Here is a 72,089-nt window from a genome sequence, read left to right as displayed (position 1 = left end):
AGAATACATGACCAGATCTCCCTGGTCTAGTGCATTTCATAGTCTACAGTGCATGTGTAAGTTTCTTGCCTCAATCAAACACAAATGGATCTGCTCTAAACAGTACTATTATTGCAGTGCCTTCTAGACTAACAGTCAGATAACCCCAGTCTAACCCCTTTGTCTCCCAACACATTCACATGGGTCGGGGTCTTTTTAAAGGAAAGTTCCCTCCCTAGCCCTTCATTCTAGGTAATGTAAAACAAAGGTTTTGTTTTGAAAATGGTCAGGGTCACATTAATCTTTGCCCCAGGGATAATGGGAAACCCAGATCTTAGGAACTGTGTAACAATTACTCCCAGATATAGAAGAGGGATTTCAGCTTCGTTCTGAAAACAGGAAGGGAAATGATTAAATTATTGTTTACCCAAGGGGAAAGTTTAAAAATGAGTGTGTAGCAAGCCAGGATGTGCATTTTTACTTTTTTATTTGCAACAATAGCTAAAGCATCCGGTTAATGGTGGTGTATTTAATTGTGTTAGATGTATGCATGAGCGAATGGGAGTGTGTGTGGCTGTTGGACAGAGGGACACAAATAGAAAAAGACCACATGAGTTTGCCTAGTTATCAGAATAGTTGTGTTCCTTCCTGTGTACAACATGCACTGGCAAGGATGAAGGCCCTGTCAAGTTGTTGACCTCTCAAAGGAGAGACAAGGCTGCACTGACTCCAGCACTGCGAGTGGAAAGAATTCACTTTTGATACCCATTCCTCCCCATTAATCACAGCAATATGGAAAAGAAAAACAAAAAGACCAATTCAGACTTTACCTTTTCTTCCTCTTTTCATTAATGTTAAAATAAATAAAGAGACATAATTTGAAATATTTATGTTTATGAGGGTCTTCTATCCCAGAGCATATTTTTCCAATTCAGAGCATGACACCCTGGCACTTTTAATAGGGACACAGGAAAGAAACATCTATAGAACAATAGGTCTGGTTTCCTATTCATCCCAGAAGGCTGCATGGCAGACTGTATGACCAGTGCTTGCCTGCTTTCATTCAAAAACTCTTCGAATTCATGCCAGACTCCAGTATAAACCATCGGCTGTCATTTCCCTTTGACCTATGTCATACTGTAGGTTTAGCAGCCTGTAGCATTCAATCCTAAAAAGCAAACCACAGGCATTATTTTAGCATTCTGATTTGACACACACCCTCTGCCAATACAGATATATCTCTGCAAGGGGCTGAGAATCTGTACCCAAAATACATGGACCAATGCAGCTTTCTGTGAAATTTGTTTTATGATAACTGAAGAGAAAAATGATCAGTTTTGAATGTGACAACGCTATTATGTTTAATCCTGAAACACCTATTATTATTTATTTATTTATTTATTTATTATTTAGAATTGCCAATATTTTTTTCTCTTTATCGTCCCAATTTGGAAAGCCCAGTTATTTTTATTATTTTAACCTGCCATTGCCGCGTTGACTCGGAAGAGACATAGACGGACATATGTGTCCTCCAAAACATGTGCCGTCAGCCTTCTTTTCACACTGCATGCCCGCCATGCTGCCACCTCAGATCTGCAGTGACGGAGGACCCCGCAGGCGCCCAGCCAGTCTAAAGGGGTCGCTGGTGTGCTGTGAGCCGAGGACACCCTGACCAACCTAGGCCCTCCCCACCTGGGCAACACTTGGCCAATTGTATGCCGCCCCCTGGAAAATCCCGTCCATGGTCCGCAGTGGAATAGCCTGGACAAACTGCAGGCTAAAGGGAGCATCCTGAAAATATCTATTTTCAAACCATGATGTGTTGAGAAACAAATACAGCCCAGCCAATTGCCCCTAAAATTAGCCATAGCATTCTATCGGACCTACCTCCTGTTTCACTGCAGTATTTTTTTTTTCTTGAATGTAAGAAGATATAATTATTATAAGTTAAATGTTGTATATGAACTAAAATATTATATTCCAAAACATACAGTGAAGCCATATATTTTGCATGAAACATATCCACCATTCTTTTATTCTTTTCTATATTTTGTAAATCTGTTTAATACTTTAGAGGGTATAAAATACATATGGGGGGGGGGGGGGATGACAACGTTGCAGGGTGTGTGACCCCTCAATATGAAAATCCTAGTGACACCACTGGTATTCTGAACACACATTAGTCGACTGGCCCTCTGCAAAACCTAAAGAAGATGAAAGCATGAATCATGATCTCACTGTCAGCCTGAAACAGCAGTTTTGCTGGTGACTTGTAGTATCACAGCAGAAATATAAAGAAAATGAAGTCTCAAAAACTGCACTTCTGAGGGTACAGATTGTCAGTAGAGGATCAATGGTGCTCAAGTAGCAATTCAGCACCGTAGCAGCTGTCTGCCTGCCCGCTGGCATCACATTCCTTAGTGACAAAGTGGTTTGGCTCAATCTTGCAATCTTCCTGTAGTCATAAAATTCCTCAACTTCTTTAAATCTTTACTGAAATGTATGGGAACAAGCAGAAAAGACTTTTTTTTTTTTTATCCGCTAATAAGGATCAATTGAAGGCACTTGTTCTAGGTGTCTAAAGTGGCCATTTAGGAAACCAGGATGTAAAGTATTATTGTACCATTTATAATAGGATGAGGCTCAGGGAGACACATCCGTGTAGATGAATAAATGTATTGTGTTAGTGGTTTATTGAACTTCAGGGGTAGTGTTTTGACAGCTTTTTAATTTTTTTTTTATTACACTGCAGCAATGTCAAGTAAGTTGAAGGAATGTAAATGTCACATCATCATGTCATGTCATGTTTTTACCAAGGGATTCCGCAATGATGTGCAGAAAAGCATACTGAGCCTGGTAAAGCTTAAGAACTAAGCTAGAACTTTAACTAGAAAAGCAAAATAATATTAATAATACTAATAATAATAATAATAATAATAATAATAATAATAATAATAATAATAATAATAATAATAATAATAAAACACATTTAAGCACAGTAATTGCACAAGAGTGAAAAAAATGATCACCAAATTCAATAAAAAAATTTAATAAATCTACCCTGAAGTCAACAAAATCCTTTGTGAAGGCATTAGCCAAAACATGTGTCTACTTGATTGCATACCTTATGGTTTTATTTTTAGAAAAGCATTAAAAACAATTTAAATTTACTTGGCCTGTATCATTTGATTCTCTTTACTGAAAAGCAACCTTATAAGGTTGCGGGTGCTTTATTTTGTCCAATACAACATGTCTCAGTTTTAAGCTTTGGTTGTGATCTCATTGTGCTTGGCTGACTTATTTCTAATTGCCGACTCACATGCGAGGGCAGAATTGTGTTTGTGCAAAGAGAAAGAGCAGAGAATGGTACGTGACTGCCAGCACTGGAGGTAGACAGAAATGATTGCAAACACCTTGTTTCTGCTGGGTCAGTTAGCACTGGCCATGAATTAATAATGTTTCTTCATATGCTGTGCAGATCCTTTATTTTACATATTAAAGGTGGTTAAAGCCATGTTAAAAATATCAGCGTGTTAAATGTCCCTGTAAAAAAGTTACTAGAATAACAAAACCAGTATTTTAAGATAAGGTGAGTCACGTCCTCCAGCATTAGCAGAAGCAAGGCTTTTTCAAAGTGGAAAAAGATTTTAGCAAACTTACTTTGATGAATGTAAACTATAAAACACAGAGCCTAAGACTTTCAGTGAAAGATTGAATTAAGCTTGAGACACTAGCAGCTTAATAAATCATTAACTATTGTGTCTATGCTGGTTTAAAAATAAAATTTCTTGTGAACAGCATTGCCTATGTTTGCACTTTTCAGATGCAGAACCTAAGCAACAGATGAAGCCATGTTACAGTACTGGAGGCCCAGCTTGCCTAGTGCCTGGCCAATAAAGATCACGCAGTGAGACACAGGAACACCAAATCATTAGAATTACACATGTCAAGTGAAAAATGAAATATATACATATCTCTTAATGCAAATGTTTGCCTATTTTAAAGAGACATATATTTCAATAGCAGAAATTGGGGAAAGGGATCTGTTTGCCAATAAGTAAACTTTGCATATGGAAGCGGACATGGGAATGGATAGTCAGGCAGACCTGAACTGTCAAATGGGAATTATGGCAGGTGGTGCATACTGTGCAAGGCTTGTGTTCCCCTGGTGGACTGTGAAGCATTTTCAGACCTCTTACCATGAGATGTAATGTAAAAGCTACTTTAAATTAATATCACAATAAACATGCATAAATCAAATCTATGAAAAATATCTATCCCCCTAGCCATATTCCTCCTTTAAAAAAAATGGTCAGGGAACATCTAAACACAAAGTGAACACGTTACTGAATGGATTCACGCTACCCGCTCTTGGTGCATCCACACCTCCAGGACCATCACAAACTGACAAAGTCAGGTCAGCTCCAGTAAAGCAACAACTCTTCAGGATTGTCTGGGATATCTACATGACATACAGTTAAGTGTTTTAAAGTTAAGGATGAACTGCCTACTGTACGGCACAATAAAAAAAGAAATAACAGACAAGACTTCAACGTACAAATTCACTTCTTCCCATTTTCTACCCTAAATCCTGTGATCACTTTAAGGATTGGACAAACTTTTTATTGCTTAATATCCAAGGGTTTTGAGGAATGACAAACCTGCCACTTTGCTAAGCAGCAGTCTGGGTCTCAACTGCAAAAACACGTTCATTTCCCAAGGACAATGTCTTTCAACATCAAGTACAGGGAATACCCCCTTCTGCAGGGACATATTGAATACATTTATTAGATATTTCACTCATCCCAACTTCACTCCTTAATGAAATCCATGAATCTGAACAAGGCTAAGATTGTCTAACATGCCCAGCTACCCATATAGCACTTAAATAACTCCTGACTCAATTAACCATGGGGGTAACACATGCATATGCATTGATAACACTATGTAACACAATTTTTGTTCCTGGGTAGTAAGGTGTTCTTTCCTAATTGCTTATGCCTCAAAGTATAGAAAATGGCTATTATTCCCCACAGTCTTTTCTTTTGTGACCAGGAGAGTGATATTTCAAAATATCACTATTTCCAATGGGAAAACGGGCAAATATGTGTTTTTCGTTCACATAAAGTCAGAAAAAAACAACACTGTAAATACAGTATAATCGTAAATCTCGAAAAACTACTCACTTCTAAATCTTTTGTAGTCATTTTTGTATTACCTTAGTATAAATTCATGTTAATTTGGATTCATATGCTATTTTTTTCTGACTTTATGTGAACGAAAAGACACACATTTGCCCGTTTTCCCATTGGAAATAGTGATATTTTGAAATATCACTGTCCTGGTCACAAAATAAATGTTTGTGGGGAATAATAGCCATTTTCTATACTTTTGAGGCATAAGCAATTAGGAAATAACACTTACTACCCAGGAACAAAATAAATAAATTGTTACACAGTGTAATCATTAAAAGGACAGGATAAGAAAGTGTTCAAGTGCCTCAGTATTGATTTCTAATTTAGTATCTAAAACCGATGGAGCACGACTGGGTTCAATGAACAAATTCAATATTGTTTGCCCCTGTCTACCTCCAGTACCTAACCTTGACATTGTGTTTCCTGTTTGGGAGGAAGGAAGGGACAGCAGCGATATACATGTGGTTGACTATCTGAGGCTTTTGCAGTAGATGCCAGCGCCCTGCTTTTCCTTATCCAAGTTCCTCATGATATATGTAGGAGGAACACACAAACAAGTGTTTTTATTGGTTACTTAAATGACGTCTACAGAAGCTCGAGAAGCCTTTTTTTATCTCAATAAAGCTTTCCTGAGAACGAAACCCAATGAACTGAACATGACAGTGTACGAAAGATAATGAAAACTGTAACTATTTAACTCTTCACTATTTTTGGCATGTTAAAGTCTTAAGTCCAAGTACATGCCATCTTGAATTGCCAGTGCTGAAAGTAAGTGGCTTAAGGATGCATTTTTAGAATTTGTCTTTTTTTCTAAGCAGTAGAAAAAGAAGAAAAGTTACCAGTGTAAAAAGTTATCAGGAACCGACAAGATTTATATATATATATATATATATATGTATGCATGTCTGTACAGATATATATATATATATATATATATATATATATATATATATATATATATATATATATATATATATATATATAATAACAACACACACATCAGGGTACACAAGTATGAACCAGCACTCCAGTAGGCAGACAGTTGCTAAAAGGATGCTCAGTAGCACAAGAGCATAAATAGCCCAAAATAGGGGAGCAGATACCATGATTTGTTTGTGCCAGAATGACTGAACACACTTGGCAAAGCCTCTGAAAGTTGCTGCACAATGAAAGTGCTTTGCGATGTTTCAGTGAATGAGTCGTCACAAAACAAACATGTTCCCTGAAAGGGTGATGATTTATTAATATGTTTTGGAAACTTGGCAAAAATATACACTGAAAAAACTGTTACCAAACAAAGATATGGCGTGCATAATACTTTCACATATCAGCCATGGTTCACTTGCTAGAACTGGCAGTTTAACGATCTGTTTGATCAACTAATATGAGTCTTTTGAATGCTATTTGACTGCCTCTCACATGCAAGATGTACATTCAGTCTCACTGAACGATCACAAATTAGAATCACGTTAGGATCTCCAGTGATTTGGGCACAGGAAGCAAGTTGCTGGTATCATACATTTCAAAAGAGTATTCACAATATTAGCTGTTTCATAAGGCAACGTATCAAATCTGTTAACTTTGACTGTGTAGAGTAAATAAAAATGTACAGCCTAAATATCATTATGGTGCATCAGAAATGTAATGGGTTTCTCACTTACAGTATCGTCTACTGCCACTGATGACGTCAACTGGAAGGTCTCAACTACCATTCCAGTGCACATCTTAATTCAATGAACTTTATCTGTTCTAAAGGACTTGTGTGTCACATCTCAGGGAGTGGTGTATATGAAAAGAAACAGAGTGGAACCAATTGTTTGCCATTAGGCACCAACAGCATTTCTCTCTTGTGTGCGTGGGGCCACGCAAATCTTCAGAAAGCATGCATGGATTCTCTCTCTGTAATCCCCTTTGGGTTCTGTAGGCTTGATAACACATTGTCAGTGGGAGAACACAGCGGTGTGTGCAATGTGAAAGATTGCCTAGGATTAATGGATTTACACCTTATTTCAGTGAATTGCAAATTTACCACATTGCTCATTGTTTTCTCTCCTACAGCACTTCATAGTTTATACTGTGAATATTCATTTATCGTATGTTTCAGCAAAGAAGCAAGGCCTCTTTTGGAATCAGGTTCTCCTTCTTTTTTTGGTATGAGTTCATGTTGTGACTTTTTCAGTATTTTGAAACCTGTCATAATTTTTACACTAAGACAAGTATCAGAATAATACAAATATGTAGTTGAAGGCGCAATGTCAGACCTGTATTCTAGTGTTACAGTGAATTGGTGAAAATAAATTATAAAATTAAATTATTCATTTTATTTAAGCATGGAATGATAGCTGTCTGACTAATCTTACTGAAATAGGTCAACACAAAGCAAATTTACACATAAACTAAACAAGAGTACAGGCAGGAAATGACCACTGCATTAAGATTGCTTAGCAACCAGGACTCTGCTGTATTTACCATGTAGGTACTTACGAAAGGTAAATAACGTGTTGGGGATAAATCACTGCTATGTAAAATGGTTTAAGAGCCTGTATCATTTAGGTCAATGAGCTTTTTGAAGGTTATCACCATGGCTTAGTTACACTGATAGAATGGATTAACACTACAGTAAAAAGTGACCTACAAGTTCCATGTGAGAATCTATCAAGTTAATGGACAATGACATTCGCATAAAAGACACGTACAATAAAGTTTCACAATGCAAACTAGACTAGATTGATGCTGAGCTGTTTGTTAAAAGCTTTACAATGCCCAACCCAATCGGTAAAGACTTACTTGAGCTTCACGGCCATAAAGACAAATACATCACAAAAGGTGATTACAGGATTTTTTAAAATTCTTGATATTTTGCAGTGTGATACATTTCGTTTGAAGATAATTCCAAGGTCGGGAGAAACAAAACCAAATGAACTGAAGGTGCATTTGTTATTTAGGACTTTTAATTTATAGATATGAATATGCAAGGGATCATAATAGATTGTAGCAGACAAGCAGTTGGTATAGTAACACCTTAGGGCTACAAACAAATGTTAACTAATCATGCCTCCTGGTCTCCAAGGCAGTCAATCCAAGAAACATGTCGCAATCTGAATGATAAACAAACAGTTTTGCATTTAAAACAAGTATGTCAGTAACATACATACACACCACGACTTACAACATACTGTGCTGAGAAAGTGGATAATATGCATATGTACGGTGTGTAAAAATGAGTGTGAACGATTACACAAACTACAATTACATGCTTTACTGTTTGTTTCTAAAACTATACAATATATTAAAGTACAGTGTGTTCCACATGGAAACACAGCTAGTTTAATGTAAGCAGTTTCCTCAAACAGAGTCCATGTGTTCACTATCAACTTCAGTTGAAAGGCCCCAGAGATGGATAGTGGCTCCCACAAAGTCATCCAACACCTAGATAAGCTAGTTTCACGAGCTTTCAACAACAAACAAAATAAATAGATAATTGAAAATGAGGATAAATGTGAAATATGTACAGTATGCCTACTTATATATCTGCTGTTGAAGAGAGTGTTGGAGGAGAAACAATACAGGACAGTATTATCTGTGTTGTGGTTAGGGTCTCTCCTCTGAATACTTTCATTGTAAGGTGTAGCCCCATACAGCACTAAATATTTTTGTGTTCACTTACAGTACAATAATTGCTACCTTATAAACTCACATCGACAATATCTGCTCTATTGGTGGGTCCTGCAAAATATCTGCAATGTTTTAAAATAATAATAATAATAATAATAATAATAATAATAATAATAATAATAATAATAATAATAATAATAATAATAATAACTTCCTGAACTTGATAAAGCACATTAATAAGCTTATCCTGCTACAAGGGAGGGTCTGTGCTGAACCCCTGCAGAATAAAATACCTGAAAGAAATATGAACACACAACAATGTAGACTGGTCAGCAAAGTCCAAGCTATGGTAAACTGTCACCAAGATATTTTGTGTAAGTGTAAACTTGAACAGGATAGTGGAGAACTGCAACTTGAAAGTACTAGGAATTGCTCAACCAAGAAAAAAAAACGTAACTTCAAACAAACAATCAAAACAACAAAAAAAACAGCAAGTCTTGTATGAAACATACTTGCAGGATAATCAGGAATGAAAAGGCTGAGTGCAAACTGTAAATTATGTGCAGAAACAAAAATACAATGCTGCATGGCTTCAATTTACAAACGGGAAAGAGTCATGCTGCCTACAATCCTGACAAATACCTGCTTCAAAGAGGAAGGAGCAAGTACTGTAATGCAAAAACAAGCTATGCATTCAGCTATACAGTGCCTATAGAAAGTCTACATCCCCTAGAACTTTTTTTCACATTTTGTTGTGTCAGTGTCTCAGATTTTCATGCATTTAAATGAGGATTTTTTTTCACTTATCTACACACCATACTCCACACTGTTAAGGGGAAAAACATTTTATATTAAATTATATATTAAAAAGACTTAAAAAATAATTGGATAAGTCTCCACCCCCCTGAGTTAATACTTGGTGGAAGCACCTTTGGTATCAATTACAGCTGTGAGTCTGTTGGACTAGGTCTCTACCAACTTTGCACACCTAGATTTGACAATATTTGACCATTCTTCTTTACAAAACTGTTCAAGCTCTGTCAAATTCCTTGGGGAGAGCTGATGGACAGCAATCTTCAAGTCATGCCACAAATTTAGGTCAGGGCTTTGACTGGGCCACTCGAGGACATTTACCATTTTGTTCCTTAGCCACTCCAGTGTTGATTTGGCTGTGTGTTTTAGGTCGTTGTCATGCTGAAAGGTGAACTTCTGTCCCAGTTTCAGCTTTCTTGCAGAGGGCAGCAGGTTTTCCTCAAAGACTTCTCTGTACTTTGCTCCATTCATTTTCACTTCTATCCTGACAAGTGCCCCAGTCCCTGCCAATGAGAAACATTCCCATAACATGATGCTGCCACCAACATGCTTCACAGTAGGGATGGTGTTCTTTGGGTGATGTGCTGTGTTGGGTTTGCGCCAAACATAACGATTTGCATTTAGGCCAAAAAGTTCAAGTTAGTTTTGTCAGACCACAAAACTTTTTGCCACGTGGCTAAAGAATCTCCTGAGTGTTTTGTTACATACTTTAAATGGGATTCAAGGTGGGCTTTCTTAAAGAATGACTTCCTTCTTGCCACCCTACCATACAGACCAGATTTGTAGAGTGCTTGGGATATGGCTGTCACACTTTGACCAGTCTTGGCCATAAAAGCCTGCAGCTCTTGTAAAGTTGTCATTGGCCTCTTGGTAGCCTCTCTGATGAGTCTCCTTCTTGCTCGGTCATCCAGTTTGGAAGGACGGCCTGATCTAGGCAGGGTCTTGTTGGTGACATACACCTTCCACTTCTTAATAATCGTCTTGACTGTGCTCCAAGGGATATTCAAGACCTTTTATATATTTTTTTATTCCCATTCCCTGATCTGTGCCTTTCAACAACTTTGTCCCGGAGTCTTTGCTTTGAAATGCACTACCCACCTACAGGAACTGCTGAATTTATCCTGAAATCATGTGAATCACTCAATTTAACATAGGTGGAGGCCACTTAACTTGGTGTGTGATTTTGAAGGCAATTCGTTACACCTGAACTAATTTAGTATCGCTATAAAAAGGGGGGTCAAAACCTATCTAACCAAGTTATTTCAGTTTTTATTTTTAATTAATTTTCTACAAATTTCTAGAATATTTTTTTCACTTGGATGTTATGGGGTAGGTTGTGTAGATAAATGAAAAAAAAAAAAAAACTATTTTAATGCATTTTAATTTCAGGCTATATGGCCACAAAAGGTGACAATTTTGAAAGGGGGTGTAGACTTTCTATAGGCACTGCATATGTACCACTCTGGTGGTTGTCTAAAGACACATAGCTACCTTTTAACCTTTTGTTTTCCTCACCTTTGCACTCTAAAAGATTAAAATTTCTTTATGTATGTGTAACAGAGCGAGAAGCCCTGTACATGTATTTGTTTATTTTACAATGGTGTACCCCTCCACCCCTGTGCACTTTATTATTTTGTGTTATGATTTATTTATTGTATTAATGTATTTTTAAATGTCAATGAAAGCCTTGTGTTTTGTTATTGTTTTATTTGTATATATGAAGCCCCATTTACTATTAAAAACATTGTACATAAGGTGTTCATCTCCCTATTAATTAATTGTTTAATTTATTGCTAATTGGGAGATGGTCATCTGCATAAAAGCCTGCAGCTCTCTGTACTCAGGGTGGGTGTTTAGAGGAGTGAACGAGAGAGAGAGCGAGCGAGTGAGGAGAAAGGTAAACATAGGATCAGTGACTGCAATTTGCCCAGCCTGACCTATTCTTTTTTGTGTTTGTGTTTTTTTTTTATTTAAAACTTTTGTTTTGCTCTGTGAGCATTTTTTTATTTATTTATTTTTTTTGTTAAAACTATTTTCTTTTTTGTTTTGAAAAATAAATGGCGCCGCAGCGTCTTTTGCCCTGCAGTACTGCCTCTGTGCTAGTTTTATTTCGTGCATTCTGGTCTGACGTCACCATTTGGCTACCCTGTCACAGTACGGTACAAGACATTGTTTTTTAAAAAGAAAATACATGTTTGCTACAAAAGATATTTAAAAAAAATTAAACACACAGTACTGGTAAGATAGGTACAATGAATGGAGTATAAAAAAACAAAAAAAAGCTTCCTCAATAAGGGAATAAAAAGACAGTATACAACCTTTTTATCCCAAGACACATTGGAGCAAATTGTCCAAATGTATTTGATCTCATGACTAAGTGAACTGAAACAGAGCTGTGTGCCCTAGCTTACTGAAATCCAAGTGAAAATAATGAAACATCAAGATTTATTATCTGCTCTGCTGGGTCAGTTAAGGAGCACCACAGCCTCTGTGCTTCTGGTTTTCAGGCAGGATATCTATAGCATCCTTAATACAAGTGCCTAGTACATTTGATTGGTCAATCTACTAGCCAATTACCAGCAAGTTCTCATTAACCTATAAGGCATATAAACGTTCTTGGCAAACTGCCGTGTTTTCGAATTGCCACCTCAACCTCCCCAACCAGCACCACCACACTCCTAGCCTCGTCCTGAAGGGGGGAGTGTATGATATGTTTCTGCCTAATATTTTTCATCAGGATGAACACATCTCATGGATTTATTATTTTATTATTTGTTTTTCAGCAAGCGGCACCAAGATGCTCTGAAAGATGTGCTCCAAGTATTTTTTACTATACTTATTTTTCTTCAACCATTGTTTGGGTTCAGTGTTTTGGGGAATCTGTAAGATTTTGCATTATAATAAAGGTGGTTATTTATGCAAGTTTGTCTTGACTGAAATGAAGCTAATCGCCTCACCTTCTCTCCTTCCTTGCAACTTTGTGGTTTGTGATTACATTTAATTAGCTCAGAACCTGCCTCCTGCAGTAATACAATCCAGGGATTAACTGACTGAGCCGTACTCAGTGATATGCAGTAGGCTGCAGGTTATTCCATGATTCAGCATGCCTTAGTAAGATGTCTCTGTCAGCTAAATTTGTTGTATAAATGGTTAAGTGGTCCTGGTGTTGAGATGTAATATCACCGCCCCAATAGGTGTCCACTATGCTTCTACACTTGCACTATCAGGTGGCATGGGCCACACGAATAAAAGAGCAAGCAATTTCTTAGGTTCTTACAGTGATACCGTATTCTGTTCTGACACACATTAATGTTACTATCCAGGACCTAGCAGGGTTTCTTGTTTCAATTATTCCAGACTTCCATAGTTACTGTTACTAGGGTTTATAACAATGCACATTGCTTTGTGTTGCTGTCTCATATGCCTTTAATATCTTGTTAAACATAACTGTCAGAAATTAGTCTTTTGACATCTCAAAGGTTATTTTTTAAATTTTTATATTTTTAAACATAAATTATGAAGAACCCTTACCCTGACTGAGAAAGCAACTGTCTTTAACTGTCTTTAAGTTCTGCCCCTACACATTGCCTTGTCCTCACTTTCTAATCGCTCGTTCAGGTCAGTGTGATGCCTGCACAATATCTGTCGCCACCCAGCAGTCAAGCAGAGTGGGTTAATGTTTATTGAGTTGCTAGCTCTGCTCTTCCACATCAGTAGACTAGTCTACTGGTTTACCACTTCAATTTTTCTTTCAGCCAGGAAGCATTTCTACTTAATCTGGGAGCACAACTGTTTTTAGTTTGGTATTGTCTAGTAATGTGCTTGAGGGGCTGTAGTTAAATAGCCTAGGAAGCAGCCATTATTAATTTTCTAAAACAGCAATATAGTGCAAGTTCTGGTCAAAAATACCTGCAATGCTATATACCTTTAACCCTTTCAATACCAGAATTGCAGGACTTGATAAAATAGTTGCATTGCTGTTGTAGACAGGGATAGAGGCATCTGGGATTTAGAGCTAAAATACTTTTTTCCCCAGGTGTCTTGAATCTTACTATATGTAGGCTTACTTGGGCAAATGTCCTCATTTTAAGGTACATTTTCATACTTTGCATTTTTAACAGTCAGCATTTTTTTAAAATACTTCAGTCATCTACATGCTCTTTATCATTCGAAGATGTGATAAATATTAAAAGATTAGATTGAAATAAATACATCCATTACAAAATTGGATGCCAAGTAGTAAAAATCATGTAATATTTTCTCAGCTGGACCAGGGGAACTCTTTGAATAGTTAACCATTAATACAAAGCTAATTACTTTAGCCTGCAGCCTTTTCTTAATAAAGAACTGAAGTTTCAGAACTTTATTGAAAATGATGAAACTTTAGTAAATGTGCTCCTATGTGGACTGAAGGCAGTGTTAATTACCCAATCATGAGAATTGAGTTTTGGATGCAGTTTTCTACATTTAAGATTTATAATAGTTATTCGCCTGTTTATTTTACATAAGCTCTCCTCTTTGATGATACTTTGCCCTTCATTGGAAACTGTAAGAGAACGTTAGCCTTTCTTTTACCACATTGGCACCTTGCCAAACCCCGGCATGAAGCCACTGTAACATCAACACGTGTTTATTTACTTCCATTAGATAATAAAATTAGCAAAAGTCAACACAATGACATGTTGTTGTATTTTAATCTTGACAAGACTTCACAATTAAGCATCCAGGTAACACAGCACACTCCAAATGGATACTGGATTGCATATTTATAAATAAACTCTTGGTTTTGAATTTTATTAGCTTATATGTACTGTACCAACTGAGGAATGAAAAGGAGAGACAGTGTATTCTAATTTGCTATGATCCAAAGTTAACCTGAATGCAAAGGAATGTCATTACTTATAAAGAATGATTACTTTGTTCTGCCAGTTACATACAGGGCCCCTGACCTGTAGACTGGCAAACTTGCAATTTAAGTTTATTTGGAGAAATATCTGAAGAGCCACTTTTCACTTTTCTGTTGTTAATACGACTTTTAAATAAATAACTTGTTATTTAGTTATCTTTCTAACTGACCTAAACTGTGAGGCCACAAAAAGTTACATTGAAACTTAAAACAACAAGATTTAAGGTCTAAAAGCATGTTTAAAACAGCAGGTTTGACAGATTTCTAGTAGATTATATTAAGTATCCATGGAATATGTCATTTAAAAATAAAATTTAAATTATACATTTGACACTAACTTTTAATATTTCTTTTAATTTTAGTGTGCCCAATTATTTTGCTTCACGATTTTCTACTGAGTTCCCACGACTAAGTCAAAAGCCTCATTGACATAATCTGCCCCAGTTATGGTATCCCAGGGCTAGTGGGAACTCTTACAATGATTACGAAGATATCCTGAGGAACGACTGCATGAAAGCTAACTGCCTCCCCCTGAACTCGGCTTCATGATTTATTTAAGCTTCAGTGCTTGTTCAATAGCATAATGTGCAGCTCTGTGGATAAACAAAAGCCCTGCCAGCTCCAATGGATTATCTCTGTTTTCAAGGGGGATTTGTTTATTTAAAGACTTTGAAATGGATGTATATTTGTATGTACTTAGAAAATGAAATGGAGATGACCTTAAGCTCAGGAAGCTTAAGATGTCAAAAGCAGGAAATGTCTGCTTTGGGACCATTGAAGATTTTAGCTTTGGTAATTTCTATTCTGGTTCTCATGTCTTTAAGAGGAACAGTTACACAGGGGTAGAGTTCCATGTTCCCTGTTGGCACAAATGTGTCACCCTCATACATCTTTCTGTACTCAAAGGACAGCAGTGTAAGACTCAAGACAGCTGGAATATATACACCTCACCAACATCCTATGAATTAGTTATGATTAATGTCTACATAAAAAACTTGAAATCTTTAACACTAACTGTAGATCCTTGCTTCTGTTTGCTACGCAGTATTAAAGAAGATTAATTGATATTAATTGAAATATTTTCTAACCTTCAATTGCGTACAGATTATCTGTAGCTATAGGCCAAAGGTTTTGCATCACCCTGTAGAATTAACAAATTTAGCTTCATAAATTTGAATGACACCCAATGACTAATGTTACGTTAAAATATTGAATTACATACCACTTTGTAGTTTTCCATATTCTTAATGAAAAACTGACAAAAATGAAAAAATATGACATTTCAAAATCTAACATGAAATACTGTACCTCTATTATAGCTTCTGATAATCTTTTGCCATATCTTGTAGTTTCTTTGATTGCATAATGTTAAATAAAAGACCTGAATTATGTTCATATCATTTTTAAATGTTTTTACTAATGCCTCAATCCTAAAATTCTCGGTGATGCAAAACATTTGGCTTTAGCTGTAAACTGGAGGCTTTTTATTTTATTTTATTTTATTTTATGCCAAACTGGTAAATTACTGTTAAAGGAACCAAATGAAGGTTAAGTGTAGTTTGGGTAACATTAGGGCTCAAGAACGATAGAGATTTATATTTTATATTTACTTTAGGTTTAGAAGGAGGGAAAGGTTAAATGACTTTTTCCCATTAATAAAGAATCAGAGACAGACTGTGCATCAGGAGAACCTAAAAGTCACATGACACAGCAAGATTATTGCATGGGCCTTTCCTCTAACAGGACCATACAACCATTGATTGCGGGCCAAGGGATCCTCTGTTCAAATCCCTTGATCACCACCTTATTGGATAAAGTCAGATAGCCTTTGTGCTTCCCTCAATTTGTTTTGGATGGCAAGGCTTCAAAAATAAATAAATGCATACAGCCCTTACAAATAAACACAACAGTACAAGTATTTTGGACAAAGTAACTATTTTTATCAATAACATACTATTTATGGTTTTCTGTGCAGTTCTACTGTAAGGACAGACATTGTATCTCTTATATGCATGGGACAGCTGTATGCCTAGAAAAACATGGGGTAAAAATTAAATACACCACAATGATTATTCAAGTCTTCTACTGAAATCAGTTGCTGACAATCAGGGGAGGGTCATTGATGTGGATTGGGCTAATTTACCATTTAAAATTAAAGAAGTGAAGAGACAGCCTGCTTGGTTATGTGATGATTGCTGCTTCTCTTAAACTCTATGGATGAGAGCAATCATCACATCTACAAGCAGCTCTCTTCAGTGGTTTCCTTTGGAATGGTAAATTAACTCAATCAGCACCAATGACCTTCACATGTGGGGAGCTTATCCGAATAATCAAATAATCTTTGTGCAGCTCATGCCTCATTCCTGCCGAGTGTCTCAGTCAAAACATCAAGGTATTCAAAAACTCCTGAGCTGTGTTGTAGGTATTTCTGAGGTTCACAGGAATACAAAGCAAATGTTATTTGTGTCTGTGAGAAAGCCAATATTACTGCCCACAAGGAAGGGTTCGTACACTGTACTTTGGCAAGGTTTTCCTGGATAAAATAACCTTTTCTCAATACAATTTGCTGACCAGATATGTATTTTTCTTGTGTACTGTACTTTGCACAATGTGGGCAATGATCCTTATACTATCAGCTAATTAACACGACTACTACTACTAATAATAATAATAATAACAATTGTTATTATTATTATTATTATTATTATTATTATTATTATTATTATTATTATTATTATTATTATTATTATTAAGCACACAAATGTATAAATAATTAAAAAATTAATCCTGTACCTTGGCTATTAGTCATCATTTCTGTTGATTTTGTTTTTGTTTTGGAAGCTACTATATTTTTCGTAACCCCGCTACTTACTTTTTCAAATGATATTATGGTCTCTGTCCCCAGTCAGTGAGATGGGATCAAGTTAAAAGCTCTCTAACTATAAATGCAGACACTCTCTTTTCCATAGTGGTTAAGACTCTTGCTTGCAGTGTGCAGGTTCGCCTATTACACAATTACATTGACTAGCATAATAATTCTGAATTAGTGACTACAACAGGGGTTTTGTTACATGTGTGGGTCGTCACAGGATAATAATGAGGCAGACATAGAGCACTGGGTGTTGATACGCCGCGCAGGCGCACAGATTTAATTATCACAGGTGTTGACACTAGGGTACCAGCAATGGTAGCCCTAGTGTCACATTTAATAAACAAAACAAACTAAAACAAAGCTAAACATGAAAGTTTGCCAAACAAGGCGAGCGCTAGTCCCACCAAAAGAATGTCCCACTCCAGGAACTTATTACTCTTCGAACACCCTCTCTATACTTGGTTGGGATCTACATCCCCTAAACTACTCTATTGCTGTTGTTCCCAAAGTCCCTAGCCTCCCCGTGACTCCATGTTGTTGTGACAGTCCTGGATGAGCAGGGCCTTCACAGGCTCCATCTTGCAGTTGAATTGCTCCATAGTAGTTGTCCTGTGGAGCGGACGCTTTCCTACTGGATGTAAGCAAAGCAAGCTTTCCCTCAGCGGCCGTTTTTGTAGCAATGGCCTTGCAGTAGGCTTGAGTCTAACTTTCCTGCTTAGCAATGCATCTCAACTGCACACACTTGCGTAGGAACAAGCAATAGGGTTCCCTGTCATAGTGATTTGTTATTCTTCAGCAGAATAGTGACATGGCTTTCCTAGAGGTTCTAGTAATAGTTCCTTTTAGAAATTACATGACAACATTTAAACTAGAGGTGGACTGTAAATTGACTAAAAGATAACATTTAAGATTGCAAAATCTTGAGATAGGCATGGCTACCTGAAAATTTGTGTAGCCACAAGTTTTAAAAGCACCCAAATCAGTCAGATTTTAAACTTTAAATATCTGCTGCTGTGCTAGTATTCTGCTTAAAAGGGGACAAAAAGTATAAAGTTGAAATAACTTACATGTATAGTGTACATTATACAGGTGAAACATGTGCAACGTCCAGACAGAGCTAAAACAAGAGGAGTTAAGACAATCATTTTCATATATTTGTGATTTGATTGACAACCATGTCAAAAGTATACCTTGGTCCTTATCGCTTTAAAAGGAAATGTATTTTCCAGGAGAACCCCCATTGTGGCGGTTCACTTGGAAGCTATGGAAATCTAAATAGAACTGTGCCAATGGTCAAGAAGACTTTACCCCTTTGTTTTTCAGATGCAAACATACAATTATACTGTAAACATTGCATCCGAGCCAGATAGTTTCATATCAGCTAGATAGTATGAAACTATGAAAGCCCACTCTAGTTTTCAGTTTGTCCTCTGACACCTGTAAAAGCTTTTTGAAAGGCAATGATGCTTCTTTTTATGTGATCTCAAGTTCATCATAGCATGAGGCTTGGAAAAAACAAACATGTGGGAAAGCTGAAATATTTAAATCAGCAAGGGAGAAGAGAAGAAAGCCTCTCTACGAAAATGAAGGGACATCAATCAGCATTAGCATCAGTGTTGAAATGTACATTACTTGCAAACCTCATCGTGTTATTCTCACTCCCTAATGTTGATAAAATACATCTCAAATGCCTACCAGGAAGGGCAGGTGACGTATCTACCAATATTTTCTTTTTGGAAAAAGTTAAAGGAGGTTTCCTTTCAAGTCGAAAATAACCATCAAGGTATGGGCTATTGCCATCAGGCAGTAGGATTGGCTGAGCTTTATAGCAAAGCTGCTGATAGGCCTCTGCGTGAGCTGACATGTAAGCCCGCCCCCCTGGGAGCTTACTATACACAGCTCGTGGAGACTGTCTTCCTCTTTTGCCTTCAGCCTTTGTAGGACATTGTGCTGGTAAGTTCTCTCTGAGAGATTTACTTCCACTGATTGTACTTGACAGCCTTGAGCTTGAGAAGCTGGCTACCACCTCTTCTCTGAGTTCAAGCCAAGTACAAGGAAGTCCTGGAAGAAAACTTGCTTGCTTCCTTCTGCTCTGACAATGTTCCCCAACTCTGAGGATTGGTTTTTCCAGCAGGACAATGCTCCATGCCACACAGCCAGGTCAATCAAGGTGTGGCTGGAGGACCACCAGATCAAGACCCTGTCATGGCCAGCCCAATCTCCAGACCTGAACCCCATTGAAAACCTCTGGAATGTGATCAAGAGGAAGATGGATGGTCACAAGCCATCAAATGAAGCCGAGCTGCTTGAATTTTTGCGCCAGGAGTGGCATAAAGTCACCCAACATCAATGTGAAAGACTGGTGGAGAGCATACCAAGACACATGAAAGCTGCGCTTGAAAATCAGGGTTATTCCACCAAATATTGATTTCTGAACTCTTCCTAAGTTAAAACATTAGTACTGTGTTGTTTAAAAATGAAACTGAACTTATTTTCTTTGCATTATTCGAGGTCTGACAACACTGCATCTTTTTTGTTATTTTGACCAGTTGTCATTTGCTGCAAATAAATGCTCTAAATGACAATATTTTTATTTGGAATTTGGGAGAAATGTTGCCAGTAGTTTATAGAATAAAACCAAAATTTTAATTTTACCCAAACACATACCTATAAATAGTAAAACCAGAGAAACTGATAATTTTGCAGTGGTCTCTTAATTTTTTCCAGAGCTGTGTATATATATATATATATATATATATATATATATATATATATATATATATATATATATATATATATATATATATATATATATTCTCTTCACTTTCTTTCCGTGTTGGCTCTCCGTCTTCCTTCATATTAATATCGCAACATATTATTATATTGATATATATATATATATATATATATATATATATATATATATATATATATATATATATATATATTTGTATATATATTTTTGTTGGGTTTTTGTATTGTCTAGTCTTCCCCCAGGTACAGAATAGAGTTCAGAGGACACGTTGCGCGCCTGTAAGGCCGCGCAAATTTTGTAGCCTTGGTCTCGTCTCTGCCAGACCCGGAATTCAGCCTGCTACTAGCAGCCACTCCAGCCACCCGTGGATTGTAACATCACACCGCGTGGTTTCTGTTTTCTGTAGCTACGCTACGAATATCTGCACTTTAGTGCAGCTGCAGTTCCTCTAAAATAAAAAAAGGAGTACTTTTTTTCCCATACAACATATTAGGAAGACTACCGCCAACGACACTTTCAGTTGCCCCTTACCAAACAGGTAAGTATAGCACAACACCACTGTCTTTTAAGACTAAGACACTGTATTAGCACTTAGTGTCTCCGCTTTGCGGGTCAGCTGATGTTTCGGCTTCTAGTGCATAGCGTCCTTACGCTCAGTACACGCGCTTTGGCACATTGCGCTTCGACGTTTCCAGTGTCAGCACCTTGGTGCTTTGGTGTAGCGCTTCGGCGCTTTGTGCTTAGTGCCTTGGCACTTGGGACTTGGTGCGCACCTCGATGCTCGGTGCTTCGGTGCTTGACGCTCGGTGCATCAACGCTCGATGCTCGGTGCATCAACGCTCGATGCTCGGTGCATCAACGCTTGACGCTTCGATGCCTCGTCCCTCTACACATGCACCTCGATGTTCGCCGCTTCGGTGCTTGATGTTCGGTGTTCGACGCTCTGCGCTTCGACGCCTCTATGATCGGCGTAGGCACCTCGGCACTTAATGCTTTGGCTTTAAATGCTCGGTGCATCGACGCATCGATCGGTACACGCTTCCCGACGTTCGTGGGTACATATAGCTGTGACGCTTTGGCATTCGATGCAACCCATCGACACACAACGCTTCGGTGATCAGGGTGTCTAAACATATCTGGGTTCCACCGTTGCGTCACCTGCCAGGCAAAATTGCTGGCAAGCGACCCACATGAGGACTGTGTGGTGTGCCTGGGACCAGAGCATGCCACGTCTGCCTTGGCAGACAAATTGTTTTGGGCATTGTGTGCTGAATTTCAGCCGCGCACTCTTCGCCAGAGGGCAAAGAAAGAGGTTGGTGGCCACTCCCCTTCCTCTGGGTCGTCTTACACCCTGTCTGCCCCACCGCGTCTACAGCGACTCTGCCCGTCAAGCTGCGGCTATCCAGGAGTCCCTCTCAGCTTACAGCTGGCCAGAGATCCCCAGACCATAGATGTGCTCGGGAATGCCCTCATAGCCCATCTAAGCAACCCCGAGACCACTCCCCTCGCAGGGAACGCCCTCGCCGATCACGGTCTCACTCTGCGTCACCCCATAGGGGACGGTGTCGTTCCCCTCACCGGGACAGACATTATAAGGACAAGTAAGGCGTGTCAGAGCTCACGTCAAAGATGTCCCAGTTTATGGACATGATGAGTCAACAATCACTGCTCATGTCATTGACTAACATGGTGCCGCGAGCCACTGATGCACAGGTTGGGCCGACTACCAACCAGCCGGCATTTCCGCCACAGCCTCTGATCGTCTAACAACCCCAAGAGTCAACTCTTTGTGTCGACAGAAACTCTGTCAGGTTCCTTGGGGAGCGTTGATGGACAGCAATCTTCAAGTCATGCCACAAATTTTTGATTGGATTTAGGTCGGGGCTCTGACTGGGCCACTCAAGGACATTTACCTTTTTGTTTCTTAGCCACTCCAGTGTAGCTTTGGCTGTGTGCTTTGGGTCTGAAGGTGAACTTCCATCCCTGTTTCAGCTTTCTTGCAGAGGGTGGCAGATTTTCCTAAAGGACTTCTCTGTTCTTTGCTCCATTCATTTTCCCTTCTATCCTGACAAGTTCCCCAGTCCCTGCCAATGAGAAACATCCCCATAGCATGCTGCTGCCACCACCATACTTCACTGTGTTGGGTTTGTGCCAAACATAGCGATGCATTTACGCCAAAAAGTTCCATTTTAGTTTCGTCAGACCACAAAACTTTTTGCCACATGGCTACAGAATCTCCTGTGTTTTTTATGCATACTTCAAACGGAAATCAAGGTGGGCTTTCTTGAGTAATGGCTTCCTTCTTGTCACCCTACCATACAGGCCAAATTTGTGGAGTGCTTGGGATATTGTTGTCACATGCACACTTGTCACAGCCTGTAGCTCTTGCAAAGTTGCCATTGGTAGCTGGTAGTCTGATCAGTCTCGTTCTTGCTTGGTCAACCAGCTTGGAGGGATGGCCTGATCTACGCAGGTCTTGATGTTGCCATACACCTTCCACTTTCCAATCGTCTTGACGATGCTCCAAGGGATATTCAAGACCTTTGATTTTTTTTATACCCATCCCCTGATCTGTGCCTTTCGCAACTTTGTCCCATAGTTCTTTTGAAAGCGCCTTGGTGCTCATGGTTGAGTCTTTGCTTTGAAATGCACTACCCAGCAGAGGGAACCTACACAAACTGCTGAATTTATCCTGAAATCATGTGAATCACTATAATTTAACACAGGTGGAGGCCACTTAACTTGATGTGTGATTGTAAAGGCAATTGGTTACACCTGAGCTAATTTGGGATTGCTATTACAAGGGGGGTAGACACTTATCCAACCAAGCTATTTCAGTTTTTACTTTTAATTATTTTTCTATAAATGTCTAGAATATTTTTTTTACTTGGAAGTTGTGGGGTAGGATGTGTAGATAAATGAAAAAATTCCAGGCAATAAGGCAACAAAAGGTGAATATTTTTTGAAAGGGGGTGTAGACACTGGCACTGTATGTTTCTTACAAAATTGCACATTTGAGACCTATTTAACAAAAGAACATTCACAAGAGGGAAGATTTATGGCATTATTTTATTAACTGCAGTACTTTAAGGTTGATACTGTGCTAGAAAATTATGCTTTGTTTATACAGTACCCTTACTGTGTATTCCTGTTAAACTGCATGTTTCCACTGAACTGTATATCGACCAGAAGGGCATTCTGTGACAAACATATGCCTTAGACATGGTCAATATTGTTTCATGTGTTAAAAAACAGATTCTTTGTGTTAGATTATAAATACATGTGTGCTTAAAAGGCCCTTAGACTCAGATGTCAGAACTTGCTTGTGTTGCTGCATTTAAACTTGGCTATAGAACTTGTGTGTGTTGCTGCCTTTAAACTTGGTTGTAGAAGTTATGTGTTTTGCTGCACTTAAACTTGGCTCTAGAACGTGCTTGGCTCTGCCAACCTACCACCTAACCAGTCCAAGGACTCAATTGCTGATCAATTTACCTCAATAACATTAGCAGGGAAAAAGAGTGAGTATTTGTGTTTGCTGCTGACAGCGACACAGCCCTTCTTGTAATTTTCTCTGTGAAATTCATATTCCAAAATGAAAATAAAATACAATATTAGTCAGTTGATATTGAGAAACCTGTCAGATTTAACTTATTTCAGTTCTGAGATGAAACTAAATTGCTTTTCTTCTGCTAAGCAAAGTAATCAAATTGAGTCTCTGGTTTATATATTGAATTGAGGAGTGTTCTGGAAAAAGTAATTTCCTTTAGATGAATCCTTGCTTCCTATTACCGACCAAATACAATTCTCTGAAAACTAGTCAAGTTTCTCTTTCCCAGATAAACCTCAATTTTGCACCGCAGGTGGGAGATTCCAAGATTAAAGCTCATTGGATTTTATTTGAATCACAATGGGATTCACCAAGCTTTTTCAGTTAAGTCTCTAACTAAAATGAATCCCAAGATACAGCAAATTGAATAGTTTCAAATTGAAATGTGAGTATATCAATGAAAATTAAAAAAAAAAGAATAGTCCAGGCATAAATTTCTAAAAAGGGCTTAGAAATTGATGCAAGAGACAAATTGTAACAAGCTGGCAACAGATGTTTTTAAGCTAATTTGACCCTGCTGATTATGAACATCTCTGTTGCCAAGACGGATGACAAAATTTGTTAAGATTTTCATCCATTGTTTTCATTTTTTTCCCTTCAATATTTTGTTACCATTTTGGAAATGTAAAGTTTAGCTGATCTAGAGCCAGAGAAATTACAGTTTGGCGGTCATCTTGAATTCTATGCTTTAGGCCAAAAATCCGCCTTGGCAACAGAGATGTTCATAATCAGCAGGGTCAAATTAGCCGAACAACACCTGTTGCCAGCTTGTTAAATGATTTGCCTCTTGCAACACTTTTTTGAGAATGCTGCCTAGACTAGAAGGAATGCAAGGCTTTGTGATAAGAAAGCTCTTAGGTTGCTTTTCTGCCTTGTTTTCATGACCACAGCCAGACCATTGACATAATCAGTTGCCTAATGAGCAATGTGTGGTCTATAACCATGGTTCCCTTTAATACACAATGACTATCAATAATGGTAAATGACCTGTGGGCATAAAAATTGCCCTTTTCAATTTTCTTGATTTTTTTCTTTCATAAACATTATGCCTGCAACTGGAACCAATTACAGATAGATATTACACAATTCAAAAGCTGGTTATTCCAATAATATACCAGCCTTAATCAAAAGTGATTAATTTAAATTTGGTCATTTCATTCTGTGCCACTCTCATCTTGTAAAGACAAATGTGATATGGATTTTGGCATTTCTTTTTGGTTTTACTTTGTGGCATCATTTTGAGGGGTTCCGAGTCCTGTTACTCCACTAGTCCACTGCATACAATGGATTTTAACATGATTTTATAACTCAGTTCACTGCTCTCTTTGGACGTGATGGATCAGTCTTTCATTTTCTAATTTAAAAACTTTATTGTTATTCTATGACCTTGTAACTACATACTATGGTACAATTAAAGCAAGGGTGTATAAAACGTCAAATCACATGACGTTGTGGAATGAGGACATAAGACTGGGCAAGCAGTTACAGTGGCTTGCGAAAGTATTGACCCCCCCTTGGCATTTTTCCTATTTTGTTGCCTTAGAACCTGGAATTAAAATTGATTTTTTGGGGGGTTGTATCATTTGATTTACACAACATGCCTACCACTTTGAACATGCAAAATATTTTTTGTTGTGAAACAAACAAGAAATAAGACAAAAAAACAGAACACTTGAGCGTGCATAAGTATTTACCCCCCCAAAGTCAATACTTTGTAGAGCCACCTTTTGCAGCAATTACAGCTGCAAGTCTCTTGAGGTACGTATCTATAAGCTTGGCACATCTAGCTCCTGGGATTTTTACCCATTCTTCAAGGCAAAACTGCTCCAGCTCCTTCAAGTTGGATGGGTTCCCCTGGTGTACAGCAATCTTTAAGTCATACCACAGATTCTCAATTGGATTGAGGTCTGGGCTTTGACTAGGCCATTCCAAGACATTTAAATGTTTCCCCTTAAACCACTCGAGTGTTGCTTTAGCAGTATGCTTAGGGTCATTGTCCTGTTGGAAGGTGAACCTCCATCCCAGTCTCAAATCTCTGGAAGACTGAAACAGGTTTCCCTCAAGAATTTCCCTGTATTTAGCGCCATCCATCATTCCTTCAATTCTGACCAGTTTCCTAGTCTCTGCCGATGAAAAACATCCCCACAGCATGATGCTGCCACCACCATGCTTTACTGTGGGGATGGTGTTCTCGGGGTGATGAGAGGTGTTGGGTTTGCGCCAGACATAGCGTTTTCCTTGATGGCCAAAAAGCTCAATTCATCTGACTAGAGTACCTTCTTCCATATGTTTGGGGAGTCTCCCACATGCCTTTTGGCAAACAACAAACATGTTTGCTTATTTTTTTCTTTAAGCAATGGCTTTTTTCTGGCCACTCTTCTGTAAAGCCCAGCTCTGTGGAGTGTACGGCTTAAAGTGGTCCTATGGACAGATACTCCAATCTCCGCTGTGGAGCTTTGCAGCTCCTTTAGGGTTATCTTTGGTCTCTTTGTTGCCTCTCTGATTAATGCCCTCCTTGCCTGGTTCGTGAGTTTTGGTGGGCGGCCCTCTCTTGCCAGGTTTGTTGAGGTGTTATATTCTTTCCATTTTTTAATAATGGCTTTAATAGTGCTCCGTGGGATGTTCAAAGTTTCGGATATTTTTTTATAACCCAACCCTGATCTGTACTTCTCCACAACTTTGTCCCTGACCAGTTTGGCGAGTTCTTTCGTCTTCATGGTGCCGCTTGCTTGGTGGTGCCCCTTGCTTAGTGGTGTTGCAGACTCTGGGGCCTTTCAGAACAGGTGTATATATACTGAGATCATGTGACAGATCATGTGACACTTAGATTGCACACAGGTGGACTTTATTTAACTAATTGTGTGACTTCTGAAGGTAATTGGTTGCACCAGATCTTATTTAGAGGCTTAATAGCAAAGGGGGTGAATACATATGCACGCACCACTTTTCCGTTATTTATTTTTTAGAATTTTTTTAAACAAGTTATTTTTTTCATTTCACTTCACCAATTTGGACTATTTTGTGTATGTCCATTACATGAAATCCAAATAAAACAAAATAGGAAAAATGCCAAGGGGGGTCAATACTTTCGCAAGCCACTGTACAACAGTGAGTAGAACTCTAATGGTCGTTGTGGCAGGATAGCGTTAGAAACAAGACTAAGAGGCAGGGAGCTGTAGTGAAAGTGTTGTTATGCATGTTTATTTGCAAAACAATAACAAACAAAGCAACATGCACGCAGTGCCTCAAGGCTTTATCCTCCCTTTATATACAAGTGGCTATTCCCACAATTAGCACTCAGTTGCCTAGTTAGAGAATTGGCACATTCCCCTCACAGTTGTTGGCAAGGATAGATTTTACCCCAGCCCTGCCAAACTTTCAATGCATTCAAAATGAATACATTTCTATTTACAACAAAACACCTGCCACTGTTGTTAAGGAACAGTAAGGAAACATTCTTAAAGATTATTCTGAAGGTCTTATTATTCATTAGTTAATATGGCATTTGGAAGTTATTTGCCCTTTAAAATGTAAATGCTGAAGAACACTGCCAGTTTGTTTGAATATATGCAGAGTCTGATGGCAAAGAGACAGACCTCTGACAATTAATGTGCAGAAGCTCTATTAATATGTGCATTATTCTGGGTCTGCATATTTGAGGATGATGTGATGATGTGTTGATGTTCCTGTCAGTGGCATTTTCACCCATATTACCAAGTGTGAACAGGATGGCTTTGCAGGGGTGACGTCAGACCAGAAGAAGGACGAAGAACAACAAAGGTAGGGTGGTGAATCTTTGATGCTATGGCGTCCAGAGTTTTATTGCAAACATAAACAAAAAGGTTTAAACAAAACACACAAAACAGGACACGGCACTTGAGGCCAAAATAAAAAGGTAAACAAAACGGACAACACTAAATAAGATAGTGGACGAACAGACAAGCAAGTACCATACTGCCACTTCCAGCATGCTGTAGCAATTGTTCTCAAAACCGCAAAAACTCCTTCTCTCTCCTGTTCTCCACTCACGAACACACAACCCCAAGTGAGTGAAAACATGCTGTTTATATGCAGCTGTACTGAGACTTGATTGTTAATCAATCATTCAATTGGAGTCTCGGTACAACTGCACATGAATTAATTAAGTGTAATTCCCCATGCTCACATAATACATTTTACCTGCACATGAAGTGTTGTGCAATCCTTGTGCCTAAATACAAATATACATTTTAAACACTTATGCTCGTAACCCATATTTATATCCTGTGTATTTTATACATAAACACCAACATTAACACACTACATACAACATAAAACACTTATAAACATAAAGGAGTGGGACACTTCGCCACACCAAGGTAATCCTTAAGCACTGATCTCAATTCACAGCAAATACCTTCAGAGCAAAGTTGAACGTTAACTGTGAATTACAGACATGAGTAGTGTTGTGAAGGCTTTTAGATCAAAGGTGGGTTATTGGGTGCATTTTCTGTTGTGCAAGAAACGTTTGAAGGAAATGAAGCCGCTGAACTTTTGGACTCCAGTAAACTTTTGACCAGACCCAGTAAATACTGTTATATCTTGACCAGACTGAGGCAAAAATGTAATGATGGATTTCATGATTTTCAACATCTGGAATCTTGTGTAGTGTTTACTTCAAATCCCTTTATGCATGTGGATGTAAGTGACATTTCTGAACAAGCAGGGTCATTGTTTAATCTGGATTGTGTTGAGCTGGAAGCTTCAAAACGATATTCAGTTGGACTGTAGTGGTCAAGGATAAGTACAGAGATCTCTGCACAGCAGCAATGAGAGTGGAGTCCTTATTTGATTCCACTTATCTGTGTGACTCTGCCTTTCCAGACACAAACTTTATCAAATCAAAATTTCAAGTGAAGAGTGAAGAGCATCTGAATGACTCCATCAGGGTGACGCTTTCTAATTACAAGACAGATTCTACTTGGCTGGTAGACAACTTGCAGTGTCAAGTCTCACATTGAAATCTAGGTAAGAATAAAACTTTTCTATATTTTTATCTTGGAGTTCTTTGAGGAGTGGCGCACAAATGTTTTTGCAAATCAGAAGTAGAGCTTCACAGTAAAATGGTTGGAGACCCCTGCCCTAGTCTCTGTAAGTCGTCTTGGATAAAGGCATCGCTAAATAAAAAATAAAAATGTAACAAAAATATTTATTAAAAAAAGAAAAGCCTGGCAAAGTGTAACAAAGCAGAAACAGATGACAACCAAGAATATGGGTGAGAAATTTGAGTATATCTACAAGGGATTATCTATACATCCTTTCCCTCTTGCCTAAAATTCATATTTAAATCAATGGAGAAAGTATAAAATTAAGGTAATTTAACCCTCCTATTAGGTTTCAGGTCTATTTGACCAGACTCTAGTTTCCAATTGGCTTAAATGCTATTTTTCTTTTCACATTCTGTATAATATTTTTATGACAATTGTTAAATTGGGGTAATAAACTTACACACAGAAAACAGAACCTTTGAGATGTTTTTTTTTTTTTTTTTTTTAACAGGTCATGTGTACAAATGAGATGTTTTGGGTTTAGCAAACCCAGGCTGGCCGTGCGCTGATGGACCTACGGGGGAGGTCCTACTACCCCGTGGTTGCGCCTGTTGCTGTGGCGGTGTCTTACGCCATGGCTGTTCCTGAGGCAGCTTTGGCTGGAACTGCTTATTTGGCCATATCATAGCCATTTGCTGCGACGCCTCCCACGCCTTGACGGAGTTTTGCAACATCTCCTCCACTGCCGGACCAAATGTGTATCTGGGTGTAATTGGAGCATCCAGCAAAGGGGCCTTGTCAGGCTCCTGCACTCTCATCTGCGAGAGCCAGAGCTGTCTTCTGGCCACCACCATAGATGCGATGCTCCTGCCCTGAGCCCGCGCATTGAGCTGGGCTAGCTTCACCAGCAGCTGACTGACTGTGCCTAGCTCACTTCTGAGGGCCACAGAAGGACACTCAGGTAGGTCTTGCAGGAGTGCCACCTGGTAGACCGTCAGTAGACTGGCTATGTTAGACAGTCTGACTGCCTCCATGGCCGCCGAGTACCCTTTGTTCAGATGTATCTCTGTGGTCCTGCACCGCTTATTGGGGTAAGCTGGATCTTTAGCAAGCCCAGACAGTGTCGGCGTCTTCACTAACGCGGCGAACGCAGCGTTCACCGGTGGAAAGGACGCTAAACCGGCCTCACTGGCCCCCTGGATAGTAAAGGCCGAAGCCTTGCGACACGTCGCAGGAGTAGAGGCTGGAGCCCCCCAGGTAGATTGCTCCTCCTTGACAAAGTCCGGAAATGCTGGAAGCATCCTGGATTGATGGGACTGGGCTGAAGGCGACTCAAACAGAGATCGCCGAGGAAGCTCTGTCTTAGGCCAATCGATGCTCTGTCCACCACAGACCACATAGGGTCGTCAGTATCCATCACCTCGGACTCAGCATCCTGATTCGAGTGGTGGAAGGCTACCGCAGCCTCTATACTGTCCCCTTCCAGGATGTCAGAAGCATCCCTGGAAACGGCATCGATATCCTTGTCCTTTTGCGGTTGCAGTGGAAGGGAAACGGCCAATGGAGGTTGTGGAGGAGCCACTGGCTGGCTGGCGACAGGCCTAGTGGGTTGTTCTGGGTCTCGAGGCACTGCATTAGCTAGGGACATGAGAATAGACTGCTGTCCCATCATAAACTCCATGAACTGAGACATCTTGGAGGTTAACTCTACCACCCCCGACCTGTCTCTGTATCGCCTGTCGCGACGAGGGGAATGAGAGTGTCCTCTACGTCGAAGCGCGATCTGAAGGGCGATCTAGACTCCCGACGAGGGCGTACTCTAGACGGGGCTGAAATAGTGTGGGAAGATCCCGACGAAGGAGTACCCACCCACTGATTTCTTAGCCCTTTGCCGAAGGACGCGTGTCTGAAAACCAGCACAAAGGTGGCAAAAAGCGCTATCCACCAGCGCAGATGCGACATATTCTGGCCCAAGACATGCCACGCACTCATCGTGTGCGTCACTGGCAGGCAGCTTTGCCTGACAGGATGTGCAACGATGGAAGCCTGACATCTCCGTCCAGCACGGCACAGCAAACATCGAAGGTGCGTTGATCACCAAGCATCGAACGTCGACGTGCCGAGCGTCTAGCTTCGATGCGCCTAGCGTCGAGCGTAGAGAGGCAAAGCGCCGACGTGTCGAGGCGCTGCGCGTCAAGCATGTAGCGTCGAAGCGCCGAGCGTTGAGCATGTAGCGTCGAAGCGCCGAGCACCGAACATCAAAGCACCGAGTGTCGAGGTGCATGTGTCGAGCGTCGAGCATCGACGCACCGAGCGTCAAGAACCGAGTCCCAAGCACGAAAGAGCTGCACCAAATGCCGAAGCGCTGACACCACGCAGAGCAAGTACAGAGCGTCGAGACGCTAGTACGAGACGCCTAAGAGTCAGCAGACCCGCAGAGCGGAGACGCTAGTGGTGGTACAGTGTCTTATTTGGTGAAATACTTACCTTGGTGCTTAAGGAAGTATGTGCTTGGTGGTCGTCTTCTTTATGGTGAAAAGGGATTTTTTTTTTTTTTCGGGACGCTGCATCAAGTGCTTAGTGTACTGTATGAGAGACTTTAGAGCAAACAGGACAGCTACCATGTGGTGGGTAACACACAGCAGTGGAAGATTTATAGAGGGCTGCAGAGCAGACTCCACACACACACGGTCTAGCTAGGCAAGACCGAGGCTGCAATACACATGTGGCCAAAGCCAACGACGCGCGTCCTAAGATATATATATATATATATATATATAATATATATATATATATATATATATATATATATATAGATAGAAGACGAAGACCACGAGGTTAAGCAAAAACGCGATGCCGAAGCAAAGCGTGAAAGGATATATAAAGTAATATATATAAAATATACACACAATTATATAACCAAAAATACCAATAATAAGTCCAACTGAAATAAACTCAGAGAACGGGCAAAAACCAGTTCTCAAGCCTAAGCTTAATGAATACAGTCAGTTATAAGCTCTAGTGTCTACCGCTACCAATACTGAAGACAAAAGAGGAAGAGAGTTCGCGCTGCGTATAGTAAGCTCCCAGGGGGGCGGGCTTACACGCCAGCTTGCGGAGAAGCCTATCAGCAGCTTTGCTATAAAGCTCAGCCAATCCCTACTGCCTGATGACAATGTCCCATACCTTGATGGTTATTTTAGAATTGAAAGAGAACTGCTTTCACTGCCAACCAGGGAGATCATCATTTTGGAATGTCTTTACCAGTGAAATGCTGTTGCAATACTGACAGTGAAAATTAGGCTCTGCTGTAGATATATATATATTGTTTGGTTTTTTTTGTTTATAAATATCTCCAGACAGGTGCAGCCATTTCCAGAGATAACAATACAAATATAATAATAACAAAATAACAAATGAAAGAAGTTTGTTTTATTTCTGCACACAAATCTACATAGATAAATGCCATGGGCCAAGGAGACCCAAAACATCTCATTTGTACACATGACCTGTTCAAAAAAAAAAAAAAAAAAAAACATCTCAAAGGTTCTGTTTTCTGTGTATAAGTTTATTACCCCAATTTAACAATTGTCATAAAAAAAATTATACAGAATGTGAAAAGAAAAATAGCATTTAAGCCAATTGAAAACTAGAGTCTGGTCAAATAGACCTGAAACCTAATAGGAGGGTTAAATTACCTTAATTTTATACTTTCTCCATTGACTTAAATATGAATTTTAGGCAAGAGGGAAAGGATGTATAGATAATCCCTTGTAGATATACTCAAATTTCTCACCCATATTCTTGGTTGTCATCTGTTTCTGCTTTGTTACACTTTGCCAGGCTTTTCTTTTTTTAATAAATATTTTTGTTACATTTTTATTTTTTATTTAGCGATGCCTTTATCCAAGACGACTTACAGAGACTAGGGCAGGGGTCTCCAACCTTTTTACTGTGAAGATCTACTTCTGATTTGCAAAAACATTTGTGCGCCACTCCTCAAAGAACTCCAAGATAAAAATATAGAAAAGTTTTATTCTTACCTAGATTTCAATGTGAGATTTGACACTGCAAGCTGTCTACCAGCCAAGTAGAATCTGTCTTGTAATTAGAAAGCGTCACCCTGATGGAGTCATTCAGATGCTCTTCACTCTTCACTTGAAATTTTGATTTGATAAAGTTTGTGTCTGGAAAGGCAGAGTCACACAGATAAGTGGAATCAAATAAGGACTCCACTCTCATTGCTGCTGTGCAGAGATCTCTGTACTTATCCTTGACCACTACAGCCCAACTGAATATCGTTTTGAAGCTTCCAGCTCAACACAATCCAGATTAAACAATGACCCTGCTTGTTCAGAAATGTCACTTACATCCACATGCATAAAGGGATTTGAAGTAAACACTACACAAGATTCCAGATGTTGAAAATCATGAAATCCATCATTACATTTTTGCCTCAGTCTGGTCAAGATATAACAGTATTTACTGGGTCTGGTCAAAAGTTTACTGGAGTCCAAAAGTTCAGCGGCTTCATTTCCTTCAAACGTTTCTTGCACAACAGAAAATGCACCCAATAACCCACCTTTGATCTAAAAGCCTTCACAACACTACTCATGTCTGTAATTCACAGTTAACGTTCAACTTTGCTCTGAAGGTATTTGCTGTGAATTGAGATCAGTGCTTAAGGATTACCTTGGTGTGGCGAAGTGTCCCACTCCTTTATGTTTATAAGTGTTTTATGTTGTATGTAGTGTGTTAATGTTGGTGTTTATGTATAAAATACACAGGATATAAATATGGGTTACGAGCATAAGTGTTTAAAATGTATATTTGTATTTAGGCACAAGGATTGCACAACACTTCATGTGCAGGTAAAATGTAATATGTGAGCATGGGGAATTACACTTAATTAATTCATGTGCAGTTGTACCGAGACTCCAACTGAATGATTGATTAGCAATCGAGTCTCGGTACAGCTGCGTATAAACAGCATGTTTTCACTCACTCTGGGTTGTGTGTTCGTGAGTGGAGAACGGGACTGTGGCAGGCTGGGGAGTGGATAGAGGCCCAGAGACAGACTGCAGTTCAAAAAAATATATACTTTTATTATAAATAAACACAAAATAAAAAGGCACAAGGTCAAAAATAATGATGTTTATACACAAATAACCAAACAAAAAAAGCAAAACTTACAAAAATAAAGATTTCCAGGCTGGGCAATGCCTTCACTGGATTTAGAAAAATTTAGACAACCAAACAAAACCAACCTGCTTCCCCAACTCCCTCCTCTCAAATGAGAAGCAGAGGCCTCCTTTTATGTCAGGTGGCTGGGTGCTGATTGATCATTAATTAACCTAATCAACTAATCAACCCCAGCCACCTAAACATAATAAACCCAGGCAGGTAGGGGAAATTAACCCCATCCCTGCCAAATTTAAAAAGGGCAGAGCTTTGCTCTGCCACAGGGACAGACAGATGGTTACAGACCATCTTCAGCGGCTGGGTCTGAAGGTCAATTCAGAGAAGAGCTGCCTCATGCCAAGCCAACAGACCGAATTTGTGGGTCTGCATCTGGACTCAGTGTCCATGGAAGCAACCTTGTCGACACAAAGAGTTGCCTCGCTGGAGTGGTGTCTCTACCTGTTCAGGTTGAGAGAAACAATCAGCATGGAGCTGTGTCAGCGCATGCTGGGGCTGATGGCTGCCACCTCACAAGCCCTTCCTTTGGACTTATTACACCAGAGACCCCTACAGGCCTGGTTCAATGCCTTCGCGTTACATCTGTGCAGAGACAAACACCGCAGGTTGATGGTATCCCAAACCTGCTGGGAAATACTGCGCTGGTGGAAGGTTCCATCAAACATCCGCCAGGGCGTTTGTTTGGGCCTCGTCTTCCGGAGGGAGGTGGTTATGACCGACGCTTCCAACCAAGGTTGGGGAGCAGTCTGGATCCGTGGAGTGTGGTCAGGACCCTGGAGGTCAGCCCACATCAATGCTCTGGAACTCAAAGCAGTGGACCTCACCCTCCGGCACTTCTTGCTAGTGCTTCTAGACAAGCAAGTGTTGGTGCGGTCGGACAACACCACGGTTGTGGCGTATATCAACTGCCAGGGCCTATGGTCTCCCTGCCTTCACCGGATGGTAACACGGCTGTTGCTATGGGCACAGCCGCGTTTGACCTCTCTGCGTGTGGTTCACCTACCAGGCAGAGCCAATTACGCAGCGGACCTCCTATCCAGAGGATGCCCTCTTGCAGGGGAATGGCGTCTCCACCCTCAGGTGGTAGAGCACATCTGGGAATGGTTCGGTATAGCGCAAGTAGATATCTTTGCTTCGTGAGAGACCACGCACTGCCACCTATGGTTCTCGGTGAGGGACTCCGACAGCCCCCTAGGAGTCGATGTACTAGCTCACGAATGGCCGCCAGTCCTCCTATATGCGTTTGCACTGATTCCGATGCTCCCCGCCCTCTTAGAGAAGGTCAGGGTAGAGCAAGCGACAGTGATCCTGATCGCTCCTTGGTGGCCTCGGAGAATATGGTTTCCGAGCTTGGTGCAGTTGCTGCATGGTCAACCCCTGGAGCTTCCCCTGCAAGCAGACCTATTGTCCCAGGCCGAAGGACGGCTTTGGCACCCGAAGCCCAAGCTCATGCAATTATGGGCTTGGCCCATGAACGGTAGCGCCTGTCAGCCTTAGGGCTTTCGATGGCGTTGATTTCGACCATTCAGAGCGCTAGAGCGCCCTCTACTAGGTCGCAGTACACGTACAAGTGGCAGTTGTTCCAAGACTGGTGTCTGGCGGGGGGCCATGACCCAATATCTTGTCCTATGGCAGTGATATTACAGTTTCTACAGAAACTGTTAGATGAAGGGAAATCTCCCTGTACACTTAAAGTGTATTTAGCCGCCATATCAGCTTGCCATGTACGCATTGACGGGTTATCACCAGGTTGCCATTTTCTGGCATTGCAGTTCCTCAAAGGTGCAAGACGCTTGCGACCTCCAAGGACGACCAGTTTACCGTCATGGAGCCTTGACGTGGTGCTAGAAGCCCTTACCAAGGCACCATTTGAGCCTCTCCACACTGTGGATGTGAGGCTTGTGTCTATTAAAACTGCATTTCTGCTGTCAGTGGTGTCAGCTAAATGTGTCAGCGAGTTACGTGCACTGTCAGTGCATCCTTCATGTACTCATTTCGCAGGAGACGGTTCTAAGGTCTCCATGCGTCCAAATCCAGCCTTTTTACCAAAGGTCATATCGCCGTTCCACATGAACCAGCCAGTCGAGTTGATGGCGTTCCGTCCGCCTCTTTTTTCTTCCCCAGAGGAAGAACGGTTATACATGCTCTGCCCTGTGCGGGCATTGAGGTGTTATATTGACCGTACAAAGACTGTGAGGCAAACAGAGCAATTGTTCATATGCCATGGTTCTAAGATCTTGGGTCAGCCGTTGTCTAAGCAACGCCTTTCCCATTGGATAGTGGATGCTATTAAATTAGCTTATGAATCTGCAGGCCTTCCACCGCCAGGGCAGTTGAAGGCGCATTCCACTAGAGGTATGGTGACATCCTGGGCTCTCTTTAAGGGAGTTCCGGTGTCTGACATTTGCACAGCAGCCAGTTGGGCTACACCGCATACTTTTATGAGGTTTTACTGGTTGAACGTACTGGATTCCTCTGCTCCACTATTTGGTGTTTCGGTACTACACTCTATGGCACCCTAGGATGCCAGTATGGTGTTTACTATTCCACTTAGGACAGGTGTCATTGCGAGCATAGACGCTGAAGCGCAGCTCCGCATATGCCTAGGTGTATTACCTACGCATTTGCGTTATGACGTAAGTCTGTCCTACTGCCAAGAATCCTCCCTTGAATGGGTTGGGTACGTTGTTCCCATAAGTTGATGGTTATTTTTGAATTGAAAGGGAACGATAGGTTGCGGATGCAACCCTGGTTCCCTGAAAGAGAAAATAACCATCAACCCGCGAGTTCGCTCCGGAAGCCTCCTCAGCCTGAAGAGCAAAAGAGGAAGAGAGTCTGATAGAAGCTCCCAGGGGGGCGGGCTTACAAGCTCGAAGAGAGGCCTATAGTTTTATAAAGCTCAGCCAATCCCTACTGCCTGACGGCAATTCCCATGATGGTTAATTGCATCCACAACCTATCGTTTTATCACAGCTCAATATGACCCAAAAAAAACAAATCAATTTAAGGCTGTTTTAAATTAGTTTGAAATTGCATCTGGTCAATATGACCCAAAACATAACAGATGGACTTAAATTCTAAACATAATAGGAGGGTTAAATGACAATTATGGTTTAAACTAAACTATAAAAGTTGTGTGCGAGTTTGGAGTGTAGTCTCAGAATTTACAGCACTCTGAAATGTCTGTGGTCAAAGCTAAAAGATAGGAAGATGAGGAATTGCGAAAAGAATTTAAAAAAACAATGAAATGAAAAACTAGGAGAGTTTTCATGTATCGTCTTCCATGTTAGAGATCCATGCTATGGTTTTAAGTAATTGTGGCAAGCCAGTGAATCAAAAAGTCACGAAAAGGCTCTTTGGGCATACTATGCTTTTGAGAACATTTTGCTTCCTTTCAGAGGAGAATGAACTATGAAGTTGTTTCCCCCATCAACTCACTAGGCTGTTATTTGCTGAATAAGAAAAAATTGTAATTTAGGGGCAGAATATAAAGCATGCTGATGTATTCTCAGCTGTCAGATAAAACAGTCACAAGAACAATGCACTACATTGTATCAATATTGATACCTTTATGCTGCAAGAAAAAAAAAAATACTTACAAAAAGATGTAGCATACTGTACTTCTGATTAAATTCTGATGGGACAGATGATTCAATGTTGAGTGGTACTCAATCCTTGATCAAGACTGGGCAAACATGGCTTGGGTTTATAATTGAAACCACCCTTTGGACAGGGAGTTAGTTGGGATGGTTGTTGTTGTTGTGCTTGCTCAAAACTAAAGAGAGACATATTTTTGTGTGATAATATATTCTGACCCATATTATTATTGTATATATTCTATGTTTCTTACCTTCTAGTTTTATTTTGTTTGCATAAACTGCAGCCCACTGCAGTAGAAAAGCCTGCAGTCATAATTATGTCTGTCAGGTTACCCTGCTGTGCTTCAGAGAGAAATTTGTTCATAGTTGTCCCCATTTCTGGTAGAGTGCCCTGAACTATCACAGAAGCACCTGCCAACTGAGCACAGGCTAATCAATCTGGGCGCCTGTGCCGGCGATTCATCATTGAACTTTGGGTCTGCCTTGTGTTTTCCCACACACCTTTCACACAATAACAGGGTGGAAGTCACATAAAATTTGTTTAAAGGCACAAGCTGCAAAAAATGCCTGTTTGCACACACACTTTTCCAAGCCCAAATCAAAAACTAGTACTGGTACTGAAACATTATTCTAATCACATATTTCGTAAAGAAGAAACCAGCGAAGAGTATGGATGGGGCATTGCTTGATTAAATACGGAACGAGACAGTAATGGAAAAGACGTAATGTTCTGTAAGCTTTAAATGGCGTTAACAACACTGCATTTACAAATGTAGTTATGCAGCGTACAGATACTTAACTACTGGGGTGCAGCAAAGCAATCCACAAAGAGATTAAAAATCTATCTGCTTTCCTTTGTCATAATGCAAAAGCTGTCATTAATGCAATGATAACATTTCACCCCAAAGATAACATTTCACCCCAATAGTTAAATAAATGTCAGTTTAAATACAAATTAAAATACATTTTCAGATATACTGTATATGAGCAACTTGAGATTTACACGAAGACACTCACGAAGTGTAAACAAACAGACCTCCACCACTATCACCAACATCTATTTTATACACCTGTGCCCACAATTAACCCCCCGCCAACCTAATATTCCGCACACCAACACGCACCCATGCACCGACAGGGCTTTCACACTGTCACATGCTCACATGCTTACATGCTCACATTACAATACTAGATGCAAAGTGGGCCTACAAAGGATTTGCTATATGTGTAAAAGATAAGAATGTGGCAATAGTTCAGTTTTTGCAAATATACCCAATGGCCGTCATTTGATATTGCATAGCCCTTTATTAAATTTAATTAAATATCCAGAATTTTACTTATGAAGCCTATCTGGCTTTTAACTTCAATCCAACAACTTCACTTGTCATTTATAAACAAGTAGCAGCTCAGGTGTTCACTAAACATACAACATATTCAATTCCCAGATGGATTGCAAAATTAGCAACCCTTATGGTTGGTGGTTGGAGCAAAACCCAAATGCCATTTCTTGTGAAACTTTGGCTCACTACCATCTCTCAGGGCTCTCTGCCGTCATCTCCATACTTACAGACAGTGAAATTAGAAAAAAAGATTTACGCTCAGTCAAAAAAAGTTTATCCAGGTTTTAATTGTATTTACAACAAGGAACCTGTACTGCACAATGGATATTTCATACATTGTGCTTGTGTTACACTGTCAAAGCAAAGTATGGAATTTGAATTTATACACAGGAAGAAAAAGATTGACTCACAAAAACAGAAGACATAAAACTCCAAATGCATCAACATTTTTAATCTTTCTTGAGAAGGTTGGAAGAACAGTATTAGCCTTTCTTATCTATTATCTTAACCCATTATTTACTATTACACAGCCATCCTCACTTTATAGCATGCTCTTTATTGCCTGGCCTCCTAATCTATAATGGATATTTATCATTCTCTAAATGAGTCGCTGAACTCCATAGATATTCCATTCATATTAAATTGTAATTTGCAATTGGAAGTGAATATTGCCTGGGGTTCCATGCCTTGCCTACATTTAATTGATTACATTTAATTGATTAAATGTAGACCTAGAGCTGTAGACTACTTAGAATATAAAGATGTTTAGTGCTTAATATAAAGAAAAATTACACACAATCTAACTACAATGGCAAAACTGAAAATCTTTAAAAGGCAATTATCTAATTAGTTTGTCACGTCAATTTCATGGCAAGACGATCATCAAGGTGATCAAATCAAACAGGGGTCTTGTAGCACACCAATAAAAATTACCAAATACTAAATTGAAATCTCAGAACTTTTCATCCACCAATCAGCATTGCAGGGAAGGACCACGCTATAATTGACTGTAGAACTTTCAGATCGTCTTTATGGCATGTTTACTGGTTTATACAGTCATCACAATAAAACCCTGAATAGTCAGGCTCTTGGTATTTGACCTTTTTTTGCGTGGCAGCTGCCACACCTTCCAGGTCAACTACAGACGACAATGCCCTCTAATCAGGGCTCTCTTGCCGTCTCAGTTTTTCATTCTTTTGATGCATTCTACTGTCCTTGAGCTAAATAACACAAATAATAAAAAAGTTCACATCCCTTCCTTTCCCATTAATCATTCTTCTTGCACTTTGCCAGTGGAACAGCTTGCCATTTGAAGCCTTTTTTTTTTTTTAAACTGATCTTATTTAACTGAAAGGAACCCCACGTTCATATTTTCAATGGATCAGAAAATATGAAATATGAAACTGAAATAGTTAGCCTGAATTTTAAAAAGGATTCAAAGTAGATAACAATGATTAGAACCAGTCCAACTTGGCAGCTATCAGGCCCAGTTTTCAGATGTTATTAGCAGCTGTGTCAACACACAGGAAGATATTCTTTCACATTTCCTGCAAAGGTCCATGACATTTTGTTGCTTTTTCATGCTAACGCCTCATTGCACCCTTGTGCTAAGCTGATCCATGGTAAATTGAAGTGACCTTCTTGTCAAACAATGTAGCATGCTACTGCTGAGTTCCTATCCTGAAATTGTAAAAGCCAAAAATATTGGCACACACTTTATTTTAGGAGGCACTGTTTATTAAAAAAAAAAAAAGTTCTCTCTAGTAAATATTACTATTAATGGCTCTATGTGAATGGAAACAATAAATGTGGACTATTTTGATCAGATTGTTCTTCTCTTTATAAACTTGTGGACGCTTTAAGAGTAAAGGGCAGGGCTCTGGAAAATATAGACTTATATACAGAGCTTGAAATGGAAAAAAAAGTGGTGGTACTCACAGTACTCTCAGGCTCCCTTTCTACCTCTCGATGCCCAGCTCTCTCCCTTTTCACACTTGCACACTGGAGCTAAGCTGAGCCGAGCCCTCACGGTATGGTTAGTTTCACACTTGTCATTGTCAGTTTCACACTTGCTGAGCAAGGCTGGGGGAGGGGTTAATTCGTACTGTCCAAAACAGTAAAGTCTACCAACAGATATCACAGGAATTGAGAGATACGAGACTAAACCACAGCGTGAAACAGTGTTGTGAAAAAATAAAAAAAAATAAAAAAGGATTACAAAAAAGCTAAAGATCATAACAATAAAGTGGGTCAGATGATTTAATGGACGCAGTTCTTGGTCACAGTCCTGCAACAACCGATATGGTCATTTATAAAATAAAATAAAAAATACAGTACATTAGCATTGCATGTATAAAAATAAGTTGTATATTTAAATATGTTACTTTTAGATTTTGTTTTTAATAGGCCTACTTTAAATCTAGGGACCTCTGCTGTTGGGTCAGTGATGAGGTGTTGGTTCTTTGTGTTGCATGTGTCCTACGATTCTATTCATCTGGATAGTGGGTTGATACCAGATGCATAGATATTGGCTGATGTCTCCCAGAATGGCCGCTATGATTTTAAGCGCTTTCGTGGTGGGTTTTTCAAGTCTTCGTGAATGGGAAGGTCAATATTCCTCATGAATTTTTCTTCTCATGGAGCACAGTGGTGTTGAGGTGAATGGCAGGAAGAGCAATGTGGGACAGCACTGGGAGCCACTCAGTTGGTGTGGACTTAGACGTCCCCAACACAGTCCTTTAGCTGTGTGTCTACGATCTTTGTATGGCGGCTGCAGCAGCGTAGACCAGGGCCACTGTTGCGGTGCAAAGTGTTCTGGCTGTGTTCCCCGATGATTTTCCAGCCCGTTTCTGGACCAGCTTCACCCTGGTTTTTACTTATTGACCAATGTCAGTGAGGCTGATAGGTGAGAGTCCTATCCAGGGTGACGCCCAGGTATTTTGGGTGGGGTTCAAGGGTAAGGCTCCTTCCACAGAAGGAAACATTAAGTTATTTCCCGGCAGAGTTGTTGTTCAAATGGAACCCCCGACACAACTGTCTTCTCTGGGTTGGGGAGCTGGTGCCAGGTCTATAGGTATCATTCCAGTAGGTCCAGGTCACTTGTAAACGTCCTACTTGCTTCCTTTAGCCTTCCTTGTGTCAGTAGAGACATGTCATGGGCATAGGTGAATTTCTGGGATTTGGCGCAGGGCATGTCAACTGTGTAGATGTTGAGAAAGGTAGGTGCACCATCCCCTGTGGCAGGCCATTGTTTGGCTGGTTTTGTCACCAACATAAATGCAGAACTTGCAGTTACTCATTAGTATGTTGATAAGTCTGAGTCTTGCGACTTTGGATGATTTTTGAAAGCTTCAGGCCTTTGCACCAAACAGTGACAATGTGGACAATGATCCTTACATTATAAGTGCACTAGAGCGGCCATTTTGAAAAAAAAAAAAAAAAAGCTTTGAAACAGAAAGAAAGCAGAGAAAGAATTACAGCCTCATATGTACAGCTTTGTGTATATTATTTGTTACATGGTGTTACATGGTGATGGGACAGACAGAAATTGTATGACTAGCAGTTCAGAATAAACAAAAAGTAAAACAATGAATTTTAAATGTAAGTATTTTCTTATTTTCTTCCCTTAGCCTTTTTGGAGGGTGGAGATGATTTCCTTGTCACTCGAGAGTCTCTGCTTTCTGAGGGCCATCAAACTGTCGAAATGTGATCGGGTAGCATTGGCAAGGAGACTCAGAGATCAGAAGGCTGCATTTGAAGCGCTCATGCACATTTTATTCATACACAAATACAAAACAAAACAACAACCAAACAACCAACCACTGCACAGCACCACCCTGTTCTAAACTAACACCCATGATTTCCCTTTTATACACCTGTGGTTGTATTCTAATGAATCATTTAATCATGTATTCAATGTACGGCACCAACCACATTCCCAAATATTTTTGCAGGGAGGAACTGAACCCCTCCCTGCCACCCAGCATTCCCCACGCACCTGTGCACTGACAGGGCTTTCACCCTGCCACACTGGCAGAGGGAGTGTGGCTGAGGTCTTTTTTTACTACATATATGTAGCTTATTGTTTTTTTTTTTTTTATTAAGTACTTGCGTTATTTATCTCTTCCACAACATTATTTTTGTTGTATTCATGTACTTATCATTACCATGTTCAGTACAATTATGAGGTTAGCAGTTTTATCATCAATCTTATTATACATGTGTCTTGTGACACCATCTTATAAGACTGTAAAACACAAGTTTATAGAAAATTATCATTCACCATGTATCATAATAATAATAATAATAATAATAATAATAATAATAATAATAATAATAATAATATTATTACATACACCCCCACCACCACTGTAAATTCAAAATTAGAGCTTTCAGTATGATATATTGATAATCATGACATTTATCAACAGTATGTACAGATAATATAGAATAAGAATTTGACAAACGATTCTCCAGATATACGCAATATATCTCAATATAGCTCTAGAATCAGATATTCTCAGTTAAATAATGTAATTCCAAGTTTCATGGCAATTGGATGAGCATCAAACTGTGTGAAGTTCGACATATGTATGTATGATTGCATCCCCTATATATCCCCTTCGCAGGGATAATAAATAATTCCTGCTCAAACCTGTACTACTGCTAGTTGTGACTGTATAGACTTACAATCATATTTCAGGTACCCACACAGTGTCACTGTAAACAGCATAGGCTATTCACAGTGTACTACTATGGTACAATTAAAAACAGTATACCTACAGTATCTACAAGTCATGTAATCAATTTCTTACAATGCCCATTTAATACTGAAGCAAGAACAAAAGCTGTAGTCCAATGCATGCCGAAATTATTGCTTTTTATCTAAAACATATTGTTTTAATCTTGACTTGATCAGGATATGCCAAGTCTATTTCAGGAATTAAACTGTCAATCATCTGAAATTAAATTGGAATTAACGCTTTATATACTGGATTTACTTTTTGGAGTGACTGATGTAGATTCATATAGTTGGCTATATACATTTTTACTGCTCTTTGATGAAAAGGTAGAGGCTTAGCTTAAAAATCAGTGTTGATCCATTACAATTCTTTTTATCCAGAAGCAATCTGTAACATATCGCTAGTCACCTAATAACCTTTGACGTCTTACATCTTTTATGTTGTCTCTGAGGTATTTTAATTTAAAAGAAGTCAATTTCTGGCACAAAGTCATGGAAAATTGCACTCGTCTAATTCACAACTGCACATTATAAAAACCACAAATAGCCAAGGACGATAAAAAAAATGCATGGAAAGAAAATAGAGACTCATGTGGAAACAATATCTTATTATATAATTACTTTCTGGTATACAGTATCTAAAAAATTTGAAAAATGTATGTGTTTGAAAACTGATTAAGGCTACCATAGATGGTCAGGCAATCAGTGCAGGAACATTTAATGTAAATAGCCATCATACTAATGCACTATAAAACAGTGACTTGCATTACTGTGTTGCAATCCATTTAATTTCTGGGGTGAAACGTCAGTTTTGTTATATTAGATTTCCATTACATGAAAGTAGGTGTTAAAACTTCATGCTGATCTGGGACTTAGCTCTCGACAAGATAGGCACCAACTAAGACATATGCGTTTCCTTCCATCTGGTGATGTAGATATCCTTCTGCCTGATGCTGATGGCTGAAGCGTAATGCTGGCTCCAGGGATCAGCATATTTTGCAGCACACACAATGGCTGCAATGCTGGCTCCAGGGATCAACCACAGTGTGGCCTCTCTCCCTAAAATAAAATTTAAAAAAGGTAACATTCTGTGGCAAAGTGGTGAATGGATAAGGGTGAGTGCAGTGCAGGTACAAATCACACAGACAATTCCGAACAGGTGCAAGGGTGTTTATTGAAATGACTATAATGTTCAGAGCCTTATGGCAAACACCTGTAAATAATAAATGATGGAACTGAATACAGAGGAGTGTATCACTTCAGTTTGTAAGAATCCCACGGGTTTGACATGCAACCAAAAGTCCAGTTTTACACACCAACAATAAACACAAAACACAAATACAGTTCTTAGGTGAATAAGTGCTAGTGGTGTATTACAGTTCTCCGTGAAATGCAGAGGTGAAAGTAATGCTGGCTTTCGCTACAGCTCAGGATCATGCCACTGGTAGTCTGTTAAAAAACAGACAACAGTTAACAAATACTAACAAACACAAGACAAAACTCACGGTTCACAATACGGCAACACAGACTCCTTGTAGGTTTAAACACTAACCATTTACCAAGGAACAGGTCACTTACACTACGCCCCCTATTTATACCCTTGCTCATGACCCCTAGCTTAATGAGTGCATCCGCTCCTCCAATCCTCGGATGCCATGCCATTTTTGCCCTAAATGACCAACTTCCACCTACCCTAAGGAATAAATTATAATGCCATTTAGTTAACGGTGCTCTGTTCCTTTTACACAGCACCCTCACAGGTCAGGAGGGAGATCTAACACCAAGAATCATTCAATCTCTGTCACACATTCCCACTCCTGGGTCATTTTAATTAGCAGTTTTTAAACTTTAAATAGCCTAGCTAAACGGCGGTCGGCAGTTCAGTTCAAACCAAGTTTGAGAAGTAGAGCTGATCGGGAGAGGGGAAGAGGGAATGGGCTCGCCCCAGGTTTGGCTGCTGGAGTTGGGTTGAAGCAAAGCTGAAGTGTCTCATCTCCCAGAGAAACCCACAGCTCATCTTGCAGCAAAAAAAAGTAAATACATTAGGAAAGTGTTACATTTTGTAAACTAAAAAAAAGAAGAAACAAAAGAAAGACGACGTTTGCAAGGCTTTTAAATACATGTCTTTAAACAATGACTTCAAGAGACACATTCAATCAAGCTTTATAGGGTTTTGTCCAATTAGCACAATTTGTAAAATACGGCATGTTCAAATATCCAAACAATGACAATAAATAAAATCAAGACCCTGTGTCCACAAGCAGTCAGTGTATTTCTGAGATAGACACTTTCTTTAAAGTTATACAATGTACTGGTTATGAAAGATATTAAAGAAACAGCTTGTACCAAGATAAGAAGCTGCACCTATAGCAATAGTATCATGGCTGTGTTTTGTTTAAACCAAACTTCTCTAAACAAATTGAAAAAATAACAATCCCAATTAGGATCACCCACATCTACTCTATGCAGGCCTGACACACTAGATATAACCAGTTTATTAACAACACAATGTTTAAAATAACCCTTATATGTGTAGGATATATATATTATATATATCATATATAGTATATAGTAGATATATTATATATATATATATATAATATATATATATTATCACATGAACTGTGCAAAAGTTTTAGGCAGGTGTGAAAAAATGCTGTAAAGTAATAATGCTTTCAAAAATAGACATGTTAATAGATTATATTTATCAATTAACTAAATGCAAAGTGAGTGAACAGAAGAAAAATCTAAATCAAATCCATGTTTGGTGTGACCACCCCTTGCCTATATATAAAACTGTTTTTTTTTTTTTTTTTGGGAATGTATCAGCCATAATTTCATCAACATCAGCATATTTGTAAAACAACATCAGCACATTCAGATCAATTAAGGGTGAATCCAATTAAAATTCTTACTAAAAAAACAGGAGTCAAAAAGGGCGAGAAAAATGGGCAGCTGTAGTCTGTAAAATAGCAGAAACAGATAAAATACAGTTCGTCATACGCATCACATACTAACAGACCTCACAGCAATCATTTACTTATAGTTTTTAATCCTACTTCACTTGTTAAGATGTGTCAAAACTAATCAACTTGTGCCACATATTTTATAAATTTGACCATAAAAAATGCAAAATAATAAACTAACTAAATAAAAAAAAAATCTAAGAGTGTTCGAACTTTAATATTCTAAACAATTATATCATGAATAGCCTCACCAAGACAAACTCTGGAAAACTCCAAACAATTGAGCTCCTGATGTTTAAATAGTGAAACCCCAACAGGTAAGTGGGAGATAGGTATCCCTTACCTGGGGTTTCTTAAAACCATTAGTTTCATTTAGTAACTCTGCTTACATTAAGAGTTAATATGTTATTTAAGTAAATACAAGAAACCAAACATATTTAGAAAGTTATAAACTAATATAACATACTAACGTCATCAGCATACTCACATCTAAAATACCTTAAAATGATGCACACTGAAAACCGCATACAGTAATCAGATTGTGTACTGTTGTTTAGCATTAGGATATGTGGTAAGTATAAATTATGATATTACATATGGGGGTGAGAGGGGCGGGAAAGAATGTGACAAGAGACAAATTTGTTTCCGCACATATTCCCAAGGGCAGTTCCATTAAAGGTGAAACAACATCCATTGTAAATATTTAATTTTTCGCTACTGTGCATAAGCATAGAAGAACATCAGCCCTTTGTCGAAAAATCCAAGGAAACTATACCCAAGTGAATCTCCCTTTAAAATCAACAGATCTGAGCAGAATGCATTGATATGATTTGGGTTCAAGCCATAACCCTAGCTTTTCAACCTGCTATTTTAAAAAATACTATCATCATCATTCTCTCCCCCCCACTCCAGGAGGTCCAATGTTCTGAGAACTGTTAGCGGTTGATAATTCCACATCTGTGTTACCTGCGGCATTGTGATGATGTTGCACGGGTTCAGTGGTAAAGGAATTAAATGCTCCAGCATGCTGAAAATCCTAATGCAAAAGCATCTGCCATTAAACAGTAAGAAAAGGATTCCAGACAACGCTTTTATCATTGTGTTTTTACCATTGTGTTTTGTTTCCACTGTGTACTCTACAATGACCTTCAACATAATATATCAAATATTAATTAGGCTACAAGAGCCCTCTGAACATGGTTTAAATTCATGATACAAAATAAATCATATTTTAAAGGCCTCATGCAGTCTGGGTCTCAAATGATGCTAAGCATGGCATTTGTATTTAATTATTTTCCAATATTTATTTATTAGGATAGAAACATTTCCTATTTCTCAAGGAGTTCTTCAAGGCCAGCAGTTAATTTGTTCACAGTTTAACAATCTAAACCACATTCACACAATGGGCATTTTTTTTTTAACTCAAGACCTAATAAATACAATTTCAGTAAAAACAGACAAAGAGATCTGGTCAGCTATTTACTAAAAGCAAACTTGAAGGACTTCAAAACATTGTTCTGATCGTGTGTCCACAATCACTCCACAACATCAACTTGTGTGTGGATTCTTGTTATTATTGTAGTTTCAAAGAAAGCAGAACAGCATGAACAAGTGCCTGCAGTGTGCCCTTTTGTCACCGGTGAGGGTGTTGGAGGGGTGGGATAACTTACTTCAATTACCTTGTATAAAGGATATAGCCAGACTATGCCAAATTATGTTTAAAGAAAATAAGGAATTGCATCAAATTATATTGTATTCCTATTATACCACACAGGTTTGAGGCATCAACAGAGGGGATAACAACAAATAGCCCTCCACCCACACCAAGGAGGACAACGGTAAATATAATCATTTGGGTTTTTTATTTAGGCAGAATAGGTTCAATTAAAAACTGTACCGGTGATCCATATGTTGGAGAATAAATAGTGAAGAGAGATATAAAAATGCAACAATTAAACATAAAAAACCAAAAACAAATCACAGCTAGATACTGCACTTGCTCTGGTTGGATCTCCAGTGAAAGACGTGGCTCCAGTCTCCTGCCACCAAAATTTAGTATAATCAATTAGCCTTTCACCAGCAGGGAGCGCCCCTCTGCCACTGGGTCAGAGCCAACAGACTAAATAGCTCTGAGCCCTCTCGATCTTATTTCTCCAGCAGATAGCCTGATCAATGTTCACTATTTCAGACTGGATTGGGTTAAATTGGGGGGGGGGGGGGGGGGGGATTTGGAGTGTTCTTTTAGAGCTGGGCCTCCACCTCAAAACCTTTAGATAATGCACTCCCAGCTCCTTAAATAATAAACAGATACAACAATATCCTCCACTCTATTTACATAGATACAAATAAGTTAAAAACAACACGTCATTCCAATTACTAAAAATGCGATCACTATAATTAAAATAGAATAAATATTCCCTCCTAACTTTCTCATAAATCATGACTCAGTAGCAACAAGTATATCAAAGCAGCAAGTACCTCTAACAAAAAACAGATCTAGCAGCAAATACATCTGAAAAAGCGCTTTGCTTATTTAACCAATAAACATCGACAGCAGCAAAGTATGTATAGATCGGCCATGATACAGCAATGAATTGAAAGCACTTAGGTTTTGTTTTAACAGCTAAATATTATAGCAATGCATTAAAAACACTTAGCTTTTGTTTCAGCAGCTAGTTATAGTATAGCAACATCCCACTCCCCGGCTCTGAGAATATCTCCGTCCAGTAAAGTGCACAGTGCTTCTCTGTCTTGTCTGCAAATCTTCCCCGCTTGTCTCAGGCCAACGCCACTTCAGAGATCACCATTTTTATTTTTAAGTATCCATTTCCTTAACTGTCATATTTGCTTTGTTTAAAGCTGCATAGCTAGAGACTGCCAGCCAAGGGTTGTCTGTATAAATGTAATTTAGGGACAGTGTTAATGTTTGGATTCAGAGCTGTCACTATCTTTGCAAATGTGCACACCACTTTTTGTAAGCAGAACAGCAGTGTTTAAACAATGGGACGGCAAAAACCATTCCATTATCTAAAAGTTAGGTGTTACATGAATAAATCAGTGTTCGCTTAATACTTCAAATGTAACGATAAGCTCAAATCCTAGCATTTTATAAACATACTATATTGCATTGCAAATGTGTCCTATAGCATGTGCAGTAAAATGAGCGCAAGGCTCAGGTAATGAATTCACAGAGCTTGGCTAGATAAATTAACTTCCCACAAAATCACATTTAAAATAAAGTATGGAAAGCTTTGGTGAAATGGTAAGGATGCTTTTGAATGCATTAAAGCATTCAAGCCTCTTGGAGATGCAGGGCTATATGTGGAATGAATAGTGATGTAAAAACATAAATAAAACAGTTTCACACACCCACATGAACATTCCCAGCTCCTGTTGGAAACATCATAATTTAATTGTACCGCAAGCTAGAAAGTGCAAAGGCTTAATCCAAACAAATACTACCATTTCTTTAAAAATATCATTACAAATAAACAGTTATAATTCAGATGGAAGTTTATAATTGAACAAAATGAGCCAGGCTAGAGAGATTTTCTGCCTGCTAGTTGACTGTGTTGAGAATGTATGAAGCACAATAAAGTCAACTACCAAGGTACAGTTAAAGTCAGTTGATCAGTTTTATTGTAAACCCCGAAACAATGCCTTTGTTCTGCAACCATCTACCATGTGCTACTGTCCTTTAATGAAGATTGTTGATTGGTGGATGTTTTGGTTGTAAATATTTGTAAGCTTTCAGGTACTGCATGATTATTAGAAGATAATGAGGACCCTTTGTATACACGTGCGCTGGGTTCCGTAAAACATTCCTCATGGGTCTACTTGAGTGATTTTCTTGTAAGTTTTTACCTTACGCTTGTGGAGTGTTTCTGAAGTTATGTTTACTTCTATTATTATTCTTACTCCATTCTGTTTTTTATGTCACTACATTCTTTTACACTTGTGTGCTTCAATACAAAAAGCATATTCCAGTAAGTAATCAAATCATACTGACAGACAAACCAAAGTTTGGTTTGAGTTTTTAGTTTCTTGAGTTTTTCCTGCAAATGAATGCAACCTTCTTCCTCTGTGTATCCTTAAGGGTCCCTGTGAAATATAATACACCAACGCATTTCAGTGGATATTAGCCTCTCTTGGGTATAAAGAAAATGATTGTGCCAGGCTATTAAATCTTATTGTTTCAATGTGTTTTCTATTTTTATTTGGTTGCTGATATTTCCCCCTGTCGATATTTGATACCTTCTTTTATCTCCAAGGGTAAATAAATATTTTCTCATTCCCTCGCTATTTATTAGCCATAAGGGAGTATGTAAACTGGAGATCTGAATTAGGATTTTTTTTTTTTTCTATCACTGCTGGTGTTTGAGGTTTTTGGCATTTGTGTAGTTTTGTGATTCACATATACTGTAAACCTTTTCATGTATGCAGCTTTATATTTTTAAGCAATTTTTTAAAACATGACATGCCATATACTTGACGATGAAGCACAAAGATTAAAACTGTTCTAAACAGTGGAAAACAACTGCAGTGAATATTGATTGAGTGATGATACCGTTAAGAGAATAAGCATGTTGACAGCCCTCCTTGGTAAGCACACCGTGGGGATGTATGCATCATGATCAGCATGGCAGTGAATGACATTTTATAATTTACTGTTTGGTTAATAATAAAAGCATTATCTATATATCTATATTCTACAATCTTTGTCTAGATTGTGACGACTCATGTATGTAACCTGCTTCCTCCTACCCCAAACCATGTGATTTTCAACATTATTCCTTTTGAGAAAAATAGCCATTCAACTGATATAGTGAAGGTCACAAGCCTTGATTCTTCCCACATTACAGTCAGCAGCCATTTCAACTATATATTAAATGGGCAGATCAAAATGTTGAATGGAACACACATAAAAGGGGCTTTACTCTAATCAATTGATTTAAATGGTGACACATTTCAGTGGTGTTCAGATGATTACAATTTGGGCCAATGTATTATGAACCAACATATTTAACAGTGCCCATTGGTCTCATGTGTGTACTGTTATGTCTAATTGTAGGCTGGCTAGGTTCTTCTTCAGCTTTTCAGGTGATTTAGATGCTTTATATCTAAACAAAGGTAGGATGTTCTTGTACATTGCCTGGCAGAAAAGTATATGTTTGGTATGCTCAGCTGCCTCCTCCTTACAACTGCAAGCCTGGGCGACCATCCTACGACTGCAAGTCACAACACCATTAAAATGATCGTGTTATATTATAGACATTTCCATAAAATGTTTATAATATAACACAATAGTTTCAATTCATTTTGTATTCAGCAACCAAGATATGAAAGGGACTGGGTCTGTGTTTACAGCAGGGATTCCCAAAATTTTGTTCAAGGGGGGGGCAGCTTATCAGATGGGACGTTGGGTGGTGGGCCACATAATTCAATGCACCTATAATTAAACACCAATATCTGCAATAAATATAACATCCCTTTATATACAGTCCCAAGACATACATCTTTATACATCCCTTTATATATAGTCCCAAGATGGACGTTTTTGGCTGCCATTTCTTTTTTGGCTAGTTTCACAGACCCAGATTAGCACTAATTTTGCTTTACCTTACCTAAATCAACATTGGGTAGTCCAGCGCTAGTACTAATCAGAGTCAGTGAAACCAGTCATTTATGTGTGTGTTTATGGGGACATCCTAAAATGACGGCTTAATGTGCTTAAAGGGAAAACAAATGCTTACAAACTTTGTCAATATCAGGCTAAACACTTCCCAATGCGATCCTAAAATGAGTCGTGGTTTTCATTAACATTATAATGTTAAATCCTAAAAATAACCTGGTAATGTGAACTGCTCAATGTGAGAAGCGCATGATGTGCAAAATGAAGTTATTCATTATGTTTACCGCAATTTAGTGACATCTACTGGGATTCCTTATTTTAAAAAGTTTTATTTATTGTTTTTGTATAACAATGTGCTCTGATATTATTTTTTAAACATTATTTTTTTAATTTTTTTTAAAGGAATACATTTGCAACAGCATTCAAGCACATAACACAAGGAGATAATAAAACAAAAAAATATATAACTAATTCGTTAAAGTTCTTTATATTTTAAAATGTTGCATACAAGAATTAAAGGAACTCCAGTTAGTGATGTTATTATCACATGTTAATCACACCCACCTTAATGCTTAAATGTGAAACACCAGGAGAAACTTCATTTTGATTTAAATAATGAGTCACAATATTTAGAAACACTGTACTGCCCCCCTGCAGTTTAACTAAAATGAAACCGAGTACAGTCTTGACAGTGTGATGTGCAGTGGGGGTCTTGCAGTCCAGGGTGTCCCAGGAGTGTGAGCAGATACCTGCAGTGTTGGCCTTTGTCCTTCATTTTTTTCACTTTATTTATTTGGTTGGGACCACTAACATTCAATTCTCTGTTGTGGAGAGTTGCTGCATTAACCACTTCAACACCATGACCTATGCATGCACGTCAAATGAAAACCCACTTACAGTACCATGCCGTACCAGCGTACGTCAAGTTTCTCATTCTATTCTATGATCGGTTTCTCAGTCTAGCATTTATGGTTTCATTCTCTAAGGCAGTGCTAGTACTGCGGAATATGGAATGTGCAATAAATGCTGGGGGAGGGTCAGGTGTAGGGATGAAACGATAGTAAATTTCCATGATATGAATAGTTGAGAGCCCACTCTTTCACGATACACTGATTATCACGATAGTAGCCATTGTTTTTCAATTACTTTTTTTAACTGAATAAAAAGAAAAAATAACAAGGTATGTTTTTTTTTTTTTTCTCTGTGGGATATGGTCTGCAACACAAAGAATCTACAGACTTTAAAAAAAGCAAGATTCTAGCAAGAATGAAAAAACTTACAAGCACACAGATGGAAGAAAAATAATCTTAATCAAATTGTCCTTATATTACCATCATTAATAGTTGCAAACAAATGATGTCTTTAAGTCTGTCAAAATGGGGCTGCAAGCTTTTTTCCTCCTGCTTTATTTACACATTTTATTGTACTTAGAAAATGGTTAAGGGAAAATAATTGGAAATTATGTTAGGGAGTCATGTACAATAATTGAACACAAAAACATAAAAATACAATCAAATAGGATTGCACTTAGCACTTTAAACAATAATAGTCAATTCATTTCTGTTCATTACTCCCAACCCCCAGCCACTGGTGAGCCTGATTAGGTTTTAATGGCTACCTTGTTGTGGAGATGCATTAATGTGTTCTAGGCTGCATATAAATTAAGGATGGAGGCATTAGGCTTTATTAGCCTTATATACAAAAATACAAGTATTAAAAAAAGATGGATGGGATGATGCTGGCAGGAAAATGTTTTTCATTCTACAGGAAATAATAAGAGTGCCACTATTTTTATCTGTAACATAGACTGACTTACATTTCAGGCTTAATATACAGCTATGAAAAAAAAAAATTAGCATCACTCAGAATTTTAGGATTGACATATAATTTAAAGAAAAAAACTATACAGACATAATGTAGATATTTTATTAAACATCATGGAATACAAGTAACTACAAAATGTTTTTGGAAGTGTACCGGAAGCAATAATAGTAGTACAGTATTTCATGTTAGATTTTGAAATGTCACATTTTTTTTAATTTGTCAGTTTTCCACTAAGTATACAAAAAACTACAAAGTGGTATTCAATTCAATATGTTGATGTAACATTATTCAGAAGGTTTATGAAGCAAAATGTGTTCATTCTGTAGGGTGATGCAAAACTTTTGGCCATAGTGGTATATATACATAACAGCATCTACCCTTATGAACATAAACCCTTCCCTACCATAAACAGTAGATGTTAAACACACATAATTTTGCAACAGAGATCTTCTAAGGAACTGTGTAAGATTATATTTGAGAAAGATCAGAAATAGTTACACTTCGCAAGGATGTGGTTTGAAACGCCAGGAGCATTCCATGTTGAATTTACTTTGCAGAGGCAAGTATGTTGAAACAACAACATGGACCCTATAGACAGGGCAGCAGGTCATGTAAACATATATGTGCCGAATTACGGAACACGACTGTGGAAAGATCATTTACTTTGTGCTGTGGTCCTCATCAGGTAACTTCTTCCATCAAAGCAACTGCTCTAAATAAATTCTCGCCATCCATATTATGTCTTCTGACTGCCCCAGTTCAAACAACGTCAAAATCCAACTGCTACTAATGGGAACAAGGAGAACATAATTCAAATCAGTTGCAACCAGTGCTGGGATGACAAACATAGTTTTTTCAAAATGTTAATGATTAATTGAATATTCTTGAATTAGCTGGAAAACAAGTGTCATTTGTACAACATTGCAGTAAAGTAGATGTTACGTCTGTATGTTATATATAAATCAGACCTATTTTTTGTCTCTGTAATAGTAATTTATTAAATTATTTTAGAGTATATGAAGGAATATGAACATGATAATTTTTTTGCCACAGAATACATTTCAAGCAGTGTTTCAATATTTTCCACATGAGATGATTCCAGTGGAATGGAAATACCAACAAAATGAAAATGATTGTGGGACAATTCAGTTTAGAAAATGAGCACTTGTATGCTTAATTAAGTGAAAGCAGTATTTACATTTATAAGGTGAATCTACATTAGCAAAGGCTCTTCTACATTTGAGGATCCAGGCGTCATCAAGGGGGTTAAACAGGCACCCTGTCATCAAAGCCCAGAGGTCTTAAGAGGGGTTAAACGCACAAACCGGATCAAAGGCACAGAACCAGGGAAAAAGGAGGAGGTGAGGAGACGACCACCCCTGTGAAGATTGATTCCCACGGTTCGGGCTCCCAGACACACGGTCTTGTTGTCTGGACCTCTGGTCACTGGGCATAGCTCCCGGGTCACTGAACCACCAGGCTCAATCGGTCGTCTGGTCTCCTGGTAAACCAAACCATGTGTGCTGTGCACAAGAGAGAGGTGTATGGCTGGGCGAAAGCCCTGTATGTGTAAATAGGGTATGGAAGAAAGTAAGGTTGAAAGGGGAGGTTGGGGTTAAATCGCCGAAGCAATTCCCTAATCCGATAATGACATGCTAATTGGGGAATGGCCACATGTATATCAAGAAAGAACAATATTTTGTTTGGGGGAAAGAGTTTGGAAGAACTGGTCAGTGGCGATGAATGCTCAGTCCTTTCAATAGTTTTGTGAGGTACAGATTTGTTTTGTTAAACCTTTTATTTTGGCCCTTGTGGCCTGTTTCTTTGTTCTTCTGTTTTTTTGACTTTGTTCTAATTTGTGAATAAACGTGTGAAAACAGTGGTGCTGTGCTGCCACACATATACAGAACTATCAAATAAAACTCTGGGGAACTACTGTACTACAAAAGGGTTAGCTCACATCTATAATCACACAGCTTTAGTCTAAATTCAATGTAAAAAAAAATTAAAAATTAATTTAAAAATTAATTTAAAAAAAAAGAAAAGGTGACAACCTATGCTTTCTACTTTCATAATCTCAGATTCATACGTTAGAAGAAGTAATATGGAGGTTTTATTAAAAATGATAAGCTAATGAAGTGGGTGCACAGGAACTGAAAGCAAGCACAGATCTTAGCAAAGCCTTTTCTTTTTAAACTAATTAAATGCCATGTTTGTTGTATCAGAGCAGATACTCTTGTTATAAGTTTTATTAAATGTCCTACTTTAGCATTGTACATAAGTGATTCCCTGTATTATAAAAATGGCATGCAGTGCTTACAATAACAGGGGGTTTCTGAAAACAGCTTCTCATTCCTATTTTAAAAACAATAAAAATATATAGTTACAGTACTGCTGAGCCTAAGCAACAGATTTGACCCTGGATGTAACCCAGGATGTACAGGCCCAGCCTAAGAAATCTCTGTCTGGATTTCTGGGGCTCCTTACTAGCAAGGTTTCACTAGCAGGAGCTTAAATGCCAATTTGCTCCCTAATGGCCTCCAGCCACAATTCTCAACTTAGCACTCCCAGGATTTGACCCAGAGAGCACTTGATCTTATGACTTGCCCTGCATGAGCTCCCCAATACACACGCTTTAAGATAGTTGGACAAAAGTATGCATTTGTCAGTTTGATAATGTTTTTTCCCCTTTCCTTTCTTAAACACAGCACTTGTGTTTAAGAAAGGAAAAGGGACAAATGTATTCAAGGTGGACAAACAGTTTTGTTAACTGTAATTTCTGGCTGTTTTTATGCAGCTGTCCAGTCCGCTGAATGTCGATGTTGTTAATTGTACAGAGACTGTTCATTTACTGAGAAATCATAGTAGGCTACAATTAACATTTTAGGAGTGCATTTAGAATTAATTATTATTCTTTCAAAAAAAATGTCATAACAAAAAAAAAAAAATCCATTCCGGCAACAAACTGGGCTTAATCATAATGTTCAATTGGATGAGTAGAATGACTAACATAACACATTTCTGTGTATTGTGTATATAAAAAATGCTTGATTGAAGTTTACTTTGTAGTTGGAAGTTACATTTACAAATCAGAGAGTGTGCTACCACAGTAGACTTTGTCACAGCACGACATATAAAAAACAAAAAATCATTCAGAAAAAAAAACAGTATCCAAAGACTTTTTTAAAAAATAATTACTTCAAAAACATACAGCTATGTCAGATCAGTTGGCCTTTAAAGAAACCTATATAGTATTCCTATACAATACTGTCCATATTCAATAAAACATTGTTTTTTATCAGTTCATTAATTTGCAAACTCGGAGCCTAGCTATGGAGCCAATTATGTATTTGAATGGTCCGTATGTATGTGTTCACAATATATTGTGTGGTCTCATCTGCTGTCATATCGGTACATACTGTGGTGACACCAATGATAGCAGCTTGTCGGGGTAATGCCATTACTAATGCTGACTGTCCATCATTCTGCATTCTCGCTTGGTTGTTGTGTGCAATTGCTATATTGGTAGTGAATGCGCAGACGGTTTTGCGTGGCACAAACAGATTTGTGAATTGCTCAGAAAACTGTTATATTCCAATATCTCACAACTGCTTTGTGCCGTTTTGAAATATCTCTCATTTTGTGCCAAAGCATTCTTTTTTTACGAGGCACAAATTTAGCAAAGGGATTGCGCAAAGATAGAAGATTGGGCCCAGAGAGTTCTCTTTTTCACCCCAGACATAAGGGATACACACTGCTCTCTGTCAGAAATGGTCTATTAAGAAGTAGTAAAGGAACTGAATTGTGACTGGACTGGTATGTTTACCAGTGATTCACTCATTTTGAGAACATTTTATTTTCACACATACTGTACATAGGGGAAAATCTGGAGAAATCTATTCTATGATAATCTAAAAATATACAATACCAAATACCCTTATTAAAAAAGAACTAGAGTAGACATGTCTTTATTCACTGATCCTTATCATAGGATTATGATCTTAAAATTAAATGCATAATTGACTACATGACATTACAGCTATCAGGTAAATAATTCAATTTTTGGAAAGCATTTTCGGCTGAAATAGGTAAAAACACTAAAATAAGAATCATATTACTTCTGTTAATGGAAAAAATGGGGGTTGGCTGATGGTTGATCTGAAGCCTTGTCAAAAAATCATCAGCAAGACGAACGCCCTGGAGCCTTGATGCTTGCCTCTTTGTGTTTTTGCTGTCAAGTGATGGACCTGTGACAGAAATATGAGTTCTGGTGATGAATCTTCCTCCCGACCTGTGAGAGCGCTAAAAAACGAGAGGAGAAGTATCTGGAAGGGCTGGCCTGACAGTTCGTTTCCGGGTCAGGGAAGTGGATCAACCTGTTAACTCCAAAATCACAAGCTTAAAGCCAGAATCGCTTTTACGTCGAGCAATCCAGAGCAGAGGTGGGCAGGTTACTGATCCTGGATAACAGTGATCAGCCCTGTTTTTTATCCACTCTGAATCTGTTCGGTGTCTGGCCAGTAGGGTTCGCTGTTGCGTGATGAGAAGCAATCCTAGCTGGTTTCCCACCCTCCACCACGGAAGCGTCAGAGCCAATGTGACGCTTCCCTTGGGGTCCCCAGCAAAGTTTAACCTCTTTGCACAGCCTAGATGCGAATTGGTGCCATCCAAGCTGTGTGACTCATCCTGTGATCCCAGCGGCAGCGCTTTAACTGGATGAGCCACTAGGGGACCCTATTACATGTGCCGATATATGCAGTATATCAGTATAAGGCTTTGTTTGCTTATTTCTTTGTTGCTTTGGCCTCCTACGGGACACTACCCTATGTATATTTCTGGTACCCTGTTAAGATTTATAGACCTCATTTTATCATGGTTCACACATCATTTTACAGTCCACTGACATGGGAACAAGAGTCAATTTTCTGAGCTCACGAACCTCATAAAAACAGCCAATTTGCCAGTAATAAATCCTACATTTCCCTTAAACACACTGTGCATGTCCCCTGAGTCTTGCTTCTAAGACTATAATATAAGACTTATCAAGTGATGTTTTTCTCCAGTGTATTGTCCCACAATCTCAATCAGCACTGGTGTACCCTGGTCAGAGCAGGTGGTTTGCTGTGTTTCAGCTGGTCGTACTGGTTCAGGAGACTTGGCACTAGATGAGAAGCTGATTAATAAAAAAGCAAGTCCATTATAATGCCCTTTATCAAGTTCTCAAATCAACTGTTCGATGTCTACACTCTTAAATTAATCTATTTGCTGTAAGCCTTGTTTGGGATTATGTATATCTGCTACCCCGTAAGAGGCATCTGCATATTTGTTTCAATCCCAAGTTAGATCTTCATCAGTTTACCAACAGTTGAGCAGGGAATCCAAAGCATGGTTAACAACATATGGTGAAGCACTGTAATAAATAAATAAATAAATAAGAAAGAAATAAGAAAGCCTAATTAGCTACACCTAAGACCTGAAACATGGAATGGCTCAAACTATGGAATGTGAGGTCCAGTCACCCCTATATAAGCATGTGGTCTAGTTTATCCTATACATTTTAAATCAGTTCAGTTCAAAAAAAGAATTTTAAAACTATTTTTTCCCAGACAGTGTTTTAGGAATGAGAGACCAAGACAGACATGTGAGAGACCAAGGCTACCCTTATAAACATGTCTGCCATGGTTAAAGCAAAGTGCAATAAATCAGAATAAAAGCAGACTGAAACTAAAGCAAAGGTGATAGAGTAATCCTGCGTGTGTCAGTCCGTCACATATCCGCCCTAACCGTTTACAGCACTAAAACAAAATGGATAAAGGAAAGTGAAAGCGAGTTGTGCTTGCAATTTAACATACTTTTTTTTTTTCTTAAACCTATATATTTTGTTACCATGTAAATTACCTGATACTAATCTAAGTGTTTACAGCACTGTGGCCGGGCAGGATATATTGCAATTAATTAATGAAGTACCTGTTGCTTCTGGGAGAGCCTGCCTTTTGTGTGTGATTACCAGGTGTGGAATATAATCAGCAGGTAGATGTGTTCCAGCAGGGCTTCAGGTATAAAAAGGGCATCAGGTTTAATTGGGCTAAAGAAGCTGAAATTCACAAACATGTTTGTGTGTGTGTGCGTGCGTGCGTGCGTGTGTGTGTGTGTGTGCGTGCGTGTGTGTGCATGTGAGTGTGTGGGTGTGAGTGAGAGACCGAGAACCATGATATCGAAGAGTGATTAAGCAAGTCAAAAAAGCAGACAGCCGGGCCGAGTTTGTTTATTATTGAACAGAGAAGATTAGTTCAGAGGGATTCAGATCCCACCAAAGTTTTCATATACTGTGTTGTATGTACTCTGGGTGCTGCCATTGCTGGTAGTGTCATGTGAGCTGTTCAGTGTGTTGATATGCAAATAAATCCTGTTAGTCTGCAGGGCATATTAACTTCAACCTCTGTCTCGATCTCCTGTCTGTCACTCAGCAGTGAATGCACGCTCTCATACGGCAGACGGCTATCCTGTCACAAGCATTAATACCCTGTATCTTTCTAAACAAGGGATTTAAGGGAGCTCCCTAATAAAAGCAGAAAACAATAATTGTGTTACTATAGTAATTGTTACAGCTGTGTATAATGGTATTTAAAAGAGGATTAATTTAACCGAGTTTCTCACTCTGGTCCCACCACAGTCGGATATGCGATGGACTACTGTATATATAAATCATATGAATGGTAAAGGACATGGTTAACAAACAGACTATTGTGTATATAAATCATATGGATGGTAAGACGTGGTAAACTGAACTGTCGGATTGCAAAATTATTGTGAAACGTTCCAGTGGTAAACTTTCATCAAGAAACAAAGGGGAATCTGAAAATATCACTACGACTAATGCAGCTTTTTCTCATCTGCTGCTACAAGCTAAAAAAAAAAAAAAACAATGCAATGGAATTGAGTTGGCCATCTGGGGTTTAAACAGTTTTGATAAGAGTGTGGATGGCTGGCTTCTAACCTTGGCAAGCATTTTGCTGTAATTGGTTTTGCAGAAATATGCTGTGTTTCAGACAAAATGACACCCATTTTATGGATAAGCAGCACCAAAAATAATCAAGAGTTGTCATTATAGCAAAAAAAAGGGCTAGGAGATTACTGTCATATATACTGTGTATCTCTGGTTCCTGCTTGGAACCAAAACAACTGGAGTCATTGAAAGAGAAAATGTATTTATTTTTTGTTCCCTTAGTTACAAGCAGAGTGTGTTTCCCCTAGGGACCAATTTCTCTCAGTTATTTTACTGCTGCACACACAACAGTATTACACAGAGACTCCCAAGTGCACCCTTTATACTCCTCCCCCCCTACTCCTACTGTTCTCAGATTCACTTACCTCTAAACCCCCACCTGTGAGGTCCAATGATAGAATCTAAGCAATTTAAACAGCATCTACCCTGAAGGGTCCCCATCAGAAGAGTGCCCCCTCCACATGTTTAGTCTTTCCTTAGAATCTATGAAATAATTACTTACTGGCCATTCCAGCTCCAGTGGACCAAGGTGAGACACGACTCCTAACATCTTTGACTTACATGAATTTATTCATTTCTTGTTGGAAAGCCCTTGAAACAATTATATATACTGTATGCAATATATACAAGAATCTCCTCCAATGGACAGCCATGAAGAGGAAAAAAGACGGTGACTCCTATTATCCACACCAAGTTCTCAATAAAAGCAATAGTCTTTATGTCATATCTTTAACATTCCACAGTAAACACAGCTAACACGTTTCGACCCATAGGTCCTCTTCAGCTCTGAATATAGATTATATAGATTAGAGTTAGATTTTCAAAAAAAAAAAAAAAAAAATATATATATATATATATATATATATATATATATATATATATATATATATATATATATATATAATTATCCTTAGCAAGAAAAAAAGTTTTGAACTTTTTATGTGGGTCATCTTACGTTTTTTATTCAAGCTAGCCAACCAGAAATAAACAAATCAGCCATTTACAATAGAGATCGCAATTAGCCTTAAATTGTTTATTATTTCAAATTGAAAGTGGTGATTTTTTTTTCTTTCTCTTTCAGCTAATGATGATTTGGAGTAAATAGTTTATAAAATCTAGCCCATAAAGTACAAAAAAAGTAAATACTAGCAGAACTCATCTCAACAAAGGAAACTATCTGGTGCTACAAAGCTTATAATTAGAAAATGAATCATCAAAAAAACGACCCACAAAAGGAAATATCTGTGTTATTTGGTCTGCAAACATTACAAAAGAAAATAGGCAATAACCAAGAAACATCTATAGAAGAATAAAATAATAATAATAATACAACCCATGGAAGGAACAGAACAATGCAATTCACCTGTTCTAAAGTGAATTGGTATGGCTGCAATAGGGGTAACACACTTTGACGGGAGCACTATTCCTCATATATGTTCTGTATATGCATATAACAGACTGAGACACAGTTATTGTTTTAGAACCGCTAGTTTTTGTGGGACATAATGACAGTTACTGTCGGTGTCTGTCTGTCTGTCTGTATGCATGCATTATGTACTGTATGTTTGCATATACATATTGTTTATATATTTTATATATATACAGTGCTTTGCAAAAGTATTCAGACCCCTGACCAATTCTCCCATATTACCGAATTACAAATGGTACATTGAAATTTCGTTCTGTTCGATATTTTATTTTAAAATACTTAAACTCGAAATCAATTAGTGTAAGGTGACATTGGTTTTATGTTAGGAAATATTTTTAAGAAAAATAAAAAACTCAAATATCTTGCTTGCATAAATATTCAACCCCCACACATTAATATTTGGTAGAGCCACCTTTCGCTGCAATAACAGCTTTAAGTCTTTTGGGGTAAGTATGTACCAGCTTTGCACACAGTGTTGGAGTGATTTTGGCCCATTCTTGGCAGATTTGCTCCAGGTTATTCAGGTTGGTTGGATGATGCTAGTGGAGAGCGATTTTCAAATAGTGCTACAGATTTTCAATGGGATTGAGATCAGGACTTTGACTGGGCCAATGTAAGACATTCACCTTTTTGCTACTGAGTCACTCCAATGTTGCTTTGGCCTTGTGCTTGGGATCATTGTCCTGCTGAAAGGTGAATTTCCTCCCAAGCTTCAGTTTTTTAGCAGACTGAAGCAGATTTTATTGCAGTATTTTCTTGTATTTTGCTCCATCCATTCTTCCTTCAATTGTAACAAGATGCCCAGTGCCTGCTGATGAGAAGCATCCCCACAGCATGATGCTGCCACCACCATACTTCACTGTAGGGATGGTGTGTCTTGAGGCATGGGCAGTGTTAGGTTTGCGCCACACATAGCACTTTGAGTTTTGGCCAAAAAGGTCTATCTTGGTCTCATCTGACCACAATACCTTTTCCCTCATCGCAGCTGGGTCACTCTCATGGTTTCTGGCAAACTCAAGATGTGCTTTCAGGTGGTAGTTTTTGAGTAACGGCTTCTTTCTTGCCACCCTCCCATACAGGCCAGTGTTATGCAGAGCTCTTGATATGGTTGACTGGTGCACCATTACTCCACTCCCAGCCATCAAACTCTGTAGCTCCTTCAAAGTGATTGTTTGACTGGGTGGTGTGATGCAGCTTCCACTTCCTGATTATTGATCCAAGTGTGCTCACTGGGAGCTTCCACAGCACAGGAGTTGAATACTTATGCAAGCAAGATATTTCACTTTTTTATTTTTCTTAAAAATATTTCCCAACATAAAACCAATGTCACCTTACAATAATTGATTCTGAGTTTCAGTGTTTAGAAATAAAATATCAAACAGAACAAAATTTCAATGTACCATTTGTAATTCGGTAATATGAGATAATTGGTTAGGGGTCTGAATACTTTTACAAGGCACTGTGTATATATATATATATATATATATATATATATATATATATATATATATATATATATATATATGTGTGTATGTATGTGTGCATGTATGTTTCTTGTTGCACCTATTGCAAAATTAATTTCCCTCAGAAATTTCTTTGCACAGATTTAGCTATGAACATTTGACTTCAAGACCTACTCCACTGCAACTACATTTTATACAGCATGGTCCCTTGTGTCATCTTATAATCATTCTTTATAATCATTGTGTGTTTCAATCCAGCTATCTATCCACCAAGCTGTTCACACCGTGCTTAGGAATCCACATCTAAAAATAAAAAAAATGTCAGTTTCAAATAAAGCTGCAACCACTTCTGACAATGATAGTTGTGCTGGCCTGTCATGTGAATGACACAGCGATGCACTGATGGAACAAAAGGTTGAGGAACCTGCCACTCTCACAACTGCGGCCCACACATGGGGGGAACATCAAGATGGGTTCAGACTCCCTTTCAAGCTGCTGGGAAATCTGAAACTGTTTATCTCAAACAACAACAGCATGCATTTTCTTTTGGAGGTCCTTTTCATTAAAAGGCCCCATGATTCAGTGTGTTTACAGTACAACCAGATGCAAGCAATGATAAAGACGTTGATTGTCCTTTCTAAGTGTCCTATCTTGAGAAATGCAATGTCAGAAAAAAACGGGTGAGGAGAGGGTTATTAAGCAATAACTAGAGCTGTCTCCTGTATGAATAAACGTCTGAGACCTTGTCGATGTTATTCACTTTGACGTCGGCATATTATTATTATTATTATTATTATTATTATTATTATTATTATTATTATTATTATTATTATTATTATTATCACACTGCTGTTTTGAAAGTGCAGGTCTGCGTTACTTTCACTGACATGGTAAACTAGTCCTTTTAAAGTACAGGTTACTTTCAACTTAATTCAGTGCCTGGAAGCTGAGCTATGCAGTTTATGGCAGTATATACCTATTCTTAATAGAGTTGTTATATCATAGGATATATATCGACTTGGAAGCCGTATAGAAATAATTAGGGTAGTCAATTCCACTGTCGTATAATTATGAAACAACTACATCATTTAGAGAATGTACTGAGAAAATTGTAGTATTATACTGATTCCAAAATACCTGGTAGAAGTGATTGGAGTATGTATTCCAAACAGAAATAGCATTCTTCTTGCATGTAAACACAGTGACTGAGTCATCTACCGGTCCCTATCCCATTTCAGTTGCTGTACAGGGAAATGGTATACATCAGTACTGTTCTTAAACACATACCCGTCGCCCTGAGTTTATATTAGGATTGCTGATGAACAAAGTTATGTATGAAATTACCTCAAATTATATAACTGTCTCAGTTAGCCTCCTTACAGTCCCACAGATTCATCACAAGATTGTTTTGAGTTTTTAGCTATTTTGACTTTTTCTGCATCTAATTTTGTCTTCTCGTTTTTCAAGATCTCTGTTTGACAGAGCATTTCCTGCTTGGATGTCATGTGAAGCACAGAAAACACGAACACTGCCAATGTATCTAATTCTGGATGTGTATATAGCAGACACAATACGAATGTCATGACTTTAAAGAAGTTATAAATCCTGTTACCAGTCCACTCCTTTGGGATGAACGGCATGCTGTTGATTTACAGGCCAGTTTCATTTCCCATGGGCTCCATGAGAATCATATCTCAGGCAGTAAGTCTTGTGTTCAAACCAGGATCACTAGCCCTTCTTAGCATTTACAACATTACCATTAAAACATTATAATAAAAAATGAAAGGGTTATGGTAGGATCAAAAATAACATGCAAGAGACAAACAGTAAAGTTAAGGCTGTAAGGGTAATACATAGGGAAGGATTTCATGCCTGCCTTGCACAAGTTATTTGAAGTGTTACAGAAGCCCCTGCTGTGTTTATACGCATTATATTATCTTTACTGATTCCTGTGTTGTCCGTAATGCACCAGTATATTTACAATTTGTATTATTTTTTAAGTTAGTGTGGCAAGTTTTACAATATGAAGAGATAATATACTAGACTGACTATGCCAGAGTGGAAACACCACTCAGTAAGTACAGGGCCAATTACCCACCTGTAATCTTTCTCTTTCCTTTGGCACTGGAATGGTCTTGGTAACACTCATGCAAGGGAAACAGGACAGCTGAATGGGCTGATTTGAATAATTTATTACAGGTCATTAACAACTCTAAATCTGCAAAGCAGTATCATAAAATTATTGACTAAAACCAGAAGCTTTGCATATTAAAAGAAATTGCAATAAATATAACAATGTTTAAAATAAAAAATAAATCTACAAAATATTATCAGTTTGTAGTTTGATAGTATCAAATAAAAGGGAGCTTTTTATATAAAAATAAACTAAATAAATCAATAGATGCAAAATTAATCAATACAGGATACAAAGATCAATAACTATTAAAAAAAAATAAAAAACAAACGAATAATACTGAAATTCTAAAAATAAAACAGCAACACAGAATTACACAATATAAAACCTGATGTCTTAAACAAAAACCCACAGTCTTAAACTAAAGCCAAAGCGACGAGTTTAAAGATAGTCCATCTCTAATCTTAAGTAAACCCAGCCATACAACCTAACCCTAACTGAATACCTAACCCTAAACCTAATCATTAAAATCATCTGATGCCCTCAGGACACTTTCTAGTGGATATTCCTTTGTGCTGCGCTCTCTAGATGGTTCTTTAGTTTCTGATTGACTTTGGAACCACCAATGACAGGAAGGGGAGGGTTCTTTTCTAGGTGAGAAGTGTAGGAAGTGGTAGGTCAGTACATCCTGGTTATACTGACAAGAACATTCCTTGCCTCCGTTGAGAAGGTATTCAGAGTTTAGCTATAATTTAGGATAGCTATAAAGAGAAAGTGCAAAACCCATACTACTAGCCCTCAGTTGTTCTTGTTTCAGATTAGTTAGGCCTGGCCTGAACTTAAATTCACAGGGATACAGACAACGCAAACATCACAAACTAAGTGTTGTTGTTTTCTTTTGTTTTTTTTTTAGGTTTCATGAAGAAAGGTTTTGACAATGTAGGTAGTCATTTCGTAAATACTGTTAGACATTAAAGCCACATTTTATATTATATAATATTCAACAACAAGTTTATAACGTGCCACAACTTGCCATAGGGCGTTTTCTTTCCACAAATGCTGTAAAGCTGTTTTCAGTCTCTGGGCTTGTTGATTGTTTAATTATACTACTTTATATAAATGGGATGTTAGAAATAACATTGTGTTCAGTGCATGTTGCGTAGCTCAACTATAAAATATTACCTGGACTGACAGCTGCTTGGCTTCTGTTTGTGGTGTGGGGCTGCTGAAGCTGGAGAATGCTGGGTAGTGCTGGCTGAGGGGTATGTGCTTATTGTGAGTTGTTTGAAGGAGAAGCTTGAGAGCAATGAAGTCAAGGGAGTGCAGGTTTTTTCTGGGGACAGCAATGACCTGGCTCTGGCCTTTCAAGAGATTATGGAGGGACTGTACCTCATCATGTTTTCCCAAACCATACTGGCCAGGAGGCCGGTGAGCTCAAAGTTGACACCTACAAGGCTTTACCAGTTACTAAACAACATCCACTGTAGAGCGCCTGATTGTACAGATGGTTCAGAGTACACCTGACAGTCTCCTGAGCTGTTGTGGAGAGTTGCTGCTGTGAGGGAACATACTATGACATTCTAAATTGGGGAGAAAAACAGGGGTAAAATAACTGGGAAAAAATCTTCTAAACCTCAAGCACAAAACTTAAAACAGAGCAAAACTAAAGAGACTTCTTTGCCTAGTAGAAACTCATTATAATAGAATACAAATGTTTACATCACGTGGCCAAGCAACCTAAGGCACTGTACACAGCAGCAATAAACTAAATGTTCTTAAAAACATCAACAATCTGGATTTAAAAAAATTCTCCCTTCATGACAAGGATATTATAAAGTGATATACAACTACTGTCATTTTTAGAACATCACACCCTTCGTATAACAGGCATGACTGAGCTGGCTTGGGTTAAATCCCATGTCTAACATGCATCTATAATATATTTCTCAAGAAAAGTCACTAAACTATATAGAATACAACAGTATAACTTAGGCATATTGTGTAGATTTTAGTTAAGGCGCAACCCATGTATAACACATAGAAATTCTTATGATTTAAATGCCATACAGGAAATTGATCAGATATGCTGCATGTGTGGAATGTATTGTCCTAAACTGAGCAAATGCATTCTATTGAAGGAAAATATCCTAAAAAGAAAAGCTGGATAAACCTATGGAATAAAAGAATGCTAATTAATTTGGCTGCCAATCCTCCCTCCCCCCAAAGAACTGTGAAAGCTAGAAGATGATCCCCCCACCCCTCTTTACCACCTTCAATAACTTGGCTGAATCCTTCATCCTAACACTGGACCACTCTTACTTACTTAGCTTAACAGCCTTTAAACTGCTTGATTCCTACACTACATCTGCTATGCTTTCCTTCCCTTCTATTACAGCTGATCTGCTACTTTATCTCAGCAATGGATTGCAGTTAAATCTTTGGTTTCTGCAATGTAATGCCTGGGTGTACAATGCTCACACATTTAAGGCACTTTGTCGGCTGAGGTATCGATTTGTATGCAAATAAACTTCTTAGACTTCACAATTTCACATTCATTGCTTCTGTTTGGGAAGCTGGTATGGTTAGGGATTCAATGAACATTTTAAAGTTTACAGACTCATTTCAAAATGGAGTTACACCAGAAGCACATTAAATATGGAGACACAGTCGTGAACCTAAAACTTCTTCTCTTGATGTGATACCTTCCAACAGCTGATGCATATTATATTAAATTAGAATGCTGATACAATCAAAAAAATCTGGAAGCAACTGCTTCTGTTATAGATAATAAACTACAAGCATGGCAAATGAGTTGAAGTTCACAAAATGAGGGAACAGCTCTGATAAAGAATTTAGATAAGTAAAGTGGGAGCCACTCCTCACACATTATGGGATCAAGCTAATGAGATAACCGATGAGGGGGCTATATTCATAATGAGTCCAGGTGTATGTAATAGTGAACATTGTTTTCTATTGTTTATAACTGTTTCCTAAAATTTAAGAATCGATCTCTGTGGGTCTCAATTATCCTTTGTATAATATATTAGCAAATTAAATCCAATGAAGAGAAATCTTTCTGAGTGTGGAATGGTGGTGGGCAATTCACTGACACGGAGACCGAACTTTATTTGTTGCTCCTCTCAGGCGCACTGATTTATTTCAATCCGCAGAGGGCGCTGTTGTCCGTAGCTTGATTACTGGCAACAGTAAACAAGATCACAGTTATTCCAATCCAGGTACACAGTCCAATGAATGTTCACTCGCAGGTGCTCTGGAAATAATAATCACAAAGAAAGAAAGAAAGAAAATGAAAATAAAACAGTAAAAAAAACGACAAAACAAAGGTGCTGCACTCTGCAGCGTTCACGTAGACCATCGCTTCTCGTACGGCCCAGGTCTCCATCCTAAGCATTCATGCATTCCCTCACTACTCTAAACTATCATTGGGGTCTGCGCAAGGTTTTTCCCCCACTGCAGAAATAGTCCTTTCTTTCTTTTTTTAATTATTTATTTATTTTGCTCGTTCTCCGGCCATGCTCGGTCCGGCAGCAGAGCTTCCACCAGCTGACTCATTTTTGTCTTGAGGGCAGACCCGAGGGAACCCCAGAGTATCATTTTATCAGTGCAGGAATCCCCCAAAGCCCGCCCCTCAGCCTCTCAGAGAGAGGGAAAGCCCACACACCCTCTTTCCCACCTCTCCGTGTCAATGCCGTGACTGAGCAGTGGATATTGTAGGGCTGCTGCCCTCTTCCTTCAGCACTATGAATGCGCCAGAAGAGTCAGCACAGGTCTCCCCTGGTACACTCAGCCTGAGAGGAAATAATAATAATAATAGCCAGTATACAAGACAACTACATGGACACCTTTGCTTGTTTTATACCTGGAATATGGCATTATAAATTGTTAAGCCCCACAGTAAATGTAGTCAAATTTTCCCCACCCCTGAAAACAAGAAAAAACCTTTAAAAGTTTAAAAAAATAAATTATAAATGCTTTTAAACTAGAAACAAAGTGTTAATCCTTGATGGGTCAGACACCAGCAAGTTAGGCACTTCCTTCTGCTTAGTATATCTGTAGTCATGTGATTGGTGTATAATCATCCAAAAGTAGAAGCACCAATACATCTATAGTTATGGAGTAGCCTTGCAGATTTGTGCTGGACATCTTAACGAATAACTTGAATTCTGAGAGACAATTGTATCAGACAAGCACATGACAGCAAGACGGGATGGATTTGGTGGATAGACAAGATTTTTTATTTTTTGTGAATCATTATTACTCACAGATGCTACACTTTCGTGTCCTCATATTATTGTTCAATTTTAAATAGGATTTACTGGAACTATTTAGTGGCTCTGTCTCCTATCATGCTTTTAAATCTATATTAGTACTAAACCTGATGAAAAGATGGATCTATAGCATATTAAGACTGTGAGTACAAATAGTCAACCTATTGTTCAGTTGATGAGGGTTAGACAACATTGTGTCAATGACACTGTGTAACAATTTTTTTTTTTTTTTGTTCCTGGGTAGTAAGTGTTATTTCCTATTTGCTTATGCCTCAAAAGTATAGAAAATGTCTATTATTCCCCACAAACTTTGCTTTTGTGATCAGGACAGTGATATTTCAAAATATCACTGTTTGCAATGGGAAAATGGGAAAATGTGTATACAGTACAGTATAATTGTAAATCTCGAAAAAATACTCACTTCTAAATCTTTTGTAGTCATCTTTGTATTACTTTAGTATAAATACATGTTAATTTGGATTCATATGTTGTTTTTTTCTGACTTTATGTGAACGAAAAGACACACATTTGCCCATTTTCCGATTGGAAATAGTGATATTTTGAAATATCACTGTCCTGGTCACAAAAGCAAAGTTTGTGGGGAATAATAGCCATTTTCTATACTTTTGAGGCATAAGCAATTAGGAAATAACACTTACTACCCAGGAACAAAAACTGTGTTACATAGTGTGATCAATAACAGAATAATCATTTGTACCCTTGCTGAAAATCTAGTTCCAGCCAGTTCAAAACAAAATCCAATAGAAATAGTCATCAACTCCACTTACTGCGCATCAATTACACTATCATACTCAGGATTTTTAAATCAAGACCTATTCATAATTGCTCTGTTTAAATAGGGATGGAAATATGTTGCTGTCTAATACAGAGCTTTATTAAAATAACACTAACAATGTTTCAATAAATACAATCTATTTTTTAAACATACAGTCCATATTAAATATTACTCTAATTTAATAACGTTAACTAACATTTTAAGCATTTGGCATCTCAGGCTGAATGCTGATGTTCAGACCAAAAAAACTGTTCAGTAACTGTCACTTTCCTACGGCGTAAGAGCACTGAGTCAACAATGAGACTGTTATTATTGTTCTATGAAAATAAAGAACCCAGTCTGTAATATTTATGGTGGAGGAGAAGTGAAGAATTAACTTGTCACATTGGCCTTTCTAATAATTGTTCTTACTGAGTCAGTGTGCAACAATTCAGTTTGATTGATCTGAAACTTCTGAGTAATTACCACACTTTATCATGATGGGTAAATTGAGTTTAGTTTAGTTAGAAATGCATTTATGAGTCATGGTTATGTTTTAACAGTTAATATATTTATAAAGGAGAAACAAATGCATTTAGATTTTCAGCTGGAATTTCTTCAACTGTGAATTGACGTGAGGCAGCAAAGTCTGAAATACCAACCCATTTGAGTGTGGGCGATTCCAGTAGAAAAGGAGTTCACCTGATCAAAACTAGGGAGCAACTTTATAAAAGTGTGTTGCAGGCAGTCTACAGTAGGCGATATACTTTCTTAGCAATGTATTACTGTAAGAGTGAGGTAAGAAAACAGAAAATAATCTCTCACCAGATAAAACCTGCACATCCATGACTTTAAAATGGTGAAAAGACTAAGGTTTGTCAAGTAGACAAACATTTAAGCCAGCAGATGTAGCTCCTTTTAGT

This window comes from Polyodon spathula, chromosome 12 (genome assembly GCF_017654505.1).
Source record: "Polyodon spathula isolate WHYD16114869_AA chromosome 12, ASM1765450v1, whole genome shotgun sequence".
NCBI classification, from domain to species: Eukaryota; Metazoa; Chordata; class Actinopteri; order Acipenseriformes; family Polyodontidae; genus Polyodon; species Polyodon spathula.
The sequence above is the reverse complement of the archived record's forward strand: the minus strand, read 5'-3'. Positions refer to the sequence as shown.